The sequence below is a fragment of the Tyto alba genome, unplaced genomic scaffold (genome assembly GCF_018691265.1).
Source record: "Tyto alba isolate M040663 unplaced genomic scaffold, T.alba_DEE_v4.0 Super-Scaffold_14, whole genome shotgun sequence".
Classification (NCBI taxonomy): Eukaryota; Metazoa; Chordata; class Aves; order Strigiformes; family Tytonidae; genus Tyto; species Tyto alba.
Window position 1 is genome coordinate 53240943 of NW_024881276.1, and position 67110 is coordinate 53308052.

The 67110-nt window shown below is 43.0% G+C and overlaps 3 protein-coding genes across 3 annotated transcripts in view; 1 reads left to right on the forward strand and 2 right to left on the reverse strand.

Annotated features, from left to right (window-relative positions):
• LOC104367837 (cell surface glycoprotein CD200 receptor 1-A-like) overlaps positions 1-13662 on the reverse strand; it is a 17521-nt gene extending 3859 nt beyond the window's left edge. The window contains exons 1-4 of the mRNA XM_042788383.1: positions 13349-13662; positions 2104-2412; positions 1215-1466; positions 310-406 (exon numbers count right to left, since the gene is read on the reverse strand). Coding sequence (XP_042644317.1) covers positions 310-406; positions 1215-1466; positions 2104-2412; positions 13349-13436 — 746 coding nt within the window. The 5' untranslated portion in view covers positions 13437-13662. The remainder of the gene's footprint in view (positions 1-309; positions 407-1214; positions 1467-2103; positions 2413-13348) is intronic.
• A 34725-nt stretch (positions 13663-48387) lies between these two features.
• Positions 48388-53097, reverse strand: LOC122152923 (cell surface glycoprotein CD200 receptor 1-B-like). Its single transcript, XM_042788320.1, is given in 5 exon segments — positions 48388-48641; positions 50346-50597; positions 51231-51527; positions 52740-52851; positions 52854-53097. Coding segments are annotated over 5 exon segments (954 nt in total). The 5' UTR covers positions 52893-53097.
• Positions 53098-56575: 3478 nt separating this feature from the next.
• GTPBP8 (GTP binding protein 8 (putative)) lies at positions 56576-60408 on the forward strand. Its single transcript, XM_042788384.1, has 7 exons — positions 56576-56929; positions 57411-57509; positions 57977-58107; positions 58458-58557; positions 58977-59095; positions 59531-59657; positions 60270-60408. The coding sequence occupies exons 1-6, from the start codon at positions 56636-56638 to the stop codon at positions 59613-59615; spliced, it is 828 nt and encodes a 275-aa protein (XP_042644318.1). The 5' UTR covers positions 56576-56635; the 3' UTR covers positions 59616-59657; positions 60270-60408.
• Positions 60409-67110: the final 6702 nt, after the last annotated feature.

Below are 67110 nucleotides of genomic sequence, written 5' to 3' on the forward strand. Positions count from 1 at the left end.
ACTATCAGAGTGTCTGAAGAACAGCTTTACTCTTCCAGTTCCCTACTAGAACAAAGAGCTCCTCTTTAGAGTAGCAGACAATGCAATGAGGATCCTCTGCCAACTTCTGCCCATTTATATTTTATTCGGGTGCATTATTCAGTGAAGATGTGTGCACAGTGCCTGCCATATAGAAATATTTGGTGTAGTTAATTCAGTTATTCATAGCAGCACAGGCTGACAGAATCATAATGATTTCAAGACACAAACACTACTTAAAGATTTCTTCTAACATGAGACAATCTTTCCTTAGCACCCCATCATACATACCTGTCTCTGTGGAGCTTAAAATAGTAAACAACAGCCATGAAGGTAATAATGCTCAGGAAACCAAGAATGATTAAGACATCCCGGAAAAAGCTGTTCTCTAAACACAAAGAGATAGTCTTAGTTATATCTTCTTACTGCTTTGTTTCTTTATTATTTCAGTATAAGATTAAAGCTGCTTTAGCACATACACACATTCTCATCGTGCTTACAAAATAAATATAATCCCCTTCAGCAAAAGGGAAAGGCAGTCATGAAACATCTGAGAAACACAGGTAGTGTCTGTATCAGAGACAAAAACAGATCCCACAAATCCCACAGAGGACACTTGATATTTTTTCACTAATCCATTCCTGAGCTCCTCTCAAAGACTCAACATATCTCAGTACTGCAACTCGTGTATAGTTCTCAAAAGCAACAAAAAAAGCAAAAACCAGAAACCAAATGTCATACAGTGTCAAACATTCAAAACTCAGAATGAAGTGATTTATTTGTTCCTGCTGGCAACACAAGAGTCGGTTCTCTTTCTTTCTCTCACCATGATCTGAGCAAGAGACTTAACATTTGCATCTAAAAAAAATTTGCTGATGTTATTTTTCCAAGTGATTATTTTAACACTAAGATCATGACCGCTTTGTCTCTGTTTCCAACATTTTCACTACCAAAAGAACACTACCACACTTATGTATATCCCTCTTAGGAAAGAAACCATTAGGAAATACAGTCTAGAACACAAACAAGCTGGTAATGTTTCTGGGCAAAGGCTATTGGGGACAATACTCTTGTCCATATGGGACTTCACTGAGGGTTGCTATAGCTTTTATAGATCTTCCTTCCTAGAAGGACCAAGAGTGTGCACAGGAGGTTAAGCAGGATTTTGAATGCTGAACACACAAAGGGAAGCTTACTTGGGGGACGACAGGCTATGGAGCTGCTCTGGTTCCCAGCTGGGTGGGACACAATGCAGGTTGTATTAGTCGTGTTGGTGCTATATGCTGTGAAATTGCTGAGAACAGTCACTGTCCCGTTGTCATGGCCTTCCTCCTTGGGGGTGGAGATGCCCTCTAGGACCCACAAGATCTGAGCAGCCGGCTTCCCCACCGCTGCCTTGCACACGGGGATCCCGTTGTCATCGCAGTACAGGGTCAGCCTGGGGGGCACTGCAAAGCATCAGGAAGGGGACATGCGTGGAGTTAGTTTGCTGCAGTTGGCATAGGATGTTCTTGTTCTCTACCCAAAACGAACACGGTGAAAGGAGGAGAATAAGGTTGGAGGTGCCATCTCATTACAGTGGCACGGGCCAGAGCCACGAGAGACAAAAATTGCGCTTCTTTCTTTCTTTTCCTTTTGGACAACTCTCCCCATCCGGGTTTGTTACCACAGCCATGTACCATTAGAGCAGGTTGCCCTGGACACTGCAGTAGGGAATTATCCCAAATACAGGGCTGAATTAGACTTTTGTCCCAAGCAGCCATTGTACAAGTGGTTTAAAATGTACTTGAATCCCAGCATAAGAGGAAGTGGGTCTGTCCTCTTTTAGTATCCTGGAAATTGCTTCACACCTGTCGTTTCTAACTAGATAGTGGAAAAGGGGACAACAGAAGGGAGAAGAGTTTGGGGAAATAAGGAGAAGGGGAGAACGGAGCTACTATCAGTGAAATGCATGACAGTTTATCCCAGCAAGAGAGCTTCTCTTCCTGCTGCATGCCTTCCCCGTGCATGGGGCGAGGAGCTTTGTAAGTCTAGACCCAGACAAGGTCCTTTGGAGGACTGTAAAATGAGGAAGGAGTCCCTTACCCAGCACGGTCAATTGGTACATCTTGTGGAAATTCCCTTCTGTTGCTACTACTTCACAGGTGTAATTTCCTTCATGGGCTATTTCCACTTGCCGTATCTCAAGGGAGGGATCCCGATCTGGTCTGAACTTCCAGTCCACGCTGTCACTGCAGTTTGTTCTGTTTGTCTTGTTCTGATCAGCCCTGTAGCTCAAGGTGCAGGGGCCTCCAACCTTGGGGCTTATCTTCCATGTTACCATGGTTATATTTGATTTGGGAGAGCAGGTGAGCACAGAGCTGTTGCCTACCGTCACTGACACTTTCTCGTTCCCTGGAGGAAAGAAGGAGACGGACATGTGAGAGGTGCCCAGGGATGTCACTCAGAACCTTGGAGTTCTGGTCGGTGCTTCACAGAGAAATGTCTGCATTACACACCAGCGTGAGACCCTGTGTGTACTCACCTGCAAATTGTCTGTCATCTTGTATTACAACCATGGATTATGGAGCCAGTGGCCTATCACAACCTACTCCCACAATAATCACAAGAAATTTTGCACTGGAGCTCATCTTAGTGGATAAGACAGATTTTGGAGGAAGACCCTACTCCTGCCCATAATCTTAAGCAGTTCAGCATCTGAATAGTGTGCGTCTATTGGCAAATCCTCCAGTGGGTTGCTCACAGGGCTGTTACCTCTTACAGGATGAAATGATAGAAATTTGACTGTTGGATTTGGCAACATGACTTTTCTCTGGAACTGTTGCTACCAACGAAGTGAACAACTTTGACTTCTGCTTTCATACAAAATTCAACAGTGTGGTCAAAGGCCTTGTCTACACCTCTTAGGCATGACCACAGTGCAGATAACAATGGTGGAGCTTTGTGTAGGAGGAAGAGGTTTTGTCTTATGTCTCAGGGGTGTCTTTTCATTTCCTGAATCTTTGTGAACACACACATTCACACTATGAACGTACACAATGTGTACCTATGCATTTACAGTGTGATTGTACTTCTTTTACTGCAGTGGTCCCCATAGGACATGCACATAAGTCCTACCCATCTTTGTTCCAGGCACACGGCTACAAATGTGTAAAATATGCCCATATCCTGATGCATGTTGCTCGCAAGGCTAAGGTTACAGAGAAACTTTATTCAGCTGATGTATCAACTGTGTTGACTCTGACAGTGAGTATGTCTTGTTCTTGAATTCAGTTTTGCATTTGCTTGGAAACATGTTATATTTTACTTTTTTTTCTTCTTTCCATGACAGTGACTCTTCTTTTGGATTTTAAAAGATGACTCTTGCTTGGAGTTAGGAACAATACCTCCTCTCTTTCTCTTTTCATGATCCATGAACTATATACTTGAAGTCTGTATGGAAAAGCTTGGACCTAGTCCCCTTGTACTTTATGGAAGTTATCACATTGGCCATTGAAGGGTGGAGAGCCAGACCACTGTATGGCTCCTTGGTGCTCTGTTTGTTCAAGACAAGTTACACTCTTAGGATTGCCTTTAATTTTTTGTTTGTTTGTTTGTTTTGTATATGATGTATATGTATACATACACCAGAAGGCTTTTTTCCTGGTGGAAGAGGAAAATTAATTTGGGATAGTATTTCACTGAAGCCATCCACTTCCCATTTTTATTAAAAAAAAAAAAAAAGGAAATATCTTCCTGCTGCTCGATACTGCCAGGATTCATCATTTAATGATTCCAAGCATGGCTGAAGAAGAAAGGTGCTGTCTATTCACACCATTTTCTGATACACTAATTACCCACCAGCCCTACAAATGCTTGTTTCCTTAATTCATTTGTCAGCAGTGTTTGGTGATACATTATTACACTGGAAGTGTTTTTAAATGACAAGTTTTTCCTGCCTAATGGCATTTCAAGAAAATGTTAGGTGTGTGTTTTAAACTCAGATGATTTTACCAGGAGAGGAACTGAAAGAAGCCTTTTGTCTCATGGTTGTTTCTGGATGTAAGGTCTATGAATGTTGCTGTAAATTGGAGAACAAACTGTTTCCTTTCCCAGTTTAACACTGACTAGAACCTCGGAACTCATGTCATCAGTATGGCTGACCTCATCTGAAAATTAATAAGCAAACCTAAGCATTCAAATAGTCTGTATGTTGGGGCTGGGGTTTCCTTGGATAATGTTTGCAAATGTTGCCCAGGAATGACAATGTGTGTATTTAACTGTGTACACTTTCATTTACTTATTAAAGCATTTTACTTGTCTTTCAACTCTGCATCTCCTAAGCAGCCTATCACAATGTGCAAGTTCCCCAGCATAACGGCTTGTGTACTTCAAGACTGGAAAGAAAGAGGGAGAGAAAGTGGTGCTTTCTGCCATGCCTTTCTGTCATATTCTCCCCTGAATGAATCAGGTACCGTTCATTTAAAATGATAAACTACATCAATCAGCTTAAAATCTGCTAAATTACATTTAAATACAATTTTAGGTTTATGATAAATTTGCAGAAGAATTCTGAATTCCCCTGTATCTTGTTATTAATTTAGAAGGCTTTTAGCAAGGCAGGAATTTTTTTCCAGAAGGCAGATTAATTAGTAATCTATTTCATATTTATCCTATCCTTACATACACCTTCCTATTATTGTGAAGAGGCCTTATAAACGTAATAAAATTAAACTGCTCTCACTTTACTGCCCTCTTTCATTGTTAGAGTGCAGGGAATTGACATTAGTGTAAATATGAATTGTGTACTTTCTTCCTTGCTTTGCTTTTCTCATGCACACTGCTAGAAACATGACCCTTAGATTTTTACAGAAGAAGAATGCATATGCCAAAAATCCTGAAAGGTTTGGTTAATTTGTATTTCTGAAATTACTTTGAAGACTTCATCTTAAGGTGGAACACGGAATATGTTTTTATCTCTGTAGAAGAGAAATATATTAGGAGGAGGTTTTATCCTATATAATGACCCCGTTAGCCTGTTAGCATTCTCCCAGGAACTGTTTAAAACTGTGACTGTCTGTCTTTATGTTGAAGGCAGAAAAAGAGAAAAAAGTGGTAAGGGAGCAAGGAGCAACTGCAGAGCCTGCACCTATTTTGATCCTCCTGGTTCAATGTGGCATGGAAGCATGTTGTGATGGCACAGTGCTGTGGACACCTACTAAACTGATTCCCCAAACCATCATAGCCAGGCCAATAGTTCTGCTGGGCATTTGCTCACTAGCCCTGCTTGTCAGCCATGTGGATGGTTATAGTGTTTCCATTTCTGTAGATCTTCCAGACTGCTTGCTATTCCCCCAAGAAAGCATATGCAAAAAAGAGAGCTCTGCTTCATCTTACCACAGAGCATAGTACCAGGTTCAGATAATTTAAGGTTTTGAACTGTGTTACCTAAAATCTTGTCACTCACAAGCAAAATAGGACTGGACCTGGGTAATACTCGATGAGAAGCTTCCAAACCAGAAAGAATAGTGTCAGCCATTTTCATAACAGTTTCTGATGAAAAGAGGATTTGCCTTTCTTTCTATTTCAAGCTAAAATATAGTCTAATGAAATGTCAAGACTTACTGATTTTTACCACAGAGTTAGCTTTATTTAAGAGCAGTCCAAAAATGTATATTCTCAGTAATTAATCTGTAAATAACTATGGGGTCCACCAGCACAAAATTTATTTAAATAGAAATTCTCCTCATCCCTATCCTGTCTCTCTTGGTCAGCCATAGCATTTCATTCAATTTGGGGATGTTGACAGGACCTCATGCTGGGCTGAAGTTGGATGTGCCCTGCTTTCTCTTTCTAGTGAGCGTACCAAAAGCCATGTACTTTCTAGAAGTATGTTTTATTAGAACACAAACCAATATGCCAGAAAGTCACAGCTCTTTAGGGAACACAGAATTGCTAGCTGTACTTATATAAAAAAAAAAAAAGGCCTAAAAACAAATGTCCCCTGCTCTCTGTGCCCCTACTCCACCAGCTTTTGGTGACTTGTCAGGCTGCACAGACTCCACATGGTCTCTTCTGAGCAACTTTTTCCATCACTTCTACGACTTCTTGTGGGTCTGCTCCAACCAAGCCCTTTGCCAGGATCTTCTCATCTGCTTTCTTTGCCCTCCTTATGTTGCCTGCCCCAGCCTGCACTCTTGTGTATGTACTCAGCAGCTCTGAGGAAAGGCAAAATCTCACCTAAAGGGTGTGTGTCTGCTCTGCAGGAGAACTGAACAAATAAAAGTGTTCCATTCTGTTAAAGAGGAAGGGTTCAGTGCCGCAAGTGTTTTAATTCAGACATGTCACTGCACCACTGTTTTCTGGAATGATGCTTTCATACTGTAAAATAGCTAAAAGTCAGTTGCTAAAGTTTCATTTGTGATAGCAGATTGGTTTATGACCAAGACATTAGGGCATATATGCCAAACACATCAGCGTTTATCTAGTCAAACAAAAGCTCGGAAACAAGCCAGTACATTGCGCTGCTACTTCTCTCATGGTGAAATCCTGTGTTATAGCTGAGCTGAGCTAACAGCTTGCTGTAACTGAAAAAGGGGATAACCGGTGCAGCAAAAGCCTCACTCTCTGAGGTCTTGCAGAGAACAAGAAATTTGAAGAGGTGTGAGCTATCAAGCTCATCATAGTGCAGTGATAACTGTAGCATGATAATTAAATGTCAGTACTGTTTACTATTTCATTGCACAAAAAGAGAGATGAAGTATCGCATATTTACACATTTATTGTAAATAACTTCTCATTTTAAGTCTTATTCTTCACAAATGAGTGGAAAATGGCAATCATTTTTTCTGTCAGCCAGGAGAAGAGCTCAGGAGGTGGGGAGTATGTGCTGTCTTGTCTGTCACACTGATGTAGAAAACAGGAAAGTCAAGTTCTGGGAGTTCTGTACAGCTCTGGGCTGAACCTTCCTATTTTGGTTGTGGATGCAAATCCAACATGAGCAGGTTTCACATTGGAGACTCATCTGACAGGTGGGTCTTACAATTTGACTCCAGGCTCTGAAGTTCATGTAATTGTAATACCAATACTAATATGCCATCCCTCATTGTCTCTCCTTGACTGTTGAGGAAGATTTTAAGATTTTAAGATGAAGATGATTCTAAGAAATGAGGTTCTCAAGCTCCATTCCAGTGCACTGTGTGCACATTCCACTGAACTGTCAGATTCTACTTTTATGTTTAAAAATGGACATATGTTCTCTCGGAAAAAAGCAAACTCAGTTGAGGAGTTGACATTTGTGTTTTAACAATGTGTTGATTACTGTTGTCATGCTAAGAGTACTGTAATTGAAAAAGATTGGGGAAAAGACTTATCTTTATTTTTTGTGGTTTATGTAGTGTGTTTGACAGCTCTTGTGGATAACTAGTTCCTTTGCAGTGTCACTTGTTTAGTCATTCCTCCTGTTTCTCAGGATCTTTCTTATCATAAAAGGAGAAAGAAAGATTTCAAAACCAGGAAAATTTTATTCTGAAGCCACTAAAATTTTCAGGGGAATCACTGCAAAATCAGAGGCAGCTACGCAGCTTGAAAGTGCTTCTGTTTACTTTCAAATAGGAAAGATTTCCAGCCTCTGTTATTCTTTATAGCAGGTTTTAACCCACAGTAGAACTTTTTCTTGCCCCCAAAATGACTCAAGTTCCATGACAGCCTCTTCAGAAGTGTAGCAGTTAAAGAGTTTTTTGCACTGTAAAGAGACTGCTTTACTTTCTCAGCCATAATTCTATTGTGTCTTAATTTCTTACAGTGACAATCTACCACAGCATCTCCCCCACCACACTGCGGACATATTGAACTTAGATGTATAATGAACTGAAACAATGATCATACCACAAGAAAATGACTAACTATATCTTGGAATTAACATATTATACAAGTCATAGCAAGTCATAATCAAAAAGGTAGTACCAGATGCTTGGAAGAGGCCAGATACAACAATCTGAGCTCTGCATCTGTTTTCCACTTCTACTGCCACACAGTGCCTGTGATGCTTAGCAAGGCTTGTCTGGAATGAAGTGAGATAAACAAATAGAAGTGCTTTGTACTAGGGTAGGGATTGCTAAAGTAGTGACAGAGTATTATATATGGTAGCTTTGTGACTCTGAACGTATAGCCACAACAGCACAGGACAGAAATTAGGCTGCAAATCAGCCCTGCATCTTGGGTGAGTAGTAAGTAATTAGAGTACTTTAATTTTACTTATAGAAATACATGAACTATCTGGCCTGAGCTCATATGACTCTGTTTCTTGAGGCTGTGATCACAGCTCTATCAGCATGGACATATCTTTAAAAGGACACAATAAGAGACTTACACTTTTATTGTTAGCTCCCACTCACACTCTTTTATCCATACTCATAATTATTCCTTGAAAATACCTCCTATTCCCATTTCATACTATTTAGGCTTTTTTCCTATCTTCAGAAATTACTCTCTTCCTCATGTTCAAACTCTTCTTTTGTTCTCCTTTTAACACATTTCTTTTCGGCCACCATTACTGTGTTGTTTGCAGTATAAATCTCCTTCCTGCTGTCTCATACAAGCTGAAATAAGAACCTTAAAGCACACCCCAAAAATACACTTTGTCATTGTAAACACTGGTTTTCCAGTATGAAGTGCCTGCAGCATGGCTGAAATTTTTTTAGATTGCAAATTTTAATATGACTTTAGAGGTGAGAGAGGAGAGCACTCTGACAGAACTTAATAATGAACCCAAGTTTTCAGTTTTCCCATTCTAGGTGGAATATACCTTTGCAGTTGTCAGTTCCTAGTTCTTATTTTTTCTATGATCTTTCCATTCTCTTTAGCTTTCTCTGGTATCCTTTCAAGTAGTCATTCAAGACAGATGATTTTTAAAGCAAAGGAAAGATGTTAAATCTCACCTAGTTAGAGATGCTATTTGATACAGTCTCCCCTTGAAGTTCATAAATTACACTGAAGAATAGAGGGACAATTCAAGGGAAACATGATGGATAAAGAACTGGATTAAGGAGGGAAAGCAAAAGGCAGTGTTAAAAGGAGGTGTCAAGCTGAAGGTAGCTTGCTGATAATGTTTCTCAGCAGATTATTTTTATGGTAATTCTGTTTAATGGTTTTACTAATGGCATTGGCATTATGTCAGGAGTGTGTGACGAAATTCGTTGAAAGTAGGAAGAATATAGCATTATTAATATAAAGAATGGAAATGTCACACAGAAAGAACCAGGTGACCTTGATGAGTAGAATGGTAGATGTGTGCTGAAATTCATCAGCTCAAAATGTAATAATGATGAAAATAAGTAGTACAACAAATTTAGGCTGGAAATTAGAATAGAGAATCTGCCTCAATCAGGATTAAAACCAGCCTTTCAGTAAGGTGGGTGCTTTTTTTGGTGCTCAGATTGTTTATGAAATGTGTTCCATGAATATTGCCCTAAAAAAAAAGCGATTTGATGCAGTCCTTTCTGAGGTTTTGTTTCTACCCTGACATAAATGGGCTATGTCTCAATATAAACATGACTTTGTAGAAAGAAGGATGGATGCACTTCTTTAATGAAGGAATTAGTTGGTGCTTAAATGCTGTATTAGTCGTGCAGCTTGCAGAACAAACACCATTGGCCAAATACTCAACTGTTAATAAATCATCACCGAACTTAACAAGATGTCACACATTATGTCAGTCTGGCTGTAAACTTTAAATTTATTATAGCAACTTCTGTGTGCGAAGTAGATCCTTGTCCTTGCAGAGTGTGAGCTGGAATGGATGAGGGGAAAAGGGATTTACACTGGATGCCGAAGTGCCTTGGGTAATATTTCAGAGTAGCACTGTGACACCAGCTGTAAGAAAGTGCAAAGGCCCCCCCACTGCTCGGTATAGAAACAGATACAGAATGTTTTATATTCTGTTTTGCATGTTGAACTTGGCTATCTGCTCTCTTCCTCACGAGAAGAATAAAATAAGCTGTACTGTTTATTTATGCTTAAGTGGCATTTTCCTGCTATTCTAAAAAAAATAGACCATTGACTGCAAACGGTAGGTTGTATGCCCTCTTTTTCATACTTTGCAGAGAGCAGACAAGGGACTGCTGTGAAAACATGATTATGACCTCACTTTTATATAGTTAAAATCTCAGTCATACCTTGTTTAGTGCTTAGCTTTAGCACAGTATTTTTCTTTCTAGTATTTTCTTACTCAATACAAAGATAAGGCAGCATAAGAAGATAGCTACACTTTTTTCTTATGAATTATTGTACCTCTAAATACAGAATATATCAACTGTGAGTTTTAAGTAGAATGTACTTCTACAAGTGCATTTCCAGCTAAAGAAAATCTGCTTTGTAGTCATGGAGTATGTGGTCAACTTGCAATACTGAACTTCCTTGTTTCCATAGTTTTGAAACGAGACACATTCAGGCATTGCATTTGGACCACAGCAAAATAAAACCTTAATGTCACAAGGACACGCCTTGGAGATTGTACTATGGAAATTTAGCTCTATTCTGAGAAAATTTTTCCTTAATTGCACAGAATTCTGTTTTAAGCATTTGTGTAAGAAAAACAAGATGTTTGGATTCAGGTGGGTTTAGGATAAAAGAAGTCAGAATGATTCCAGCATATAGACCCAAAGGAGCAGCAAAGAAATAGTGACAGGGAAGAAAATTTAAGTTTATCAGAATCGGTTTTTAGCCTATGATTTTTTGTGTCTAGAGCAAGATTCCATGGTAAACTAGAATAGGAGGCAACAGAGACAGAAGCACTTAAACACACTAGGACAGGGAAAGTAAGAATAAAATAAAGTCAATAAAACACTAGTACACTAGTGAAAGAGAATTTACAAGCTGTATTAAGTAAAGGAACTAAATGAAGCAGTAGTATCCAAGAAAGTTCTGTATGCAGGTGAACTTGAACTCTAGTCAGGTTTCTCCATAAATCTACTTCACTTTTATTCACCTCATACACTCTAATTCCAGCACTGATGAAAAGCCACTGAGTTCAGTTTTTTACTATTGATAAAACTGAACAACCATAGAAAATCATATCTAATTACTGACAGTGGATTTCTTGCAGCTTCTTCTGAAGCATTTGGTCATATCTATTGTCACAGGATGCAACTGCAGATGCAGGACTTACACTGTTCAAGATTGCAAATGTTAATCCAATAAATAGAGATTTGTTGCATGAACCTCTTATGGAAGATCTTGCCCTCCACTATCCCCTTTCATTTGGAGTATGTACACAACCACCTGAGGTGTCCTGTTTGCTTAGTTAAACTAGAGAATTCTTCAAAGTGTTAACAAAAATATTTTGAGTCTTTTCCACTGCTGCTACTATGAAGATTGTCACAGAAGGATTGTTAGTACAGATCATGTGCCAGCAGCATATTATCTAACTCTACTTGGAGGCAGATCTAGATACGACAATCATGAAGTGACCTCAGACTTGCTTCTGAGCTGCCCCTTCTGTTGTTGTAAAAACTAACCAAACAACACAAAACAACATGCTAATGAAATCTTAATGAAAATTCTAATGCAGATAAAGCCTGGTTACACACAACAGGTTTTGCATGACCTTATTTCATTCAGAGTAGCTTGATATAGTCTTCAGAAGCGGGGACATAATTCCTTCTCAGCTGCATACAAGACTAAAGTTCTCTGGACAGAATACACACATTAGATCAGCTTGACACATTTAGACTGTGGTCTCTAGAGAAAAAAAACTTGTCGCTACATCTTGGTCAGGGCAGTCACTCTAATATTGAAGGAAAATGTTTAAGAACAGTGTTAACTAAAAACGTCCTATCAAATGTGGGCTGCTTTTTATTTGTGGGGGAAGGTTCAAGCATAAAATTAGATTTTAACTGAACATCTTATCTGTATTCTCTGAAGGGGAATATCATTGATTCACCAAGACACCAAGAAGTTAAAATCCAATTACTTTTTGGGTGAAAAAAAAATATCTTCTTGACATTGGATTTTTTTTTTAGTATTTCCAAGTCAATTTTTAAAAAGAATTTTTGCCAGTAGGATTCCCCTTTGTCTCCCCTATTTTCTTCAGCATTTTGTGATGTGTCCGAAATCCTTTACTTTTTGAGCAGCTGTATTCAAAATTTTAGACTGTCTCTGACTCTACTATAATCTGTCTGACCCTGAGCAGATTCCTCAGTACTGTCTTGAGATAGTTCTTTACCTACAAAATAGGGACAGGTTTTTTACCTCCAGTGTGCCTGTTGTGAGGTTACCAATTCAAAGTTTAATAATGTTTGTAAAGTATTCCAATTTTTTGCCAATGAGTAGCACTGAAGTAACCATTTTGGATCCCTCATTTGATCAGCCAAACACATTATAGACAGGTATTCCCTCACTGCCAACAATGGCTGCATCCATTTTGCTTTCAAATATCACCAAGAAGCCACGTTTAATTTTCTAGCCAAGTGGAATGGAATAACTCATGTCCATGAAGTTTAGTTCTACCTGTCCATAACAGGAATGGACACATGAACATTACATATTATTCAGAGATGTCCCTAGTTTAATTTGAATCTCACAGAACTATTTGCTTTCTCCCTCTATACATAGAGAGTTTAGGTTTCTGGAACTGCTGCTCAAATCACTAGTTGCATTAACAAGCACAGGCTCTAGAAATGCAAATTAAGAGTATGTGGGAGACATTAACTGCTGTAGTTAAGCTACATGTAGCTATATTAAAACTATGTGAACCACACTAAAACACGGGGTTAGAAAGGCTTGGGATTGCCTCTGTCTTTGGCACAAAAGCCTTTCCCACTCTTGATAGTGACCATGCCCATCAGACTCTGAATGAAATTCCAGAAACTGCTCCCTACTGTCAGTGCATCAGTGATCTTCCACCACTCCTCAGAAAGATGCAAGAGATCCCTGCCCTATTTCAGATTATCTGCAGCCTCTCTTCAGCAGAAACCACATGACCAAAAGCTTCAATCTCACAGACAATTTCCCAGGCATATTTTTAATATGTCAGATGGACCAGTTTCTCAGATGATGTGGATTTAGAGGTCTGAGTAAAAAGCCTGTCTGTGACAAATGGTACATTCCCAGCTAAGGGTCACTAAATAATTGCCTACATGGGAGTCACAGGGATAATGCCTGGCAGCCTTGTGACCAATATGAAAAGAAGAGCAGGAGTAGGTATTGGGGAAACATGTTTTAATTGTGCTCCATAATCTTTAGCAATTAAAGAAAGTTACTGCATGATAATTAGTTTTTATGGAAAGAAAAATATCTGTGCACGCTTTACTTTCTTCTATCCCAACAGCTGATTGGCCCCAATTAAACTCACCTACTGTTCTCATGACCTTGATGATGGTGAGCATCACAAAAACACACACAGTCTTCCCAGCAATCTTCATCTCAGTTCCTGCTTTCATGGTTCAGACAGCTCCGTCACTCCATCCATCCCATCACCAACCTAGCTGTGGTCACGGGGAGTATTTCTTGCCTGCCAGTGCATCCTCAGCAGCCAATGTCAGTGTTTTCTCTCCCTCTTTCCCACTCCTCTCCTCTAGCTGTGCGTGCTCCTGATCAACTGGCTCCTCAAAGCTGGAGAGGTTCCTCCTTCTGACTTTTCAGAGCACAAGGCTTCCTGTGCTGAGAGCCTAGGCGAACACTGAGGAAACAGATTGAACAGCTCTGCCTTCCGTTCATTGGCTCTCCTCAGGAGGCTGATGAGTGAAGATAAACCCTGCAGCAGAGCTCGGAGGGGGTAAAAGTGGAGAAGATTATTCAAGGGTGAGTTTAATATCAAAAAGGAAATCTTAGTCTTGGGAAGCTAGAGAGAAACTTTTTCTTCATATTTGTCACTACTACTACTATTACTACTACTGCTGCTGCTACTTCTTTGTCACTTCTTTGTCAGTGCCTCCAAGAAAATTCCTCCTCATGTCCCTCAAAAAAATAAGCAGTCTCAAGTCTTCTCTGTAAGTGACATTTTTAATGATTTCTCCCTTCACTAGCTACTTAGCTACTGGCAGTGTAGTTCTCAACTTGAACAACAAGGCTTTCCAGACCCTGGGGGGAGAAACTGAGTTTTAAGGGGAAATAAAGGCCCGTTTTACATACTTTTCAACAGGAATAATGCAGAAATTGAAGCTGACCCACACCTTTCACTGAAGAGCTGTTTGATTTTTTCAGAATAGTGTTGTGTGTGGGTTTTTAAAATAATACTCTACCTGTTTCCCCACTTCCTCACTGATCTAGTTATTTCACATTCACAGTTTCTTTTCCTTTCTTAAGCCGTACTTCCACAGCACAGTGCTGTGGGCCAGCAGTAGAGAAAAGGCCTCAGCTGTTGAAAGCTACATGTCATAATAATTACTACTGAGGACAGAGACATAAGAGGTAAAGGCAGAAAACAGATCAAAGTTGGCAGGAAACTGAACTACTCAGGAGCTAGGACTGTACACCACATTTGAACATTGACAAGCTGTGCTGATGACTGTAGTCTGATGTTCTGGTAATTTTGTTTGATCGAACTGGTGTTCACAAATGATCTGCATTGATGTTCACTGGAACAGAGGAGTGTGAATTAAGGTCCTATGTAAATAAGTAAAAAAAGACTGATAATGATCATATAAAGAAAATCAGGTAAGACAGAAATTCAGCTAAATCACCTTGGTCCCATGATCATCTTACTGACTACAGTTTTGTGTCAGAGAGTGTTCTATATATTTTTCCCCACTTGAATTTTTAAATTAAATTTAACATTTTGACACTCCTCCACAGTGTTCTGAGGTTTTCAATATGCTATTCACAGTAACACTCTGGTTTATTTTCTAAGTATTTACTATTATCTAGAGAATGAGTAAAGCTTGTGAATAGATATCATAGCTGTATTTTAGATAAGGGCACAGAGAGGAAGAAGAAATGTTTATGTAAGTAGAGATTAAGATACAAGGCTGGAGAGAAAAGTAGGCAACAGAAGTATGTGTGGTAGGTTGACCTTGTCTGAATGTCAGGTGTCCACCAAGAAACTCCATCACTCTCCCTCCTCAACTGGACAGAGGGAGAAAAATACAATGAAAGGCTCATGGGTTGAGATAAGTACAGGAAGATCACTGAACAATTACCATCACTGGCAAAATAAGATGGTCTTTTGGGCAGTGGCATGGTTTATCAGGTATGTTTGTAGCCAACCGGTAGTTGCTTCCACCACAGTGAGGTTGTAGCACTTGCCTTGGTGTGTTCGTGGCGGTGGTCCAATATAGTCCATTTTCCAGGCCTCACCATATCAAAAACCTAGCCGCTGCCCTCTATTCCATGGACACTTTACTCAAGAGGCTTGCTTGATTGCAGCACATGTTTCACATTCATGAGTGACCTGTGTGATGGCCTACATGATCAGGTCCACCCCTTGATCATGAGCACACCTGTATTTTGTATCTCTCTCTAGATGTCCCAATGTATTGTAGGCCCATCAAGCTACAAATAGCTCACCCTTACACTCCCAGTCCATGTCCATCTGAGCCACTTCAATTTTGACAGCCTTGTCTACCTGCTTATTGTTTTGATGTTCTTCAGTGGTACAGCTTTTGGGCATGTGAGCATCTACATGATGTACCTTTAGAGCAACATTTTCTACCCGGGCAGTGATGTCTTCCTACAATGCAGCAGCCCGGATGGGTTTACCTCTGTGCTTCCAACTGCTATTTCACTGATGTAGCCACCCCCATAAGGGCAGTAGCCACCATCCATGAGTCAGTATAGAATACTGGCCACTTTTCTCATTCAGTGATCTCTAGGGCTAGTTGGATGGCTTTCAGTTCTGCAAACTGACTTGACTCACCTTCTCCTTCAGTGGCTTCAGTGACATGCCATGTGGGAGTCCACACAGCAGCTTTCCACTTCTGATGGTCTCCTACACCACAACAGGATTCATCAGTAAACAGAGCATAACACCTTTCATCTTCTGATAACTCATTATATGGTTGTGCCTCTTGGGCACAAGCCAATTTCTCAGGCAATGTTCCAAAATGTCTGCATTCTGGCCAGTCCATGATCTCTTCCAGTGTTCCTGGGTTGTTGGGCTTCCCCAGTCAAGTCCACCACATGATCAATGCTACCTACTGACTCCATGTAGCGCTGGTTGCATGATGTGTAGAGGGGATGTTTCATTTGAACATCCAGTGGAGCATGGACAGTTGCAGTGCCAAGAGGAGATATGCTTCTATACCAACAATTTCTGAAGTGACTTGAACCCCCTCATATGCTGCTAGTACCTCTTTTTCAGTTGGCCTTTAGTGAGTTTCTGATCCTTGATACCCTGGTTTCAAAACACTAGTGGTCAACCTCGAGTTTCTCCTGATGTTATCTGCCAGAGGCTCCAGGTGAGACCATGTTCCCTGGCCACAGTGTAGAGCGCATTTTGTACAGCTCTTCCTGTCCAGACAGAACCAAGAGCTACCTCATGAGTCATCTCCTGTTTGATCTGCTCAGAGGCTTGTTGTTACTCAAGACCCCACTCAAAATAGTTCTTCTTTTGTGTTACTCGATAGAGAGGTCTCACAAGCTGACTATAACCTGGAATATGCATTCTCCAGAATCCCATGAGGCTCATGGAAAGCTCATGTTTCTTTCTTGTTAGCGGGTGGAGACATAGTTGTTACCTTGTTCATCACATCCATAGGGACACAATGACATCTAGAAATCTGAGGAGGATTTAATCTGGGAAGTACTGCCACAGTTCCTTCTTCTACCTTGTGAAAATTCTGCTACAGGCAACAGAACTTGGGAAGGGGAAGTGAGATATGAGAAGTCTGTGGCAGGACATGACTGAAAACATAAATTTACCACAAGAAGTGACAAATACATTCTTTCTTATTCACAGGACCCTATCCTCTCAGTTACACATTGAGAGCCAGGATCCCATGACAGGGGAATTGACCCTGAGTAAGGCTAGATTGGGACAGAGGATGACCTAGGTGAAGAAATAATGCATGTAGAGGAGGGAAAGTTGTGAGGGTTTGCTGGCTGCATCAGTCAGAAATGTAGCGTGCATTTGATGGGAAGGAGGAGAGGGAGAGCTGGTTGTGACAGCTGAAGCCTGAGATGTAGATGAGGATGAAGACATTGCCAACAGGGTGCAATTAAAGGTACAATTTCAGTAAGTGCACATTTCCACATAGCAGCAGACAAAACTCAAGCACTGTTTAAGGTGCTATGCGGAGCCGTCACAGCCTTCCTGAAGACTGAACTTCCCCGGTCTTCCGTGTTCTGAGAGCACAGATCTGGGCTCTTCTACCTGTGGTTTTCAGTGTGGGTTATTGCAGACCCATTTTATGTTAATTATCATAATGTCATCAGAATTATTTGACAAAGGCAGAGTCTGTGATCTGCTCTGTTTGAAGTGGTTTTACTCAGTCTTAAAGTCCTTACTGACAGCAGATTCCATGCTAATAACTCATTCAACAAGAAGTGTAGGAGCTGTAAAGCTGGATTTTAATTATCAAGATGCAGACAGAAATTAAATTCTTTCCAGGAACTTAATTTTCGATGATGACATGAATACCAGAGTGCTGGATCCTCAGCTGATACAAACTTTTAAGTTGGCCCAGCTCTGTTGACTTCTCATGGAACTACCACGACTTTCTCCATGTGCGAATTCTCCCTGCTGTCTCTCTCTATGTCAGCTAAGGATCCTAAATCTTGGAACCATACAGATAGCTGAACAGGTTGCACATAAATGAATGAATCCAAGTATCTCTGAAGCTGGGAATTGTTCTGGAAAAGCATCATGATTCTCTGTTTATTAACAGATCTGGTTTACTCGCTAAGTGCTCACCCCAGCAATGAAATACAATGATTTTGTCTGGCAACTTGGCAAGGAAGCAAAATTAAGGTTGGACTACATTATGTAATGGCCTCATCTGATGTATACAGCATTAAAACCACTTTAATTCTTTCAGAGATAGCAATGTGTATCACGCTTGTCAGTGAATTTCCTGCCTTTTGATGACCTTAGAGCCTAGAACTTGTTACATTTATAAGGAAAGAAAAATAATTTCATGAGTTTTATTTGCATACGCTGTAACAAAATACATTAATTTTGCATATGGGGGTATGTAAAAGAGAAAGCAAAAGTATTGGATGGCTACATTTCTTGTGTGGGAAGATGCAAAACTTCTCTTGTATCTACCTTGCTGATGCACTTTACTCTGACTGGATGTTCCTCCAACTATTCCAGTTCTTAATTCCAACAGAGTTCATCCAGTATACCTAGAATATGATTGACAGGTTTGCCCCAAAATTGATTGTCTGAATGGTTGCAATTGCGGACTCTGTAAAAATTTCAGTTCTTGCTTTCATCGTGCCATGAAGGGCAGTGTGCAGTGGTCATTTTCTAGCTCACTGGTTCCACCGCATGGCAAGTCCCCTAGTTAGAATGGCATAATATGGTGGGCTGGCTATGGAGATAAATTTTATAAACTTTGTGGCAATGAAGTGACATGGTATGCTTATAAAGCCGCTTCCTGGTTGTTCTGTGGTTGCGTGTTGTTTATTCCTGGAAACACCCACACACCTGAAAGTCCTGATGAGAATCTGGTTTCTTTTACACAACTCCTACTAGAGGGTAGGTAAGGCTGAGGTGATGCCCACATTCCCAGAGTCCCTCTCCCTTCAGGGAAGCTTGCATTTAATAAATGAAATTGGAGAACCTGACTTTGAATTCAGAGCTGTCGTGCACTCTTTATACACATGTGTAGGTAAATAAACTATTACTCATGTTTCAAAGTACTTCTGGGTGTGCTGGGTGTAGGGGCTAAATGTGCCAAACACCTACCTGCAGCCTAGTCTGAAATTCTGCTTCCCATCTCTCCTTGGATTGCTGTCTCAGTAGCTACTGCAGGCCATGCCCATGCTGTGCAGCTGCTGACAGTGCAGAGCTCCCTGAGCTGGCTCTGAGCTAGCTTCAGAAATAGAAGCAGTACAGTCAAGTCAGCACAGCACTGCATGTAGTCAGGGCACAGCAACTTGTTCACGCAACTAACTGCTACCCGATGGGGATGAATGATCCCACCCAGTGCAATGCAATGATATATCAGTTTACTTGGAGCTAGTTCTGAGGTCACAGACATGTGCAGAAGGCACACCGTTTCTACTGGTATGAAATGTGGTTCTCTTGAAATCAGCATTAAGATTACCAAAATGCATGAACCTGCCCTGAACTCCTGCACAGGCCATAATGTCTAGGAGCTTCATCTTGTGATTATGTTGTGGTTACGTTCTAGCCTACCTCCCAGCAAGGCTTCCCTTGAACTCTGCTCCAGATGGGGCAAAGAAGACTGGGCATACTTGGAGAAGTGCACTGAGAGCGGATGACTGAAAAGTGGGGAGGAAGTGACTCAGAGGACCGGGTGAACTGAGACAGATATTTGGCAAGAGGAAAGGAGCAGGAACCTCCAGATGAGTCCTAGCTCCCCTTTGAGCTGGAGGTCCAAAGCATTGGAGTCAGGCTCTCTTCTCTTTGATCAGGAGGTTGCACAGAAATAAGTATTAGTTAAGGCTCTGCTTCAACAATAAGAAGAAGACATTTCATTTCACTAATTCCTGAAAAAGCTGAAATCCTTGGCTGGAGGAATGAACAGGGTATCTTCACTTGACATCAAAGCCTGAGGCTATTTTTTTTCCAATTGAGATGCTTCCTAACAATCCCCCAGTAAAAGGTGGGCAAGCTAAGGATAAGAAGGAGGAAGGTCTGCATTTGAACACCACTTGCAGCACTTCCAGTGATGTGGCCTGGAAATCTGCTAGCTCATCTAAGTTAGGACTAACCTCTCCACTACCCTGCATGTCATGCTGTGTCTATTATCCCCAGTATGGCTGCACAGAATACGAAGGTTGTATGTGATATGTCCTCTACTATTTCAAGTAGCTGGAGTAAGGAAGCATGAGAAATATGTGGGAAATTCTTTCCTGACATGAATCAATGGAGGTTAGTGGAAAGGAGCTGGTATATGGAGACATTTGCAGGGTGTAGAGGCAGTTATTTAATTTTCTGCGACAGATACTACATGTGTAAGAAGAAGCAGGAGATTCTTCTGCCTGATTTGGGGTTTGGGCAGTTATTTCTGTCTTATTTTGCTTGGTAAACAGCAGTAAGGGTAATTTTAATAGAGGGGATATTTCTAGTGAAGAAATTAAAGTCCAGCATCAGATCATTCACAGAAAGGTGCAAGATACTTTCTAATCTTCAGGAGACAGGTATTGGCTTAAATGTCAGTACGTAAAGCTTACTATCTGTTTCAGTACTACGCTGCTATGTTCTAATTTCTAATGTTTCCAGAATTCATGATTATCTAATGTTTTATGGAGTCTTGTTTGTTTTCTTATTTCAGCAGTATCTAGTGATAAGCACGTATGCAGCCAACTGATGCAGTGAATGAAAAGTTACTTTCTTATCTTGCCTTGAAGTTGGTATGAGGTGAGGCATCCTGCTGTTCTTGCATTGTGGGGATCAAAGGAAACATAAATTAATTTCTGGTCATATTAATAATAATAATTAGCTATCCAAGCCTGAATACTAGTCTTTCTGCCTTTCTGCAGAAAAAAAAAAAAAAAAAAAAACCAAACCTGTTTTTTTTCCTTTCTATTCAGGCTGCATTTAACATCACCTGAAGAAAAAACAGAAGGAAGTAAAGAGAAGCATATGATTCAGTCTGAAATATCTGATAATCGTAGGATTTGCTAATATATGACCAGGTTTTTAAGGCCACTCTAAAATGATAGACTGCAGTTTAGGAAGGATTTCTGTGCAAAACATATTCCCCACTATACTTGGAGAAAGGCATGGAACTGAAAGGATTGCCAGGTCTGAATCTTTCCTGTAACTTAAAAAAGCTACAGTCTTTCCAAAGTGTGGTCAAAGCATGCAGTAATAAGCCTTGTATGTGTGGGTGTGTGTATTGCTCCTGTTCCTCTCTAAAGATAACTTCAGCCAATCACAGACTGCTTATGTGCAGGAAAGTCACAACTTTGATTAAAAATATATGCTAGGTTCACTGTAATTTTCTGCACCTGTATCAAAAAGGCTTCCCAAAGACAGCTATAAATCCACAAAAATTAGCAAAACTTCAGGTCGGCCATCTAAAATTATTATTTTCCACATCTTACTTTTTGACACTAGAGAGGAAACCTCTTCCAATTTCTCTGGTTTAATAGCATAGCCTGTCTTCTCTGTGAAGTTCAGCTTACAGCAAGACATCCACAGGAATCTCACAGCTAAAGATCATTCTTAAACTGTATAAATTACATTGAGATCAGCTATGACATTCATCTGTCAGGAACACAGCAGTTGTGGAGGGTTGAAATTAGTCTTTTTTTCATTAAGAAAAAAAAAGCCATCAGGAACCCATGCTAAATGAGCATTGTATTAAAACTTTTGAACAGATGTAAGTGGAACTTCAGGGGACAGGAGATGGAGGCGGACAGCTTTCCTCCAGCCGCACTAACCCTCCCCCATTGTCCAAGTGATCTGATCTCACAAGAAGAGTATGGGGGGTTGCAGGGCTTTTTCCTAGGCCACTTATTTCCACAGCTAAAGCAAGTAATGTAGAAGCTGCTGTGACTCCCTCCTTCTCTCTGACTGCCTTTCTTTGGCAAAACCCCATTCCTGCTCCCCTCTGCCTCTGTGACCCACTGACACGACAGCTCCATTCTCCTACACTGCTTGGAAAGTGCCGCCAGCTGGGGTATAGGAGTCTTCACCTTCCTTCGCTCTGATGGAGCAGGGAAGACATGAGAGAGACGGCGTACCATTTTACAAGATGAGATGTTGAGATGAAAGGAGAGAGAAGAGAGGCTGAGTGGAACACACAGGGAGGCACAGTGTGCAGAGCAGGGCACCAAGACAGTATTGTATGTATTATGTGATACTGCATTAATGTTAGCAGCTAATAGCTGCAACCAGGACATGGTTGTACTGTGTGCCTGTCTCCCAACAGTATCACATGTAGCTTTGTCTAATCTGGTTGAGTGGTGGGGCTAGAAATAAGAAAGAAAGCTTTTCTTTTTAGGTTCACCACCACCAAATTGACAAAGAGCATTCAGTGATATATCTTGACTTGAAAAGGCCAAACTTTTCAAGCTAAATCATGGGGACAAATCAGAAGTTTCAGTGAAATTTTGCCTCAAGGTTTGAAGCACCTTCTGTGAAATGAACTGACAGGTTATCTTGATTTGCACATGTTTATTTCCTCAACCATATCTAGAAATTACTTTTGGGAATCTCTAATCCTTTGGTTAGATAGCTACAATAGCATATAAACAAACAAGTAAATGGAAATATGGGAGATTAAAAATGTGATCTGATCATCACATGCAAATATGCGCACAGGGGAAAAGTGCAGGTGGTAAAGGACTTTTTCACTCAGTGAAAAAGGTGCAACACCCACCAACCTACAGCCAGTCAAATTCAAACTATAAATCAGGCATGTATTTTTAGCAGTGAACATGACTAATCGTTGGAACAAACTACTGTGGGAAGTGATGATTCCCATGCGTCGTTTCCTGCAGGTAAAGACTAGCTGCTTCGTAGAAAAAGTGCTCTACTGGAGCCTGGATTATCACCACAGAGAATGCATACTAGTAGACTTCTCCTGAGATGAAGAACAGCATACACATGAAATCTGGAACATGCTTTATTCATACCTATTCAGCATTAATCTTAAACACCTTAGTGAATTGTATAGCAGTGATGAACCTAATCTGTAGGTGACTAAGAGAATTTATGGGTTCTCAGCTTTAGGCTTTTCCCCTCCACTACTCTTGATTTTTTCCCATGAAAGATAGCTATAATGGGGAAAGGAGACTAAATTGAAAAAATAATACAAAACTCAAAATATCCTCAAGGCCATGAAATATCTGAATGAGGACATAATCTCTGTATCTTGTACCATGCTTTGCCTTATCTCATTTATGTGTATCTCCTTGCAAAGGATGCTGATAAAAGCTTCAGCCACCTCTAGAATCTGAAATAGAGGACAGGATCTGTTTTCTTCATTCCAGCTGCATGTATCTTGTTTTCTGAAGAAAATGTTTTTCCATGAAAGAGGGCTGTCCTAGCAAAGTATCTGCGTCGTGACTCAGATCATACTGAAATTATTATCTCCAGATTGGGCTGTGAGCCATAAATTCTGGAGGTTTGGAAATATTCCATATTATTCAGATAAATTTTCTACTGCATTTACCTCTAATATGATCAACACTTGTGCCACCAACTTTCAGAAAAAAAAAAAAAAAGACATAATATATATTTTAAAAAGGAAAATCCTGATCCAGTTGAAAAATATTTAGCATGTAAGGAGTTCCCCACAGTGGAATTTTTCCTTAGATTTATGTACTGGGTGTATGTGGCAAGCTTTGATAGTGGGGTAGTGGACCCACTGTAGACACAGCTGAGCCCATCAGCAAAGCTGGTGGTGCTTCTGTGAAAACAAAATTAAGAAAAGGCAGAGAACACCATGTAGGAAACAAAAAGAGTGAGAAACAGCAGAGAAAACATCAGGGTCAGAAGAGGAGGAGGAAGGGTGTTGCATGGTGCCAGAACAGATACTTAACTGCAGCCCATGGAGGACCTGCATGGAGCAAAGGTAAGGTGTGAGGAGTAAGAAGCATCAGAGAGAAACTGCTTTGTATTGACGGTAACCCCGCATGCCCCCTGTACCTCTGGGGAGAGTAGAGGAGCTGGGACTGAAGTTGAGCACAGAAAAGGGAAGAGGAAATTGTTTTAATGTTTGTTTTCTTGTTTCCTGCTACCCAAATCAGTAATTAAATTCTTATTTTAACTGGCAATAAATTAATTTTCCCCAAGTCAAATCTGTTTTGCCCATGAGGATAATTGATAAGAAATCTCCTTGTTTTCATCTTGACCCATGGGTTTTCTCATTCTTATTCTTCCTATTTTCTCCTACTTAACTGCTGGTGGTGTGGGTAGTAAGTGAGCAGCTGAGTGGGCAGTTAGTTGTTAGCCCAGTCTAGTCCATCACAGTTGTGTTAGGCATGAAATAGTTCAGTTATAACTGGTTTGATTAAGATGTGCAATATCCAAAAGAATCTCTAGTAGAACTCCAGAAATGTCAGTTTATTCATCAAGACTTGATTTTTCCTTATAGTCTCAATGTTTTCAATGTGTAAGATGGAATTTCCTGATTTCATGGTGCTGTTTTTGCCATTTTCTGAGGAAGGCAGGAGCCTTGATCTGAGGGGTTCAGGGTAGGCTGGGGGTAAAGATCTCTCTTCCAGTTTTGCTACTGTCTCATTCTGTTACCTTCACTTCTTATAAGTGAATTGTAAAAACTGCCTCTGTCACAGAGAAGCTCAGCTCCCAAAGCTACTTACATTATATACATACAGCTCTTATGATGGGGATGCATGTATTGGAAACATAATAAATGGGCTTCTCCCATGTAAACAGACTTGCTAACCTCAACAGTTCCTTTTTTCTGATATTAATACATGACTAGGAATCTGCCCTGCTTGCTACACCAGAACAAACAAGGCCTATCTGGCACAGGGAAATACCAACATACAGTTGTTAACGATGTACAACTAAGAACAGCATGGGGGGGTACAGCATTTATATGATCTGCAAAATTGAGACTTGCCAGCCCTGAAGATCGAAAAATCATTTCTCAATTTGCTAGACACAAATCATATGACTGCAAAAGAAATGCATTTGCTTAGGTCGTTTCGCTCTGTAACAGCAACAGCTAAAATATGAGATTTCATAACCATATGACTCCAGCTGGGGCAGATGAACTCTAAATATCACTTAATTTGAGAACTTGGCAATACTGAGAACACTTCAGGTGAAGAAAAGAATGTGATGGTAAAATTCTGGTAGTTACAATAAATTTGGCTTTTTATGTTTTAATCAGGTCAGAATTTCTGGATTAAATATTGGTGAGTACAAGTGATGACATTTGAAATTTGCATCTCTCCAGTGTTTGGCAAGCTTGTCTGCACAGTAATAAGAAAGAGGCAGTGAGTCAGAAGCTCAAAAATCGTAATTTGGGGACTAGCAATGACGTGTTCCCTCACACTGCCCTGTTTTTTATTTAGAAACTGCTGTAGCTGCTCTTTGGGCTGAAAATTATGAAAGTAGAATGAAACAGCAATAAAATCCAGGAAATACCACATCTTGAATTTTGATGAGACGAAAGGTTGGTATTGAACAGAACATTCTAAGCTTCCCACTGTGGGATGACTCTCTGAACCTTGTGCCCCTTGATTATGATGGCAATTTACAATTTGAGCTCTGTAAAGAGCAACTGTTTACCATGATAAGCTATAAATACCAACGGCAGCTTACTAATGAGTTTGACACTGCTGTCAGTGAGTGTGCAGCAGTACAGCAGCTTTTCTTCTCCACAAATCACTTTGTCAATAGATTGTTGCAATTCTAATAACTGCCTAAACTAAGTACAACTTCAGATTAAATCTTCTGTGAATAAATAATCTGTTTACTTTCAAAGTAGATTGGGATACATATATTGTTTATGTCATTATCTAGACCAGATGAAGTTTCCCAACTCTTCTCTGCCAAGACAGAGGCTTTTTGGCACATATTAATATTTGATTTCTGTGAGAATCAAAGATCTAAATCTGAGTCTGGAAGGATCAGAACAAACAGAAAAGGCAATGGAGAACAGTTTGCAACATGGAGTTCAGCCCAGGCTCTGCACACTACAGATACTCCAAATCTTTTCACACGTACTGTCTTGATGAGTAAAAACAATGATCTGAGAACTCAAATCATGTAACTGCCTTAAAAATAACTGTCCTTCAGACAGCTGAAGTAACTAAGATTTCTTGCATTGCTATCTACATTTAGCATGGACTTTCTACCTGATAGAGTTGGCCATCTGTACCATCTGTGAGAAGAATTCTGTGATGTTACCAGCTGCCTTTTCTCTCTGGTTGGGTTTCTCTGCTGATAAATGTGTCACAAGGTCCTGTTTCACCAGAAATACTGAAAGACCAGAAATTACTTTAGAAGCAACAAGTCATCTGTGTTGCACGGTTCTCTCATTGTACCTACTTACATTCCACCCTACTTTTCAGCTATTCTAGCAGTAGCATCTAAGAGATGAGTGCTATATTTCTTTTAGAGGAGAAAACTGCCCCTTTTTTCTCCATTCTATTCCACAGGTCTTGCTATAGTTCACGGTGAACTGAAATGTTTTTTAAGCTCTTTCCCAGCTGCTTTAAAACATGGTGTCTAATAGTCATTATTTTACTCATTGTCCAGTGCATAAGACTAGGCAGCTGGGATAATGTGGGTGACTTCAGTAGATTAAAAAAAAACACTCTAGTTGCCCTTTCATCTCCACCTTGTGGTCAAACCAGATGATGCTGCCCTCTTTCAGAAATACATTTTAGGATGGAATGAAATAGTTTATTCAACCTAGAGCAAAAGATTTTATTTGTTTGAAAGAGTGGAATTTGTGTAGGGAGTTAAAGTGTTTTTGGAGAACTACTTTCTGTGCAACTTTAGGAGAAAGCATGTACTACTGTATGATTTTTACCTAACACAATTGCTTGAATAGGTGTGGCATAATAATTGGTCATCATTATATGTAGGTTTATTTTAAAACATTTAAATTGAAAAGTTTTCTTAGAATTTTTTTATCCATCCTGACGTTCATCTGCATTTATACTCCTGTGAAGATTCATCTTCGTCTAATAAAGTTAATTCTTCTGTACATATGAGAATAAGAACAATGAGAAAAAACAATTTAATGAGATTTTCTCATTAAACCTAAAAATATAAGAACTTAAGCATCATGAGAATTGCTGTTTGAACCCCATGGCATAAAACCTGAAATAAGCAGAATTTAATTTACTATGAGGAACATTGCCTCTGATGTACTTGATAGGTGTGATTTAACTCACTGTTTTTGAATACAAGATTGAGCTTGTAGTTGCCTCTCAATGTATTGTATATGAACAGGCCAATTCTACAGAATATAGACACAGTTTTTACTGTGACATGGTACATATAGGAAGGACTTCCATAATTAATTTTTTTTTTCTGGTGGAATGGGTTACCCACCTGCAAAAGCAGAGACTCACTGGTTTAAAGGGTTGTCTGTGCTTGCCCTGTCTCATTAAGTGGTGTGTTTTGATGACACTATCAGGCAACACATGAAATGAATAAACTGTTTGATGCAATGTATGGTAACCTCCTGATCTATAGATGTTAAGCAAATTACTTAATAGGAAAAGGTTCATATGCGTGAGTGGAAATACCACATGCAGTAAAAATAAACAAGGGCCAACCAGCCTACTGATGGAAAGACAGATAGCACTAAGTGAAGATTAGCCAGACCCTATTTATTTTTGCATAGTTACGCTAGCTGCATTGTGAACATTTTCAATCTCATCCTGAAGATTTGGTACTGGACAGTTGCCCATCACTGAGACTGTCTCAGCTAAAAGATCCTTTTGCACAATTGGCCAGACTAGGACTTGTAGGTTTTTAATTCCTTTTGCACAGAGATGAGTAGGGCTCTCTCCAGGCTGATTATTATCTGAAGAATGAACAAACTGAAGCAAGAAACAATTTTGGTTGTGAATAGAAGTCTGGATGCTGACAAAGCCTATACGAAGCCCTAGCATTATGTTCAGTTTAAGCACGGCCCTCTGAACTAAGGCTCTCGTGCTCAGTGGTAGCTATGAGTGACACAAAGCCTATTTTACAGCCCTACAAGAAGCAACCCTTTTTGTGGCCACTACACTGATGCAGGATGCACAGTAGCTAGTCGCTCCTCTGTTTCTGTATTACAGTTCTCAAAAGCAGCTGCACTCTGTGTAACCTAGATGCAGCAGCAAAGGCCCCAGTAACTGAAACCCACTTCTGTGTAGGCTTAAAACACTTATCCCTGTACAACTAGTTTGCCCTTTTATAGGGGTTAGCTTCCTACTGACAGGGTGCATTAACAAGCCTTAACGACTGGCCTCACCTGGGCCCCCACGGAAGCTTTCTGCCCATAGGCCCAGCAGTGCCATTTAAGCCCAGGTGTGGGTCTTTGCTTGTTGCTTGAGCTGCTTTGTAGGAGGGCTGCTCTCTGAGTTAGCTATGCCTTGGTCTGGACTGATTTCACAGCTTGGCCCCAGGCATGTCTTGTGGCTGCGAAGATGCATGATGTGTCTAGCTTGTGTCTGACCCTGGTTACCTTCACCACGTCTTGACCTTGACTTGTGGATTGACTTCCCAGTGTGACTGTGGACCAGCCTTACCACCACGAACTTGCCTAATGATCTGGACTTGTCTATTGTCGCCTGGGCTCCTCTGGAGGAAGAGGAAGCCTCCTAACCATGCTTTTGTCTGATGGAAGAATGGTGAAAGAGTAACATTAGTCATACTTCTCGTAGTCATTGCACCTGACACATGGGTATTCCTCAGCCTCAGACTGCTGCTGTTCCATCTATGGCTAGTGTGGAGTTTCTACCTTGTACTAGATGAATAAGGCAGAGCCCTTGCTTTAGATCAACTTAAGTCTGGCATAGGTGGGGAAAGATTTTTTTTTTTTTTTTACTTAGAACATTACTAGCTGTGTAAATGTCATCCTGAATTATGCTGACAAGAATACTCAGTTTGTTATTAACTCCTTGTTATTGCACATATTCTTGTAGTATAAATTCTGCCCTTTTACTCTGTGATAAACAGGAACTAACTTTGACCCAGTAGTGCTATTAGGTTTGCAATCTCACTACTGAGAGACATCTGAATGAAGGCATGTCTGCAAACCCTGATAGATACCCCATAGTCTTATGTGTATCTTGCTAAACTGGCCACTATAAAAATCTTTTTTAATGCTGCTAAAATCTTCACTGATGTTAGGTTAAGATACAGTGATATCAACTCCATTCTTATATCATCAGCAGAATATCTTTTTAATTCTAAAGAAAAAAGTATCTAAATCACTGGTAATAATACGAGAAAAGTTTCCATCAGCTCTTATAATTACATGCTTGAATGACATGTTAAAGCTCCCATATAATGGTGCTGTGAGCAGAAATCATCAATGAGTGGTGACACTTTTTGCCTTTAAATATCATGCTTAGAAAAAACTTGTAATATTTTCACCACTGAGCAGAAGAGACATTACAAAGGGATGCAGTCCCTAGAACTGCTTTTTAAGCACTTACAGAAAAACTGTGTGTATACTCTGGGTCCTCAATGATATTTATTTGTTGTTTAATTTTCATAAACTTAATATTTATTTCATAAAATAGGTTGTAAGTTTTTTGTAATTTTGATACTCAATTCTCATACAGTTTTTCTCCCCCATAAAGTCTGTTGTCCAAATGCCAGGATGAGGATGGTTAAATTCCAGAGAAACTGGGTGTCTGGCCAGTTCTTTGTTGTATCATCTAATTATCCTGGAGCGTGTTTATCTTTGGAAGAGTGGTTCTGCATTGTGACTGCTACTGATATGTTGGGTTAATGCAGCACTTAATCCCTGGTGAGTTGGGATAGACATCTGGCCTACATGCCACTTCAGGTAGCAATGTGAGTCTTCCACAGCTGGCCTCCACAACTTCTGTTTCCCCTACCTCATTTGAACACCTGGTCGCTGATGTGATCTCCGTGTCTGCCTAAGACTGTGACAAAGTTAGAAGTAAACAGCCTCGGCACAGATCCCTGGCCCTGCTGTGTAACAGTGCTGTGCTCCAGGGAGCAGTCTCATCTACCCATTGTACTTGTGGTCCCCTCACGCAAGGCACAAGCAGTTTTTGCACTCAATATTCAAGCCTCCTCTTGTCTCTGTCTCAGGTGGGTCTTCCATGAAGTCTGGCTTGTGCCACATTCCTGTTTGCCAGTACATCTTTAGCAACTAGAGTCATCGCTCTCTTTTCACTATTGTGCTGTGATTCCCCATTATTCTGACAGATTGGATACTTAAATCTGGAGAGCTTCTACCCCCTGCCTTTTTGCAGAGCTGGGCTTCCTGTATCTTCTTTGCCTTGCCTTTTCTCCTGGGGCTGATTTGTGGCTGATAAACCCCACAGCAGAGCTCGAATGTGGTAGGAGACTCTTCTTGTCTGTGTTTCATATCAGAGAGAGTTTTCTTATTCTGAGCTAGTAGAAGAAATATATTCTTCCTTTAGCACTGAAAATGTTAAAATTATACAGTCCCTCCCAAACCCTTCTGCAAAGTGATAACAATATATGTCTCTTTACATTTGTGGTGTTGATGCTTTTTCCAGTAAAGAGATGCTTGGGCATTAGCAGGAGTGAAGTTCTGAGCCCATGTCCAAAGAGGACTCCCAGGTACTTGGAGAGAATACGAGGAATGGGGCAGAGATGATGTACACCTGGCACATTCTTCTCAGTCTTGGGAACTGGTAGCAGTCCTGTTCCATATGCCTGTTCTAGCGCATACTGTCTATCTCTGTTAAATTTACCACAATCAGAAGCAAACCCACATAGCCTGGGGGAACTCTGAGCATGTATCAGGCCTATTTGTTCGCTGGATCCCTGCCTAAGTGAGAAGTTGTGCTGGAAAGAACCCTATATATTTTTTAAGCTGCTACTGCCCCTTCTGTGACCTGGCAATTATTCCCAGGCCTCATAGGATATTTTATGCTTCTGTCCTTCGCTCCCCATCTCTAGAATACTAATGAAATCACCTGCTTACCTCAGTGGTAGAGGGTCACTTGCTTAGATACCAGATTAGACATAGAGTCTGACTTATAAATGCCTTGATCACCAGAAAGCTTGTCTCTTTGAGGGCAACCGCACATTAAAATTATGTGGGTGGGCTTCTGTATAATCCCCTGGGCCAAACTGGCAAGTAATAATGCATTGGAGTCTGTAGTCAGATCTTTGCTATTTCCTAGGTAAAATTGTTTGTGTTCACTTCAGCCTTGAAGCTTGCTGACTGGGCATTTTTGGTAGAGGAAAACTGAAGACAATTTCTGGACCTCCGGGGAAATGTCTGCCATTTATTTCTCTTACAGTTTGTCTAGAGAGAATTTAACCAATTGGAGGAAACTGTAGATAGTGAATAGAATGAATATAAAAGATAAAACAAGGCTACAGGTGGAAATCAAATACAGCAGGTACTTGCTGACAAACTATTTCTCTGATAGTATCAAACGTGACAAGGCCCACAGTCTCATGAGTCAGGACACTGAAGAATGATACCCATGAAATCTACAGTATACCCTTTGCCCAGAGTACATTTGGCCAGTGACTTCCTGAAGAGGCCTAAGTAGGTCTTGAAGTATAAACCTCTCTTGTGACCAGGGAATGGCTTCTCTTGTGCCCAGGCAATGCCAGGTGTGCATCCTCTGTGTGACTGCATGTCAACTCACAGGTTGTGCTGCTGCTGTAAAAAAGGTTTTATAATAACTAAGCACCTTTCAGCTGCAGCAGGCCCACTTTCACTGTGTGAACTTGATCTTCATTTTAATTTAAAATATATATTCAGACCAGTGTAGCTTTCTGCTACCGAATTTTTCGTGGCTTTCAGTCATGCAGTTACATTACCACAAAGAACTAATAGCGACACCAATTTAGTCCTGTGAAGTGCTTAATATGCTGTTTCTCGGTGCAAAAGGAAAGCGTTCTCTTTGCTCTGATGTCTGATTTACACACCACACTTCGTGTGGTTCAGACTGCTTAGAAACTGTACTGCCTATGCAAGCAAATATATAAACCTGTATGTCTAGGTGGTACCTCTTAGCAGGTTTAACTTTTCTTCATAATACTTCATAAAACATGGATGTGGCTGTGCAGAAGCCTCTTTTAACTAACAGTGAAAATACTGACTGTATCACATGGAAATCTGGTTCGTGCCTGTGTTCTCTAGCTGTACTGCTGACAAGAGGGTGGCTGTGAGGGAAAGAGCATGAGAAATGTTGGGGGGACAAGGAACATCAAGACTTTCAAGATCAGACCACGACAGGTTTGTCTCAGCCTCTACCTCTTGCTGTATCTAATCATTCTGTGGTCATTCTCCTGATCATAAGAGAAGATATTGGTATGTCAGGGCATGTGATCATGCTGGACAAAAAGAACAAAACAGTATTTAGGATTTGGATTGATGGTCATGGTTATAGGTTTCTTTAGATCACTTCTCTTCTGCTGGGCTTTTCCTCTGAACCCTAGAGGCTTATTGTATTTTTCTGTCATGGAAATCTAGCAATCCTAAATCCACCTGACAAAGGAAATGCAGCAAGTATTCTTCTCTGTCCAGGTATACAAAGGGCTGTGTTACTCCTACTCCATTTTTCTTTTCTGAAACAGCAGGCCTAGCCCTTTGTTTTTATTTTGTTCCTACTTATAGGCTTAGAATTGGTTTGAACTTGAATTTATACAGATACCTTCCTGTCTTTATAAATCCTTCTGTTTCAAAATGATATAATTGCTCTTGCAAAGACTGTTAGGGTCTGGGTCTACACTCACATTTCTGTGTATAAAGTCTTATAGCAACATTGGATTATACCCGTGCTTTCATTCTCTGGAACTCATGCATGTTCCTTTGGGAAGACTGATTCAGTGAATAGTGCAGTGCATATATGGATTGTACATCTACAAAGTCTTGTCCCTTGATTAATTTTGGCCAGGCCTTTATTGGACTCAGCACAGTGTATCACTGACAGAAAGGCAAACACAATCAAACATTAACCGCCTGATCAAAGATACGTCACTGCTACAGATTTTCAAATGAAAGATTTCTGGTATGAATAAAATGTTATTAAATTATTGATCTAAGCTACAGTGTAAAGGGAAAAAAAAAAAAAAAAAAAAACTTAGGCTGAAGCAGACATCTACCACAGCTAGTTCTTGCCCAAACTCATAACATTTGGCAGTATTGTAAACTACAGAAAACTGTCTCTTATAATGGGAACTGTCCGTACTCTTAAGAGCTGATTGTATCAGTCCCACCTACAAGCACCCACCCATGCTTCTTCACAGTACTTGCATAAATCCTACTTGTGAAAAAACACAGTATAGTTTGGTGAGAGTAAAAGTCTTTTCCTCCTACTCGTGTTTCAGGGGGTTCCTTTCTAGATTAAAGATTTTTTGCCTCTCTTCTTTATCTAATCCCTTTCCAAAGTGACAAGTTCCACTTATCAGAAGGTCCTGAAGTCACTCTTATGTCTTCCATTGGTCATACTGCATGAAAGAAAAGGGTCTGTGGATTAAGGTGCCACACTGTCTGTAGCATAACCTAAAATCAACCTTGTTCCAGATTTCAGACTTCCAGTTTGCTGTTGAGCAGGTAATTGCATGTAGTTTTCCACCTATAATCAAATAAATATTAGAAGTGCTACTGTGTGAATAAATATACCAGAGATTAAGAGGTACATACCTAGCAAGGTACTGCTAGCTTGAGATAGATAGAACAGAGGTCACTGGGGAGCTCACATGTTGAGAGGATGTGGGTGGATTTTTTCATAATCCTCTGATGGACAGATACACTGAGTAAAAAATAAAGAACCTGTAGTCACAGATTTGCTGTCTTGCAAGTAAGCATGTGTGTCAGAGGAAGACTTGAAACTTACTAATCTCGGTTTGTTTTGGTAATGGAAAGTTAGAACTAATGGCTGATCTTCTCACAAGAAGCTCCACCTACTTTTTCCCTGCTTTGTGCCATTAATGTAAACATATTACATCAAGAAGATTGTAGAAAAAAAGACAAATAAAATCATATATTAAATGCACATTATTAAAGGCTTGTAAATGAAGCAGTCAGAAGAAGTAAGTAAAGGCCCAAACATTGCATAGCATAACATATGTGCATTATTTTGCAGTCTGTCATTAGTCACGATGTGACAGTGTACACAGGGAAAGACTATCCAGAAAGAATTAATAAGGGGCTTCATTATTTTGCCCAGCTGTGGCTGGGCATTTGCTGAAATGGCCTGCAGCTGAGGCAGACCATGTCTGCAGGAGAAAAGAAAGGGAAACAGCTTTGTTAGAAGCACTGGTGACAGCTTAGTAGGATTGGTTTTTTATTTGCTTGACAGACACCATGCTGGAACTGAGAGCAGTGTTTTCTGTTGGTCTGCATTCTGCTCTTTCTTCCTCCAAGAGAGTTCAAGAATAGATTATGTGCAAATTGTGGAGTAGCTCCAGTTTGCTTGTGATCCTGGGGTGTCCAGAGTGCAATGCTGAGCCTTCTTGTCCCTGAGAAAAGTGAAACCTGTGGTTGGGTATGTAGAAAGGAGTTGTTAAAAAAAGATGCTCGTTCTTTCTTTTCCCTCATGCTCTGGCTGGGTACCCCCAACCGCATAATAAGGTTACTGCTTCAATCTAAGCCTGACAGGCACTAGTGGGGAATGATCAGTGCAACTTTCCTGTGGCATTTGTGAAGTTTTGACCCAGCCTCGTGGTGGCACCTGACTGTAGCATGTTGCTTGGACTCAAGGTTGAATGAAATGTACATACGCTTGTTGGTGAGGTGTGTCCCGATAAACGCATGCAAAGCTCAACTGATTCAAATCAGTTGAGTGCCTCCATTGTGATAGGTTTGTTTTACTGTGGAAACTCACTCACCAGTGTAAATATGAATGTGAGCTGGGTCAGTGTGGTTTGCTGTGCACAGACTTGTGGCTTTCAGTGATACAGATTGCTTATTGTACTGAGTTTGTGTGGCAAGGGTTTGGTAGCAGGGGGGCTACAGGGAGGGCTTCTGTGAGAAGCTTCTAGAAGCTTCCCCTTTGTTGATAGAGCCAATGCCAGCCAGCTCCAAAATGGACCTGCCGCTGGCCAAGGCCAAGCCTGCCAGCTAAGGTGGTAGCTCCTCTGGGATAACATATTTAAGAAGGATGGAGGGGAACCCTGCACAATTGCAGCCAGAGAGAGGAGTGAGAATATGTGAGAGAAACAACTCTGCAGACACCAAAGTCAGTGAAGGAAGGGGAGTAGGTGCTCCAGGTGCCGGAGCAGAGATTTCCCTGAAGCCTGTGGTGAAGCCCAGGGTGAGGCAGGCTGTGCCCCTGCAGCCCGTGGAGGCCCATGGTGGAGCAGATCCCCACCTGCAGCCCGTGGAGGACCCCACGCTGGGGCAGGTGTCTATCTGAAGGTGGCTGTGACCCCGTAGGAAGCCCATGTTGGAGCAGGCTCCTGGGAGGTCCTGTGGACCCATGGAGAGAGGAGCCTACACTGGAGTAGGTTTGCTGGTGGGACTTGGGACCCCATGGGGGACCCACGCTGGAGCAGTTCATGATGAAGAACTGCAGCCCATGGGAAGGACTCGCATGGGAGAAGTTTATGGAGTACTGTCTCTCATGGGAGGGACCCCACACTGGAACAGGAGAAGAGTGTGAGAAGTCCTCCTCCTGAGGAGGAAGGAGCAGCAGAATCAATGTGTGATGAACTGACCCCAACCCCGATTCCCCCTCCCCTGGGCTGCTGGGGGGAAGGAGGTAGAGAACTTGGGAGTAAAGTTGGGCCTAGGAAGAAGGGAGGGGTGGAAGGAAGGTGTTTTAAGATTTAGGGTTTTTTCTCATTATCCAGCTCTGATTCGATTGGTAATAAATTAAGCTAATTTTCCCCAAGTCGAGTCTATTTTGCTTATGATGATAACTGCTGCGTGATCTCCCTGTCCTTACTTTGACCTATCAGCCTTTTGTTATATTTTCTCTCCTCTCTCCAGTTGAGGAGGGCAGTTATAGAGTGGCTTTGGTGGGCACCTAGCATCCAGCCAGGGTCAACCCACCACACTTATAAAGCATTAACAGCAACCATAAAAGGGGTATTTGAAATTAAGTCCTTTCTCATGCCTATGATTTATTTGCATATCATTCCCGCTCTGTAGTATTGAAATGATATGGTGACTTAACTAACTCCAATATCCTTGCACAGAAAACCATGCTTGTTGTCAATCTTAAATTGTATGAATTTAACAAGATATTTTCTGGCGATACATACAGCAAGCTCTTGTGGAGACCAGTAGATTCATGAGATAGAGAACTTTTCTTCCCCGGATGACTGCTTTCAGCTCAATCCATGTCAGAAACTAAGACACTGGCAGTCAAACTTTCTGCTGATGTGAATGAGAGAATGTGTTTGCCCCAATGGAAGGGTGACTTGTGAGAAAAACTTTGGTCCAGAAATCTTGAAGGTCCATTTATGAACAAAAAGATGTCTGTCTTCTCCAGTCTTCTAGGGAATAAAAGTTTGCCTCCCACTAACTTTCATCATGGCTGGGCACTAGTTTATTCCACAGATCTGTTGGAAAACTCTTGTTTGAAAGCTAGTTCTTTTAACAAATAAATAACCTATCAAAGCCACCCAAGATGAAGCACTAGATGTTAAAGGATCCGGTCTTCTGTGTGGAAAGTATACTGCCCATTAATGGCTGGAAGGCATAGCCAAACCAATTCGAACAGGAGAGCCGGCACACATTGATTTTTCTCTTTAATTCTACAGTAAGGCTAAATCTATTTCTAGTATTAGTGTTTTCCAACAGTCCTGATAGTGAGGACTGTTCCCACAGAATCTCTGAAGAAGACAGGTTTGGTCTCTTCTGTCATGAAGGAAAATATGTACTATCCCGACTCCAAGAGGATCTGTGGCAAAACCCATACTCCTATTCCAGGAAAATGTTTCTAAAAGACATGCAACAAACAACTGTAGTTAAAATATATTGAACTAGGGGAAGTTTACTTGCTTTCTGGCTATGGTTTCTTTTATTTCTACAAATAAGGGTGAGGTAAAACCTGGGTTCATGTTTGAAGAAGAAGAAACAGAAACAATGATCCAATTAAAATAAACTCCCAGATTCTAGAGTTACATGGTAATTTCAGTTGCCTCAAATCTGGAGGCTGTACTGTTCTTCAGAGCAGTACTGAGAATGACTGTAAACATAGAGTAGTAATTCACCCATGGCTGCATTCACCAGTATAATACCAAATGCTACATTAATACAATATTGTGCTTCTGTGGGATGAACAGAAGTGCAGAATAATTAAGCATCCGAGTGAATGTGGGGGGAGAACCGTTCTTCACCTCCAGCCTCTGCTCTGATTCAAATGTGGACTGAAAATACTATTTCTCACACATTCACATGGGAATACATTTATTGATATGCCTTGTTATGGATGAAACTATTAACACAGTAATGATTTAATGGCAAATCAAAATTTATTAATATAACAGCACTTGATCATTAACCAGTTTGAAGATATACAAAATAATTCAGAAAAATATGTTATAATTAAAATAGTGACTTATATACAGATCCTAAGATGACAAGATTCACTCTAACTTACTATATGGTATCTTAAATCAACACATATATGCATGTGCGTACACAAACACAAAACGTACAAACACACACAGGGAGACAAAAGTGTTTGGATCCAGTAGAATGAATTATGTACCCACACGCACCAATAAGCAGAGAAAGAATAAGAGAAGCTAGCTCAAAGTAAAAGTTCCCTCCTCAAGTTTAGAGTGAATACTCACAATGCCTTGGCATTCCTCCAGGGGTGATAGTTGAGATTCGAGCGGGTTGACTTCATCCTGGCCTTCTGAAATTGTCAGCTCTGACAGCAGATGACACCTTAAGGTTTGTAATACCCGAGAGGCGTCCCAGCTCAGGGGAGATGCTGGTCACAGGCCAGCTTCGATCCAGGAGAGCTCAAAGGGTCTCACTTGGAGTCACAATTTACAGGGTCCAAGACTTTTGTGATGTACTTTTTAATCAGGCCCAGCTCGAACAATGAGGTATTTTGGCATCTTCCAGCAGTTGCACAAGAATTTGATGAATGTGCAACTCTGTTATTGTTCTCATTTGATCACATCCCAGGTATTGGTGTTCCAGGCTGTTAGGAGATGATGGACTGTTATAACTATTTCCGAGTGACAGGGAGGGACAGGAGCCAGGCTCATTAAAGGGGCACCTTAACGCTCTGATTCACTGCCATCAGCAGTCCTTATCTCTCCAGGTTGGCATATAGCCCAGGGGAGGTGGGTAGAATCACACTTAGCACCAAGTGGCCCAGCAAGGAAGGGCAAGGGGGGTGAGAATTGCACCACCACATGCCTCCAGATATTGCATGAGACCACACAGATTTGATAACGTTCTTTCTGATATGTTTGTTGTGTGTAAAACCAAGGTAACAGTTCTGAAATACTATCTGCCCTTGAATCTTCATCTTATGTGTTGAGCAAGTAATGACACTTACCTTTTAGGGTAGAATGAGTTTTATCTGATCCAAAACAGCACTTGATTCATTGTGGGGATATTCTTTGCATTTTTATTGCTGTTAAGACTTCAGGGAAGACTTCAAGATTTCTAGATGTTGAATCTGAATGTTTAATTCTAAGGCTTTTTTGGCTGAAGCAAATTGAGGCATTCAGAAATTCAACATCCACCATAAATATATTCCCAGCCCTGGCTTTGGTACAGGATTCTTGTATGGTGTCTTCTGCACTGTGTTTTGAAGAGAGAAGATTGTTGTAAACCTGAATGGGTTTGAAGTGGGTGAATATCTGCTTCATCTGGTGCCCTGCGTTTTTGTGCAAGGATGGGGCATTGCAACAGATGTATAAGCATTGCTGTGGAAGCTACAGTGCACACTAGCCAGTCTCCTCAAAACACAGGAACAATCCAGCTCCTACATATGTGGGGTTTGGTTGTGGATTCTTTTGTTTTGTTGTTGTTTGGAAATCATGGTGACAACTAGTGTTTTAATTTCCTTAAGTAAGATAATGAGATACTTTTCTGGATCTTTGTGGTTAGCTGCTCCAAAGGGTGAAGGGGGGAATTATGGCAGAAGGCATACATTTAGTTGCTGTGAGAAGCAGTGGCGACTGGCATCCTCAGCTGATCAGAAGTAAAATGCAGCTTGTTTGCAGTGAACCAGAGAAGTGCTAGAGAGATGAACCGTAAAGGCATTTCTCACGTGTTCCTTTTCCTAAATATTCTGTTCAGTGCTCTCAGGGAGCTGTTCTTATTCCAAAAAGATGTAATGCACTGTGCATCCTATTAGTAGTGCTATTAACAAAATATCAGGTGGAATTTATTCTCCTCCCTTGCCAGGTAAGCATAATGCTTAATAATTCAGGTTTCTCTACATGCACAATGTAAGGTGCTCACATCAGTAGTACCCACAGCTCTGTCACACAGCTGTGTCAAACTTGACAAGACAATGAAAACTGTCTGTTTTCTTTAGCTGGTCTTGCTGGATTTTCTGCCTTCTACTTATAACTCAGGCCTGGAAGGGCTCACTAACCTTATTTCCACTGAACCTCCTCTAGGCTGAACAGTGCCAGCTCTCTCAGCCTCTCGTCATATGAAAGATGCTCCAGTCCTTAAATCATCTTTGTGGCCCTCTGCTAGACTCCTTCCAGTAAACCCATATCTTTCTTGTACTTGGGGAGCCCAACACTGGACACAGCACTGCAGATGTGGCCTCAACAGGTCTGAGTAAAGAGAAAGGATCACCTCCCTCAACCTTTTGGCAATGTTCTTGTTAAGGTAGCCCAGGATGCTGTTGGCCTTCTTTGTCCTGTAGGTACATTGTTGAATCATGGTCAGCTTGGCGTCTACCAGGATCCCGAGGTCCTCTGTAGAGCTGGTGGACTCCCAGCCTGTACTGGTGCCTGGGGTCATTCCCACCCAGATGCAGGACTTTGCATTTTCCCTTGAGCTTCATGAGATTCCGCTCATCCTAATTCTCCAGCCTGTCTAGGATGCCCTGAAAGGCAGCACAATCCTCTAGTGTATCAGCCACTTCTCCCGGTTTTGCATTGTCTGGGAATTTGCTGAGGGTGCTCTCTGTCCCAGTGGCAAGGCCATTAATGAAGAGGTAACAGCCACTGGGGCACACAGCTAGAGACTTGCCTCTAACTGGCTCCTGTGCCACTGCTCACTTCCCCCTGAGTCTGGCTGTTGAGGCATTTTTAAATCAATGTCGCTGTGTACTTACTTATCTACCCCATACTTTTTCAGCTTGTCTATAAGAATGTTGCAGGAGACCATGCCAAAAGTCTTGAAGTTGAGGTACACAATTTCCACTGCTCTCTCCACTGCACAGAGCAGGTCTAGCCACTACCTTGGTTACATGGTCACTGCTGAAGCTTATGTTATCACTAGTGGATGTGCTGCAGTGACATCATGAAACCACAAAAATAGCTCATGGAAATAAGCTCCATTAAACTTCTGGAGTGCACAACTGTCCCCACTTAAAATGTGCTACTTGTCTTCCCCAGAAAATGCTTTTGTTCTTCCGGATGATGTCCAGATCTCGTATGCCTTGTTGAAGGTGTGTGCCTTGATGCCTGTGTCTCAATGAGCAGAAGCCCCAAGCAGTCACTTGGCTCTGCAGTCTGCTCCCAAACTACCTCCTGTCCTCAGTCTCAGATGTCAGTCAGAATCACAGTTTGATGCATGTTCCTCTGAGTAGGTTCAGTTGTGAGTTTTTCATAAAAAGATTTTTCCCTAAGATATTTTGATTTAAAATCTTTTTTTTTTTTGACCAGTGCCTGAACACAAGGAAAATATCAGTTTGCATCAAACACGAAAAAGCCTCACAAAAGCAACTAGTATATATTGATGTGTAGTTGGAAACTTCTAGTTTGGGGCTTGTCATTTTCCTAACAAAAGCTGAACATTTTTCCTAAGCTGCTCCCTATCACCTCCCTCCCACACATCTCCCACCCCCAAAATCACCACTCCACAACATTCATTTCTTTTTCACTCTCTTTCTGTCTAGCAGTAGACCAGGAAAGGTCATTCTGATGCTTCCTCTACTGCATGTTTGCTGTGAGCCTCATGATAAAGAAATCTGGGGAGCTACCACCTACCTGGTCCTGTTTTTCTAGAAGACTTCCAATTCTTGGGGAGCACAGGCTAATGCAATTATGTTGTAGCTCCTGCAGTGGATTTTCTTCCTTCATTTTTCCATCCAGCTGCTGATTAACACCCTGTTCCTGATGCAAGCGTGGTACCTAGCTGTGGGTACAACAAAGCTAAGCAGCATGTGGTGCACATTGCCCTGACCTCCAGCTCCAACAGCTACTTGCTCCCAAATGGTAGTCTGCCTTGGCTGTTGCTCTAATAGCAGTCAGCAGATTGCTCATGCAATCCTTCCAACAAAACACTTGCCAACAACACTTGTTTTTACAGCTCAAGTGGCTGTCTTGCTCAGCTGAGTAGGAGGACCTTGTTGCTGTGCTCTCAGTAATCAGCATTGATATTTGATGTGCTAGTTCACTCTGACCTGCCTGCTCCTGAACGATTAGCTTGGAGCTGGAGATTCCTCTCCACACCACCAAATTTCCTGTGCTGTCAGTCTGGGAAAGCATGTGGAAAGAGATATAGCAACTACGCCTTCTGTTTTTCACTTCTCACACTGCCGGATGAAGATAAATTTTACATTAAATGTTGGGGAACTGGAGGAAACATATTCTACCACAAGTACTGACAGGGTGTTAGCACTGTTGGGGCATGACCCCAGCTTTCCCCAAAAAACACTAACCACCTGAGATCTTTTCTTTAAAGGCCAATGCCTGAACAAGTTCCAGGACAGGAAAATAACAAGGGCTCTAAACCTGCTTTTGCAGAAAGATGCTGTGCCTGCATGGGGGAACTGTGAATAGCAGGGTTGAGTAGAAATGTCTATTGTTTACTCACCTTTAGATACAAGAGGAGCTCTTAAAATTGAATATTTGTTTTCCCTTGCAGTCTGCTCTGACATTTTTCTCCCACCGTAAAGAGAGATTGCCTCTAACTGGAACACAACTCTACTTTCGCACTGGACAACTAGCAGCACTTGAGAGGACTAAGGTACTGCTGTTTAAGCAGATGTTCTCACCTGCCCTGCCCCTGGCTGTTACTTTCCACCCCTTATGGCCATCTTGTGGTAAATCAGACCATAAAGTTCTTATTTAGGGGTGGAGGCAGGGGCAAAATGTTAGTGCTGTCTCTGAATTTCTTAGAACTTTTTCTCCCTGCTAGGGACTGTTCTGTTTTTTTATTTGAGGGGGACAATAGTTTAAAAATGGTATATTAAAAAAAAACAAACAAACAAACGAAAAACATTGAAAAAGCAAGCAAACATTTCCCTCTGTCAGGGTTTAACACTGGCCAGCAACTAAGCTCCCCAAAATGCTCACTTACTCCCCCCAGTGGGATGGGGGAGAGAATTGGAAGGGTAAAAGTGAGAAAACTTGTGGGTTGAGATAAAGACAGTTTAATAGGTAATGCAAAAGCTGCACACACAAACAAAGTAAAATAAGGAATTAATTTGCTAATCCCCATGGCAGGCAGGTGTTCGGCCATCTCCAGGAAAGCAGAGCTCCATCATGCATAATGGTGACTTGAGAAGACAAACGTCATCACTCTGAACATCCTCCACTTCCTTCATCTTCCCCCAGCTTTTATTGCTGAGCATAATGCCATATGATATGGAATAGCCCTTCAGTCAGTTGGCATCAGCTGTCCTGACTGTGTCCCCTCTCAACATCTGGTATACCCACAGCCCACTCACTGGTAGGGACGTGTGAGAAGCAGAAAAGGCCTTGACTCTGTTGAAGCACTGCTCAGCAATAACCAAAACATTCCTGAATTATCAACAGTATTTTCAGCACAAATCCAAAACATAGCCACATCCTGGCTACTCTGAAGAAAATTAACTTTACTCCAGCCTAAACCAACACATTCTCCACCTCTTATTCCCTACCATTTACATCATGCTCAGGTCACATCCTATCCAGTACATCCTCCTTAACCACAACCCCTCTTCCCATCCTTTGATATATACACACAGTTATAATTCCCTTAGTTTATTGACCACCCCCCTGTAAAATGTCCATTAAATGTTCAGAGTTCATTTAGTCCATGACTTTGGGCTCCATCTGTTACAGTGGTCACTTGGGAGAGGAAAGGTGGTGTGTTGTATGGAGTTATTGGGCACCAAAGCCAGATCAGGTCCAGTCACTGCTGTACTTGTTCTGCTTGTAAGGCTCATCCTCCACTGGTTTGGGTGGTTCCTGCTATAGTACTTCCTATAACATACAACTCAAATCATGAGTTAAACAATTTAAAGGTATATCCATTACAATCTCCACCCCTGGTCTCTTTGGATCAGACCATAGGGTTTAATACTGCGATGAACTCCTTCCTGCTACCCTGTTCCAGCTTGGACTTATCCATGGACTACAATCCTTTAGGGATGTACCTGCTCCAAGTGGAGCCTTATCTATGAGCCACAGTTTCTTCAGGGATATAGCTGCTGCGGCATAGACTTATCCACAGCCACAGACTCCTTGAGGTGCATCTGCTCCAGCACAGCCTTATCCATGGGCCACAATCCCTTCAGAGATGTATCTGCTCCAGTGTGTCCCTACCCATGGCCACAGTCCCTTCAGGGGTGTACCTGCTGTGTCATGGACTTAGCCACAATCACAGACACTTCAAGGTGTTTCAGTATGACCTCATGCACAACCACCAATGCTTCAAGGTGTGCCTGCTGCAGCATGGACTTATCCACAGCCTCAGATGCTTCAAGGTGTACCTTCTCCAGTGTGGACTTATCCTTGGGCTACAATCCCTTCAGAGTTATACCTGCTGTGACATAGACATAACTGCAGCCACAGATGCTTCGAGGAATACCTGCTCTGGCATGGGCTTATGCACAGTCACTGACGTTTTGGGGTGTGTGTCCCCTGCTCCCATGTGGATTCATCCACAGGTCACAGTCCCTTCAACTCGTGTTCACAAGAGTTCCAGCCTGTCCAGTTCAGCAGCACAGAAACAGCAGAAATGCCCCGGCTATCTGCCAGCCCAGGCACATCACCATTGCTGTTATCAGAATATTCCCAGGCACAGTAGAGTGAGATGATCAGCAGTAGAGGAAGCAGCAGAAGCAACCACTAATGAGCTCTAGACTCTAATATACAGTGAGGCAAGCAAGCCCCATGGCAAGCACAGAAGCCTGCCAATTAAGACCTAAACAGCTATAACAGCTATAAATTCAACGTAGCACATTCTAATCAAATCTTTCATTATCACATGGTGAACACACTAGTAAGAAGAGGGGGTGTCCAGTGAGAGAATGGAAAAAATGTTCTTAGTTGCTCCAGTAGTTTCCCAGGAGACCGGGCTGAAACTCTGACTGTAGAAAGCTTAGGTTGCTTTACCCTTTCCTCCAGCAGAAGGATTTGTGATGGCCTTGAGAGTAAATAGGCCAAGGAGTAGGGGCAAGTCTGGTTATAGAATCCTGTGGCCTCTGATATATGAGTCTGATTTCTTTCATCCCTGATGGAGGATAGAGAGACTCTGAGCCATTTGAATAGGAACTGCAACAAAGATTGTGAGATATTTTTCTTTCTGGTTGGCAACCTGACCAATCTGGAGAAAAGGAAAAGAAATGTTGTAAGTAGAGCTCAACAAGAACACATTCTGTATGCCACTGACACCAGTGGGCTATTGCTAACCTAGGGCATGTCTTTGTTGATATCTTTGAAATTTTGACTTGGCCTGCAGTTTGTGAAGAGAGGAAAGGAAGATGAGTCTTCTCTGTGTAGTTCTTTTGTCTGTAATATACTTAGTAAGAGCCAAGCACATAACAGATTTGCAGCTGGTCTTAACATCAAATGAGACTGCTGGTGGAAAAGCCATGTATTTGCCTGTAGGTTTGCATGTGTAGGTGCTCAATGCTAGCTTAGCTGCTGCAGAAATGAGATTTAGCTGAGTACCACTTGCATGCAGTCAGTTGACTTGCACTGTGGAAACTCAGTTACTAGGATAGCTACAAATATCAGCTAAAGTCAGTGTGGTTTTCTGCTTGTTGGCCTTTTCATAAATCAGTTAGGTAACCACAAAGAATTAGAAGTAATTTTGTTAGCCTCTGAATTGTTTATTCTTCTAGCTCTTGTCCCCAGGTTCATTCGCATTGTGTGTCAGCTCTGCAGAGTTCAGACTCTGTTGTGACCAAACAGCCCTACATGACAACAGATGGATGGAATGGGGCTGTGTCTGTAAACATGAAATGAGCAATTTCAGGGCACTGTGCCAGCAGAATGATTGTCTACATCCTGCAGGTGTCTTTCTGCAGAAACCACACCAGGCACTGATTTACACCAGTTTATTGGCTGCACCAGGAATGGGTGAGGGGCAGCAAGGTAGTGGTAGAAAAGCTGCACAAAGGAGAGAGTGCGGTGACACGGCATTTCCTTTTCTGTATAAATCTAGGTAACTGTTCTATATGTTAGTGTGACAAGACTGAAAAGCTTATTTTTTTTATTACTGAAGTTTATGTGAGGTTTTGGTCCTGGCTCATTCACTAGCTGGTTCAGATGTGAAATGAGGCTCACAAATCTTGAGATGGGGTCAGCCATGGGTAGAAGTAGGGAATGAACAACGGAGATCAGGATCATGTTCTGGCTTTGTGGAAGCCGTGGAGTTTCCTGTTCTCTACCTTCTCCTCTTCCCTGCACTTGCAATGCTATCTAACTCAGCTTTAGTCAGGTATTCTTCCGGCCAGGGGGTCTGGGAAATGGCCCTATCTTGCCAGCCTTAAACCTCGTCTGTGTGCACAATGCACTCCAGCAAAGCCAATAAATGTGGCTGAGATTCACTGATGCCCTCAGAACAGCTGAGGTTTGTGGACACTTGTGCAGGTTTGCCCCCCGCAAAGAGCCCCCAATGCCCAGAGTTTAGTACTTTGGCTTCTGTTTTACCTTCTCTGTAACATATTAATGCCCCAATTCTAAGCTCAGATTGCTACCTGAGAGCTAGATCTGTGTAACTGATACTCTCAAAATATTAAAAAAAAAAAAAAAATGCTTAAACAGCTAGTGGGGGAAAAAGAAAACAAACAAACAAAAAAACCAAACCAAAACAAACAAACAAACAAAAACTTAGTCCAGGATTGGAAGGGTTGTAGAAGGGTTGTGAAGAGTATAGAATCATAGAATGGTTTGGGTTGGAAGGGACCTTAAAGATCATGTAGTCCCAACCCCCCTGCCACGGGCAGGGACACCTTCCCCCAGCCCAGGTTGCTCCCAGCCCCATCCAACCTGGCCTTGAACCCTTCCAGGGAGGGGGCAGCCACAGCTTCCCTGGGCACCCTGGGCCAGTGACTCACCACTCTGATGGTGGAGAATTTCTTCCTTACAACTAATCTAAATCTACCCTATGTCAGTTTTAAACCATTAACCCTTGTCCTATCACTACACCCCCTGATAAAGAGTCCTTCCCCAGCTTTTCTGTAGCCCCCTTTAAGTACTGCAAGGCCGCTATAAGTTCTCTCCGGAGCCTTCTCTTCTCCAGGCTGAACAACCCCAACTCTCTCAGCCTGGCCTCCCAGGGGAGCTGCTCCAGCCCCCCGATGATCTTCGTGGCCTCCTCTGGACCTGCTTGAGCAGGTCCATGTCCTTCTTACACTGGGGGCCCAGAGCTGGACACAGCACTGCAGGGGGGGTCTCACGAGAGCAGAGTAGAGGGGGAGAATCCCCTCCCTCGACCTGCTGGCCACACTTCTCTTGATGCAGCCCAGGACACAGTTGGCTTTCTGGGCTGTGAGCGCACATTGCTGGCTCACAGTCAGTTTTCCATCCACTGATACCCCCAAGTCCTTCTCCTTGGGTCTGCTCTCAGTCCACTCCTCACCCAGCCTGTATTTGTGCCTGGGATTGCCTGAACCCATGTGCAGGACCTTGCACTTGGCTTTGTTGAACTTCATGAGGTTTGCACAGGCCCACCTCTCCAGCCTGTCAAAGTCCCTCTGGATGGCATCCCTTCCCTCGAGCATGTCAACTGCACCACACAGCTTGGTGTCACTGGCAAACTTGCTGAGGGTGTGCTCAGTCCCACTGTTCGGGTTGCCAATAAAGATGTTAAAAACAGCACCGGTCCCAACACCGATCCCTGAGGAACGTCACTCATCACTGCTCTCCACTTGGACATTGAGCTGTTGACCACAACTCTTTGAGTGTGACCATCCAGCCAATTCATCATCCATCGAGTGGTCCACCAATCAAACCCATGTCTCTCCAATTTATAAACAAGGATGCCATGCAGGACAGTGTCAAATGCTTTGCACAAGTCCAGGTAAATTACTTCAGTTGCTCTTCCCTTATCCACCAACACTGTAATCGCCCATCACAGAAGGCCACCACATTTGTCAGGCATGATTTGCCCTCAGTGAAGCCATGTTGGCTGTCACCAATCACCTTATTTACCATGCGCCCTGGCATAGTTTCCAGGAGGATCCACTCCATGATCTTGCCAGGCACAGGGGTGAGACTGACTGGCCTGTAGTTCCTCAGGTCTTCCTTTTTTCCCTTTTTAAAGATGGGGGTTGTGTTTCCTCTTTTTCAGACAGTGGTAACTTTACCAGACTGCTACAACTTCTCAAATATGACGGATAGTGGCTTAGCCACTTCATCTGCCAGGTCCCTCAGGACCCATGGATGAATCTCATCAGGTCCCACTTGTGCACTATCAGGTTCCTTACATGGTCTTGAACCAGAAACAGGCCTAACAGCTCTGTAGCCTGGGCATGTGAAATACATAAACACAGGGTACCATGCTTAAGAAAGGTGCTCCTGCAGTACCTTCCCACTTCTGCTCTTACATAAGATGACATCGCACAGGAGTATCATTAACATCTCATTGCAGATATTTAGGAAATTGAATGACTATAGCAAGTGGAATAGGTCTCTAGATGTATTAGTTTGAAGTCTTCTGTACAGTAACATAAATGAGACTTGGATTTCTGTTGAGCATGGAGGAGTGAGGTGAGTCTGAAATACCCGTGGTTCCTTTGAAATTTCGGGTGCATAGTAATATTCAGCTCTAGTCATGTCTACTCAGAATAGAAGCTAAGAAATGGTGAAGAGGCACAGCTATGTTTAGAGGCTTAGTAGTGGCAGTATGTCATCAAATGAAAGATGAAACTCAAGGGCTCCCTTGTGATAGGACCAGTAAAATGTGTTTAAATAAATTAAGATTAGAGATCTGTATTCTGTGGGCTGAGGATCTCTAGATTATGTAAAGGGTAAATGAGTGTGAGGCTCGGATCTCATGACTGTAATAATTTCTGTGTTTCATGTAGCAATAACTGCTCAAGCTCAAATATTCTCTGCCTCTCCCTTTTTTGTAGCTGTTGGTGAAACACCTCAAAATTCTTATAGTGAAAATGAGAGTTACTCAAATTTAGCTTCAGTCCTGTGTGATCGTCCTGGGAAGGTTGCTGCTCATTCTGTATGCCAGAAAATTTCTTCTGATTTATTTTATCCTATAAGACATGATACTTAAATACTAGGATGCAAGGCATTTGAAATGGAGTGACCTCATTTTATGCAACATGAATTAGCTTCCTATTGCATGTATGTTAGATTTGGTTTTATTAAAAAAGTTTGATACTTGCATGAATGATAACAGCATCTATAATTATTTCTGCACAGTTACACTGGCTGCACTGGATATGTTTGCTTCTTTCTCCTGAACACTTTGGTACTCGTGAGTCCCTGCTGCATGTCACATTGCTGACTGAGGCACACTGGGAGTTTCTTTCATCTCTGCTCAGGTGCTGAGTTAGAAACAGGCCCAGACAGCTCTGCAGATGGAAGATGGCCTGGCTTGTACTGATTTCTTCTTCTCCTAGGAAAGAAGACACCAATACTGTAAGTGTGAGGACAAGGCTGTTTTGGGAATGTGATTTTGGGCTCTATGAATATAAGAACATAATTCCTCCCCTTTGTTTGGAACATAAGGCTTTGTGACTGTAATCTTACGTGAGCATGACCAGAGCTGGCCATGCTCCAGCCAGCACTAAACAGAGCTGCCAAGAGGCCCAGCAAAGCGTGGAGCTCAAGTGACTTGAACACAGTAGTTAATTCTGCCTCTGGTGTTTGTATGGTAATTCTGGGCAGCAATGGCACCTTGTGATAGAGAGGCTAGCTCAGATAGAGTAATCAGCCAAGCTGTCAGACTGCTGCCAAAACTCCTGAGCAGTTACAACAGCAGACCTGTTCTGCTCTCATGCAATACTTCCTGCATTTCTACCTTGGCCCTGGCTTCCTCTGAGTAAGTCAAAATGGACCAAAAGTCTGGCTCCAAGCTCAGAAGGATATTTTGCTGCCTCTTTAAACTTCATATCCTGGCAATCTTCGTTCAGATCCCTCAATTGGGTGGAAAAAAATAACCATTCCCTTTGTATTTATGCTTCTGAAAGAAGTATGTCAGCAGCAAGAAGGTCCCTAACACTCATGTATGGACTCCCTCCCCCTCTGCCCCAGCAGTGTTACAGACCTCAGAAAAACCTCCATGAACCTGTGCTGAACTGGCATGTTTGGGACATACTGAGGTGACCACACCTGACATGAATTAGTACCAGGAGCCCTTCTAAACTTCCTCAGGACTGGCCAAAGGGGTTTGTGTGTATCATGTCCCATATGTACCTGCTACAGCAGAAGGTGCAGAGATGAAGAACAGCAAACAGGAAAAGGAGGTCCAGGAGACTAACAAGGCTGATGTCACAGTGAAGAAGACATGTACTAATCTCTAAAGAGAAACAGTTGCTCTTTTAGGTACATCTCACAGACTGTTTGTTTACCATGTGCCTCTGTCAGGATGGCATTTTCTAGACAATCCTCTCTTCATGCTGTACTTTGGAAGATGACCTAACATAGCTGGAATACAGTGCTGGGCACAGAACTGAGAATAAACAACATTACCCCATGTCCTTGATGGAGAAGCCTTGTCTTTTGCTGTATGGGCACTAATCAGATCCTCCTCCTTACCACTTCCCACAGCCCAGCTGCAGGCCTTGCATGTGCATCCCAGCAAATTTCAGCTCTGATTCTCTTCCAACTGAGTACTTCAGTGAAGTACATATGATTGCGCACACCTTCCCAGCAACATCTTCAACTTCACTACCTAAAGCCTTCAGCTACAGGTGTATTTGGAAGCTGTGAATTGGCTTTCAGTCTCCCTGTCACAACCTATGTGTAACCCAACAATTAGCAAGAAATAATGGCACTACTGGATGACAATACGTAGATCTGGGTGATCATACCATTGGCATCTTTTTGTGTCATGAACTTCTGAATAATCCTGCCTTTCCATTCAGCTCTATTGGTAGAAGGGAAGACCACTATATCCGTCCCCCTTCCTAGAATTTCACAAAGGACTTTACAGTTCTGACAGCACTTTTGTTTACCCTTCTCCCTCCCAACAAATTTCTCACTGTAAACCTCAGCTCAGGTGCAATGTTCCAGCTGCAGTCCTGTCATTCCCACTTTGTCTTAGTGCACGGAGGTCTAAAGGGGGTTTTGAATGCTGAACACACAAAGGGAAGCTTACTTGGGGGATGACAGGCTATGGAGCTGCTCTGGTTCCCAGCTGGGTGGGACACAATGCAGGTTGTATTAGTCGTGTTGGTGCTATATGCTGTGAAATTGCTGAGAACAGTCACTGTCCCGTTGTCATGGCCTTCCTCCTTGGGGGTGGAGATGCCCTCTAGGACCCACAAGATCTGAGCAGCCGGCTTCCCCACCGCTGCCTTGCACACGGGGATCCCGTTGTCATCGCAGTACAGGGTCAGCCTGGGGGGCACTGCAAAGCATCAGGAAGGGGACATGCGTGGAGTTAGTTTGCTGTAGTTGGCATAGGATGTTCTTGTTCTCTACCCAAAACGAACACAGTGAAAGGAGGAGAATAAGGTTGGAGGTGCCATCCCATTACAGTGGCACGGGCCAGAGCCACGAGAGACAAAAATTGCGCTTCTTTCTTTTCCTTTTGGACAACTCTCCCCATCCGGGTTTGTTACCACAGCCATGTACCATTAGAGCAGGTTGCCCTGGACACTGCAGTAGGGAATTATCCCAAATACAGGGCTGAATTAGACTTTTGTCCCAAGTAGCCATTGTACAAGTGGTTTAAAATGTACTTGAATCCCAGCATAAGAGGAAGTGGGTCTGTCCTCTTTTAGTATCCTGGAAATTGCTTCACACCTGTCGTTTCTAACTAGATAGTGGAAAAGGGGACAACAGAAGGGAGAAGAGTTTGGGGAAATAAGGAGAAGGGGAGAACGGAGCTACTATCAGTGAAATGCATGACAGTTTATCCCAGCAAGAGAGCTTCTCTTCCTGCTGCATGCCTTCCCCGTGCATGGGGCGAGGAGCTTTGTAAGTCTAGACCCAGACAAGGTCCTTTGGAGGACTGTAAAATGAGGAAGGAGTCCCTTACCCAGCACGGTCAATTGGTACATCTTGTGGAAATTCCCTTCTGTTGCTACTACTTCACAGGTGTAATTTCCTTCATGGGCTATTTCCACTTGCCGTATCTCAAGGGAGGGATCCCGATCTGGTCTGAACTTCCAGTCCACGCTGTCACTGCAGTTTGTTCTGTTTGTCTTGTTCTGATCAGCCCTGTAGCTCAAGGTGCAGGGGCCTCCAACCTTGGGGCTTATCTTCCATGTTACCATGGTTATATTTGATTTGGGAGAGCAGGTGAGCACAGAGCTGTTGCCTACCATTGCTGACACTTTCTCGTTCCCTGAAGGAAAGAAGGAGACGGACATGTGAGAGGTGCCCAGGGATGTCACTCAGAACCTTGGAGTTCTGGTCGGTGCTTCACAGAGAAATGTCTGCATTACACACCAGCGTGAGGCCCGGTCTGTGCCAGCCCAAGAGCTGCGTCTCTCTTCTTAGGTGGGAACAGATCTCCACATCCATGGCTGTGTTGACATACATTGGTCCTTGTTTTCACTCCCTCCCTTTGTAAGGTCCCCTCCCTAGGACAGTGGATAAATAATATGACTGGGAAGCAGATTCTGAATGAGCTGCAGAGTCTTTCTGTATGGGGTGATCTCTCAGGTTGCTTTTCCCTCAGCATTACTGCCTAGTACAGCAGAAAAATTAACATTCACCCCACTTTTGTGCCAGATATAAGCAGCCCTCCTAATCAGGTCAAGTACAGGTGGCAATTTCTGCCTTGCCACTCCAAAGATTATATGAACTAATTTCATTGATTACAGTGGTGACAGATGAAATAGTAGATGAGTATGACATTTAACTGGAAAGAAAAGAGATTCCTGTTTGCTGTCAGATGCAGAGATCCCTGATAGACTCAAGGTCACTGCCTTATTACTTGCCTTACCTGTTCTAACAAAAACAAACAGGAAAAATAAACAATAATTAATGTAGGGTAGGGAGGAGAAGGGTTATAGCTGAATTTTCAGATGCCACATTTCTGGAATTAGCTTTTCTAAGTATTTAACTGAATTTGGAAAAGGGAAAGAACCTTCCCATTAACTCTTATTAAAACTTTCATCTGAATCTAGTGTTATAAATTCCCAGTGTACTTAATTTTTCAGAACAAATCACTGATACCTAGGAGTAAATCCTGACAGGGTACTCAGACTGATAAGAAAACCTCCCACTGAACATGTTTTTCATAAATCTGTTAATTATCATGAAAAAATATCATACTCCAAGAAAATTATTATCAGTTTTCACCAAATCATTGAAAAACCCAATTTCAGCATCTTATTGGTTGACAACTGAAAAGTTCTAGTTGCAGCTAGAAATGTTTTGATTTGCAGGTTATCGGTTTTCCATCAAAAAGTCTCTTCAGCACTTTGTAAAGATCTCTTCCCCTAGAGTCTGTCTTTCTCAAAGAAGAATTGAGTAAGTATCACTCTGATAAATTGTCTTTTCCTCCTCTGCCCTTAACAGAGAGGTGATACCAAAGTACCATCAGAAGTACCTGTAGTTCCTGTGAGTGCAGCAACGGTGAGCAGAACAATGGAGTCCATGGTCTTCCTGACAACTTCCAAAGTAGCTCTTGCATTTGTGGGTGATGTGGGGGTTTCTTGTACCATCCAGCTTGCTGTGAGCTCCCCATCATCCCCTGCCAGCGATCTTCAGCAGGCAGTCTCTGCTCTTCCAGTCCTCCTGAGAGCCCCACAGCACAGCTACAAAGAGGTGGTTGTGCTTCTTCCTAGCACAAAGCTAGCTTCCTATGCTGAGAGTTGGTGAACAGAGAGGATATGGTATTGGTATTTGCTTTCTGACCATTGGCCTTCTGTGTATTGTTACTGTGGGAAACCAAACTCTATAGCAGAACTTGCACAAAGTCTAAGCAGTGTGATTTTTCACATCTGGCTCTGATCTCACAGTGAGAATTTTATCACTGGGAATTGGGAGGAGGATATTCTTAGCTTACTGCTTAAAGGATCCTCAACATATTCCAAAAAATCTCTTAAAACAAATTCCTCTTCCTCCCCACTCTATCCTTCCCCACATACCTAACAGCCTAAGACCTCTAACAGGCACTGGCAATTACTTGTGCCCTGAAGGGAGGGAAGGTTGGTAGGTGCATCGTGCAGTTATGTTACTGCTCTATTCCTCTGATAAAAGTACATCTATAGACAACTAGTCTGAGGTTGCTTTTTTTGCACCATTGTTTTGTTTGGTTTTCAAACTGTTCTGGTACTATATCCCACCCATTCATACACAAGTGAACACTGAAGGTTGTTCCAGTGGTGAGCTGCGGGATTTTGTTTAGAGCCAGAAGAGTCCCTTAATTTTTACAAGGTACTTAAAGACCTTTCCCCAAGCTACTACTGACCGTCTTCCCATGTGATTAGGACTGCTGTCTTGCACCAGCAAAGACAGCTTCCCTAGATATAAGATGAAACTCCCTGGAAATGAATGCACTGAATTTATCAGAAAAATGTTAGCCTCCCCAAACTTTGAACCCACCAAGCTGAAATGAGTTGATGACTCTTTGCCTGTTCTAAGAACAGAACTCTCCCCCCACAGTTATTGTCACAGCGGATTTATGTATTTCCATGGCTGTGCTGAAATGTGCCTGGAAGGGCTTCAGGTTTGTAGTCAAACACGTGCAAGACATCCACGAATGGAGAGAATCCCTAGCAGGCAGGCAACCTTGCCTCTCGACCCTCCCCCCCTTCCCCCAAATAGTGGGTGCCATTTAACTGAGAAGAGGCATAGCACCCATTAGTGACTCAAAGGAAAAGTTGAGTAAGTTCAAAGAGAAAGTTGGGTAACCTGTGTTCACACTTCTTAGATTCAGAAACACAAACAGCAGCAATATAATGAAATATTCATCTCTGCTGGCTGTTGTTGCTGCAGTTATACTTTCCAAAAGTCACATTGTCAAACCATTCCAGACCATTTCTTGCACCTTGGTCAGTGTAGCTCCTGCTTCAGTGCTGTGTGGTTTGGCAGTTAAGTGCAACAACCATTTCTCATGTTTAGAGGCAGGCTGAAGGTGCAAAGATCACATCCAGATCCTGGTGGCACAAGACACACCATCATTTCAGTCACAGAATGTCAACCAATGGGTGACATAGCTCAGAACTAAATGGCAGAGGCAGCAAGAAATAATGGTCCAAGTCATGAAAATCAGAAGCTTTCAGGGTCCTAATCACTTGGGGCTTAATTGGGAGCAATGCATCCAGGCAGCTGGAAGAATCATTTTAGAAACTAAGACAGAAAAACTCCTGATAAATGGAAAGGGAGAATTCCCTACAGCATGTGATTCAACCTAGTCCAGTCATCTTTGGAGTGAGACCTAATGTTTTTGGGTTTGGGTTTTTTTTGCTGAAGGTTCTGCTTGCTCTCTGATAGTGAAGGTGATGGCTGGAAAATCATGTTTGTATTTCTTTAATCAGCCTTTTAGTTTTTGAGTCTTTGGATTACAGCCTGACCACAGCACAGCAACTTATTGCGCAGCTGTCAAGAGTGGGAAGGTTGTATATGGGCGATTTGGCAAGGGGGGAGGTTGATGGGTGTTTTTTATTTTTGGAAGTCCAAACTTTTGGTCTGAGGTTAGAGCTGGAGCCAGACAGGAGGGTAATGCTGTGGCAAGAGCATCAGCCTTGTGCCCCAGGCAGCTGATCCAAGCAACTGAGCTGTTGGACCTCGTTGTTCTCCATCCACCTCCAGCACAGCCCTAGAGCTGGTTTTAATTGTTATTCTGTGTTAGATTGTCCTCAGCTCAGAAGACTTCTTGTGTTTTGACACCTGGTTTTACTTGAAGTCATAGACTACCATGAGCGACAACACGATATCCTGTTTCCTTTGTGTTGTTTCTTGCTTGCTACTGTACTTTTTTCAGCCATCCTGCAAGAGTCCTGGTAAAGGGCTCTATGTGTACATCATGCCTCTAGCAGAGGGACTTAGCCTCCCCCTCCTCGCTCCCAGTTACTGATGTACCAAATGCTGGTTTAGCCCCTGCTCCGGGTGCTTCAGAGCATGCTGCTATGTAGTTGCTCACTGGTTACGAGTGCCTCAGCCCCGGGCAGAGCACAGTTTTGCAGACTGTTTTGCTGCTGATGCTGTGCAATCCATCCGGGGGGGCGTTTGCCCGGACCCAGGCTCTAGGCAGTGCTTTCCGCTCCATCTCCCGGTCAAACCAGGCAACAACACTCACCCTGAAAAGTTCATTTTTTTTTTTTTTTTTTTTTCCTGAATGATTGGCTGTGTGGTGTTCAAAACTTTTACTTTCAGAGATGTTCACTGTGGCTTTCTAGTACTGATGTAGTAAGTTGGGGTTAACTTTTAGGTAGAGCATTTGTAATTCGTAAACTGGGGCATTTCCTTTTGGGAGTGAAGAGGAATGCATTTGCTGAAGCTATTACTGGATTTATAAATCATCAACTAAACACTTTGCTTGCATCAGGAATGGTTTCGGGCCAGACCATTAAAGAATACTGTAATCTGAGCAAATGTGTTGGTAGACCTGCAAGGGACAGGACGAGACCGTGTCCACCAGCCCTTACGATGTAAAACTCGGGACCGCAGGCTACGTGTGCCTTCAGCACCCCTGAACTGTGTCGCTCGACAGCCTTTGGATGTCGTGCCCACGGAACCTGCAGCACGCTAAAAAGGGCAGTCTCTAACTGATGAGGCAGTAAGATTACATTTCTAGATTGTTACAAACAAAACAGGCATGTTGTGGGATCTCATCCATTCAACGCTAGGTTCTCGCACAACCTGGTACTTTGCTTGGAAATTTGTAGGAGGAATTATGTTGTTTGAGCCCTTTTTTTTTTTTTTTTTTTTCCACGGCACTGCACTCTTTTAGCACAGATATGGATTGTACAAAGGCCGGCGCCTTGCCAATAGACCCGGTTAACGATGTGGCGTACCGAAGTGCCCTCAGAGCTCCGTTTGGTAGCCTGAATGTCTCGGCAAGCTCCGAGGCACGCGTAGGTTGCCGCCTGGCCTCTTCTCCGGGGAGAGGAGCTTCCTCCCTCCAGCTTCGTAGCCGGGCTCAGCAGCAGGCGGGCGGGATGCAGCCCCTGCTACCTTCCACCGGTCCCTCCTGGCCTTCGCTCTAGTGACGGGAGGAACGAAACCTCCCGCGCTTGGCGGGCCGGGACCGCAGAGGACAAGCGGGCGCCCGCCTCCGGGGAAAGGCGCCGCCGCCCCGGGCCCTGCCTGGGTGTAAGGGCCGAGCGCGGGCGCGGCGAACGGCGACGGGATCAAGACTTAAAAAGCGAATCGCCGGAGGCTGCGGGGAGCGGCGGCCGCGCCGGCCCCGCCGGGGGGGGACACGGAAGGGCGGGCGGCCCCGCCCCGTGACGCGCCTTCCGGTGCCGGTGAGGGTCCCGCGCCGCCATGCTGCTGCCGGCGCTGGGCGGCGCGGCGGGCCGGTCGCCGCCGGCCTTGGCCGCCCTGGCTCAGGTGCTGCGGCTGGAGCGGAGCCGCCGCACGGACCTCGTGTTCCCGCTGCGGAAGCTGGAGCGGTGCTTGGCTCCCGGCGCGGACACGGCGCCCTTTCGCCTCTTCCAGCCCGGGCTGCCCGCCCTGCAGCGCGCCGAGGCGTTCTTCCGGGCCGACCGCGATCACCTCATCGACTACGTCAGCTCCGCCGTCCGCATGGACCACGCCCCGCCGTCCACCCTGCCCGAGGTCAGGGTGCCCCCCCCCCCCCCCCCCCTCGGTCAGGGTGCCCCCCCCCCCGGTCAGGGTGCCCCCCCCCCCCCCCGGTCAGGGTGCCCCCCCCCCCCCCCCCGGTCAGGGTGCCCCCCCCCCCCCCCCCCGGTCAGGGTGCCCCCCCCCCCCCCCCCCGGTCAGGGTGCCCCCCCCCCCCCCGGTCAGGGTGCCCCCCCCCCCCCGGTCAGGGTGCCCCCCCCCCCCCCCGGTCAGGGTGCCCCCCCCCCCCCCCGGTCAGGGTGCCCCCCCCCCCCCCCGGTCAGGGTGCCCCCCCCCCCCCCGGTCAGGGTGCCCCCCCCCCCCGGTCAGGGTGCCCCCGGGCCTTGGCACCCCGGGGCTGACACGCGGGCGGGAGCGGCCGCGGCACCTGAGGGGGTGGTGTGTGTCCCCCCGCCCCGCCACGCCTCGGAAGCGGGACGGGTTTGGAAATGCCCCCCCGCCTCTCCCCCCGCTGCAGGTGTGCTTCATCGGCCGAAGCAACGTGGGGAAATCGTCTTTAATCCGGGCCTTGTTCTCCCTGTCGCCAGAAGTGGAGGTCAGGGTGTCAAAAACTCCGGTAAGCGGCGATTTTAACTTCCCCCCCCAAACGCCTGAGCGGGTGGGGAGCTGGTGCCGACCCAGGGGACAGGGCTGGGAAGGGCAGCAGCCAAGGGGCTTTGGGGTGACTCAAAGCAGCAAGGGAGCGTGCTGCTGCCACAGAAGAGGGGTGCAGAGCCCAGCCGAGCCCCTCAGCCAGGCCCAGCACGGCACGTGTGCCGGGCAGAGGCGGCGAGCAGGCGTGATGGAAAGCCCCGTGGGAAGGACCAAGCAGAGGGACCCATAAAGGTGTTTTTAATTTATTTTAAGGACAGAGCCACGCAGGATTGCTGCAAGGGTAGGGCAGCTCAAAGCAATAGTAACATTTTTGCAGCCTTCTCTGGGAGGGGTACAGAGACATTTTGTGGGACGTCTCCTAGTCCGCTATTGAAAGCAACTTTTTAACACCCCTCCATTTTACTTTTTTTTTTTAAATGCTCTCCTCAGGGCCACACCAAGAAGATGAATTTCTTCAAAGTAGGAAAGCACTTTATGCTGGTGGATATGCCAGGATACGGCTACCGTGCCCCGCCAGACTTTGTGGAGATGGTGGAGGTCTATCTGCAGGAACGGCCCAAGTAAGGGGCTCAGCTGTACCTCCGCAGTGCAATGGAAGCCAGACACCTATACACAGTGTCGTGTAATTAGGTGAAAAAAAAGGAGTAGAGGTAGCTACTTCCACTGGTAGTATTGATTAGTTCTGAAGTTGTTTCCCTGGGAACCTCTGTGGTGTCACTCATTCGTGCTCAGACAGACCAAAACAGCAGAAAAAGTTGAGGTGCTGCTCCGTGCTGGCCCTCAGCTCCTGGGCACGGCTGCTCTTGGCTCTTCCTATCCCCACATCCCGTGTTACTTCTTCGTGACTTCGGAAGTAGCAGAGCAGGCATGAGATAATGGTGGTGATTACTGTTGCTTGTGTTTCTGGCAGCTTGAAGAGGACTTTTCTGTTAGTTGATGGTGTAGTAGGACTCCAGAAAGCAGATCATATTGCAGTAGAGATGCTGGAAGAGTTTGGGATTCCTTATGTGGTAGGTAAAGCTTTGTTCTTGTGTTAGTTGTAAGCTACAGATAACCTATGAAGGTGTGTACCCTCTACTTGAGTTTATGCAAGTTGTCCTACATGAGTAGTAACCCCTACCCTTTCCTGTTAATAAATTAGGCCTAAAAGTGGGGGGAGAGGGCAACTGGGATTTAAGGTATTTTTTTGCTTGACTTACTGAATTGACACTTTTTTAAAGTCTGCTCAGCTGAGGAGCTTGAAAAGATCCGCTCTTTATGCAGGCTATAGAAGTGTTTTGGTGAACTGTGTTACACCATTTTTTTCCCTATATATGACCCAGAGCTTTCAGTCTGCCTTGCAAGATGGTCCAGGCCTCTTAAAGGTGTTCTAGGCTAGCAGCAAAATAATCTTTTCCTCTCTTAATCCTCCCTTTCTGGATCCTTGCAGATGGTGTTAACAAAAATTGACCGAGCTTCCAGGGGACTGTTGTTAAAGAACGTACTGGAGATCCAGGAGTTTGTAAAGGAGAAAACTCAGGGATGCTTTGCTCAGCTGTTCCTGGTCAGGTAAAGCTCTTCTCCATTGCTGCCATTTCCTTTCAGGTGATGATTTCAGTAGGGCATACGCCTGAAGCGGGTCTGTGTGCTCTGGAGGTGGCACTTCTCTGCCCCAGGGATGGAGGAGGGTGAGCTGCTGATGGGGAAAGGCCCCTTTCCTCCTTCCCCCTCCCCTGCAAGTGCCGTTCAGTTTTCAAGGCTGCTTCATCCTTTGGCCTTTCTCCGAAGGGGGCAGCAGTCCCTATGCTGCATGCAAGGGGGCTTTCCCACTCTACTTAAAGTTAACAGTAGCAAGCAGTAATAGATTAGGTAGCTGAAGTGTTTAATTTACCAAGGTGGCACTGCACTGCGGGAGGTTTAACTTTTAACACGGCCAGTGGCTGAGTTTGCTTGTTCTTACTCCAAGACACAGCAGCATCTGGCACTGAACATTTGTTTCCACAGTTCTCTGAAGTTTTCGGGGGTTCACTTGCTAAGGTGCTTTGTAGCCCACGTTACTGGAAACCTGCCTGGTCTAGAGGCCAGCTGAAAACACTGGCGCCTGATCTACTCAGCTCATCCAGAACAAAAGGTACCAAAACTAGAGGTCTGGATTTTTGTTGTAAATAACCCAAGGTACTAGAATTTATTTTGGGATAAATTTGGATAAATTTTTGGATAAATATTTGTAAGGCTAATCTTTTTGTTTGATAAATTCATCGGTTCAGGACTTTTGCCCTGGGAATGAATCCAGGTTATTACAAAACTGTTTTATAAAACCTACATGATTGTGCTAAGGATAAAAAAAGCAAAGAGAACCTCCAAAGAGAAGCTAAGTTGTAATACAGCATTTCCTCTTCCTCCAGCTAAATGTTTAAAAAGCTACCACTGCATGCCTAAGCTCTGCTATATTTAGGTTACTAGAGATGGTCTCCTAATCTCGTTAATAAAAAGGCATTTAGTTTAGGAAAAAAAAAAAAAAACAAACACCATTGATCAAACTGTACTTGCCCAGTTGAATTTAATAATACACAGCTTTACTTCTTTCAGCTGATATAGTAGGGGCCAAAAACTAGCACCTGTGCAGCTTGCCTGTTCTAAGGTGATCTAGAGTGGAAACAGCCAACATGTTGTCTGTGTAGGTGTGTTTAGAACTCCTTGTACGTTTTACTTTTGTAACTCCTCTGCATCATGTGTTCAATAGGTGCAGCATGGTAGCACGCCTCGCTTACATACATCGAGTTGTCCCCATTCCAGGTGGGTGAAGGAAAGGACACATCTTCAACTTTTTGATCACTGTTGGCTTGAAACAGAGTGGAATAAAAGACTGACATCTAGAGGAACTCTTTCCTTCTGCACTTTATCATCAGTCAGTGCTGCACCTACCTTCTGTTTTAAGCCCAGCATAAAGTCCTGTAGCTGCACTCGGATGAATTGCCAGGGATGAGACACATTGTCCATTACCTGCATCTGTTCCACGCGGGCAGCTGAAGCACAATATTGATGCCCCGTGCTCTTTATGGGCACCATAGCAGCTCGCAGAACTGTGTCCTGCAGCTGCTGTGTCTGGCTAAGAGCACCTGAAGCTGCCCAGTGACAAGGTACAGAATGGGACAAAAATTCGGCCATCAACAGCAGTAGTTGTGCAGAACATAGGCCAAAGCTATTAAATGCCTAGGTCAAACTCTGGCACTCAGTCTTGTCATGTCTTAACACTGCCAAATGTGGGCATGCAGCTGTGAAAGTTACTTACATTAAACATTTAAACCTCAGAAAGGGCAGTTCTTTTGTCAGCCACTCTGAAGGTGAGAAGGTGATACTCCCAGTGTTTTCTTTCATTACGGAATTTCTTGTAACTCTCAGACTAGACATGAGGTGAGGTCTGTTTCCAGCATGCATGTAAGAAGCTGGGGGTGTGAGGAATGCAGTGGAAAGATACAGATCTCTAGCTTGCACATTGTAGCAGCAATCAAACCTATCATTCTCTTAATGTTTTATCTCTAATCCCACAATGCTCCAGAGCAAACCAGCCTGTGGGATGCTTGATCCTGGGAGGAAGTGCAGTAGTATCTAGACAGCTGGAACAGGTGCAGGTGAACACTTCAGGAATAGTCTTTTCTTACTATTTTAAAACCAGGATCTTCCAAAAGCATCAATCTTGCCAAGGCTGTCATTTTCAAGACCTCAGACTTGACTGAAGAGCCTCTGAAAGTAAGCCTGTATATGTAAAAAACAATGCAGTTCTTTTTTTAGTCCTTCTTCAGAACAAACCCCCTTATAGCGCTAGGAAGTCTTTTATTAACCACTTACATACATTAAGTATGTCTGGTAACTCCATTTGTGTAAAAAGAGCTTTGAAATGGCAGCAGACTGTGACTTGGACCCCATGATCCTTGTGTGTGTGTACAGTTGCCTTGAGGTGTCCTTAGTGGAAGCCTTGTGGAGCTAGGTCATATGTTTCCTTACAACTGCACTAGCAACAACCTTGCCCTGAAGAACCAGCTTTGCCTCTGGACACATCTCAGTCTTCTGCTGTGTTGGCCAAAAGATCGTCATTCACAAGTGCTTCAAATACTGGAATAACTCTTGCATTTTGCTCAGCCATCTGCAGGAGGGAACACCACAGTTTGTTACACTCAAGAACTGGCACCCCTGTGACAGATAAGATAGTAAATAAAATCAAGTCCTCTCCACTTAAACATTAAAACTTACATTTAAGTGCCTTCATGGGAACATGCTTTGGGTAAACGGGTGTCGCACACACTAGCAGACTTTTCTTGCCAAATTCTTAATGTGCTGTGTTGTGGGGTGAAGAACTATACTTTCTGAGGCCAGGGACACAGCAGCTCTCCCTTTTTTTCCCCCACTCATTGATCGATGGTGGTCCTGGCAGTGTACTGAAACATTACAGATCATTTCAGTTTTAAATGCTTTTGTCATCTTAAATTGTTTGCAGTGCACACACCACACTGCAGGCACCCAGCATTACCTTGTAAAGCTTTGCCACTTCTGTACCTGTTACTTACAGAAATTATGTTGAGTACTAGCTTCTGTGAAAAATTATTTCGCCTTGTGCATCTTCTCTGGCCTTTCAGCAGTACTTTTTCTCCGTTCTCTTCCTCTGCTGCGTCTGGTCTAGTCTGTCACCATAACCCTGGTGCTACAAAGCCAGTATTTTTGCAACAGTCCCCTAGAGTCACTATAGCATAGAATGCTATATGGCACCTTGACCAGATACTACATCGCTAATTCTATTTAATATTAATGAAGTAACCTACACAGCTTTTTGGAATTATTTTAAAAAGCAGCGGGTTTCTTGTTTGGCAGGTAGACATTTCAGATACAGCCCGAGGCAGTTACACAGAGAGGCAACATGTGCTAAGGCAGAAAGAGCTCTGTTTACTGTCACTTTGAAGATTTACTCAATGTTGCCGCCTTTCACTCTTGTCAGAAGTCTTGCTCCTTCGGCTCAGCAATGTTTTCATACTGTGCTCAGAACTAGGATGTAGTAGTAGCTCTTGGGTACAGTATGAAACAAATGTCGGATGCCAAACGGAAGCTGCTAGGTGTTGAATACAGACAGTTCATTTTGCATTAAGTGGGGTGGGTGCGCATGAGAAGCAAGATACTGCTACCTCAACTATCAAAAGTTTCTGGCAAGAGAGGAAACTGAATTTTACCAGCAGGTAATGTCTGTAGCACCGGCTAATCCTGCTCATACTTGAGATTACTTTGGTACCTGCCTATCCCAGCTATAACATGATACTGTATTTTACTGAGAAACTCTAGCTTTTTCTGTGCAAGCTGGGGCAAACGTGCAGCTGCTTACAATGCTCTCCTGCATGAGTGTGTTGGAAACAGAGCAAGAGCAGAACCCATTTACAGAAGAGGCAAAGGAGATGGAAGTAAGTCATGGGGTTTGTCCCATGCTACAAACTGGACATGCAATGAGGAAAGGAACAGAACTAAGAAAAGAGAAACTGATCTTACATTACATCCCAAAATAAAAATGACTAATAAATTGAGAGGTGTGACTTCCTTCTACAGCTCTCCATATGAGAAGCCAGCCTCTGCACAATATGCTATAACCAGTCCTGTAACTCCCTTTTATTCTCATCTGATGCATTTACAGCCAATCGGTACCTAAAAGTAAAGTAGGCATCCCCTCCTTACCTGTACAAGTGATTTTAATACTGGGTTTGGTAACTGCAGTTTGATCTGCTCCTAAGAACTAGCCACAGCATTAAGCCTGTATGCACAGATTTATTTTAACACTAATTTAACACTATCCAAGCACTTGTTAAACACTTGATCTCCAACTACTTCAGATACAGCTAGTCTACTTTTAAGTATCTCTTACATAAGCACAGAAAACTGTTTTGCTCAATAAGGTAATTATTGAGCAGCCATCAACTCTTTAGTTAAATACACAGTAGATTTTTTCAGGGAAGGTAGTTCACATTTTTGTATTCTAATAATCTGCAGTGGCATTTGTGCACCTTGTGGCACATTTACAAAGTTTATACAAGACAATAAATCCACCACTTGCACAGACATAGCTACTTCAACCAGTATTTTCTTTGAAAAACTGAGAATGAGGGAGAACATATTAAGCCAATAAGTAGTAAGGGGGTGGGGGGCAGGGAAAAAATCTTAGTGCTGCTCTTGCTGATGCTGTTCCCCAAGAAGTTATTCTCCGCTGGTTCTTGTGTGATGAATACAGCACCGCTGGACTGTTGCCCTCGTGCCTGATGCAAGCACAGAACGTGGTGTCTGGGGATGGCACCAGCCCCAAGCTCCGCCAGGGAAGGCTGTTTAGACACCAAGAGGTGCTCTACTCACTTCTTCCGAATTCATTCCTTGAGATCCCTTCAGTGCTTCATCAAGACTCTCTCTGACTCCAGCATGTTTTCGTTTCTCCAGCATCTGCACCTTTTCCTTCTTCCTCTTCAGCCTCCTAGAGAAAAACCTTTGTTCAAACTTAGCAAGGCATTTATCACACTAGAAGAGTGAACCTCCTACTGGAGACATAATGGATTTTTCTTTATAAGGAAGAATTTCTTCAAGACAAAGATTTTTCTTAAACCAAAACCTGACAAATGCACAAGAAACTCCTTTTTCTCAAGCCTCAGAAAAACTAGCTTAACTGGTCACAACAATTTACGAAGGGTGTAAGCAATTGTACAATTCAGAAGTATTATTTAACAGGGTAAAGCAAACGCACTCAGGTCGAGGCCCACGTATGTTCAGTAGGACTGCAGAACCACAACTGCCTTTGTGCTCAAATATGATAAAAAACATTGCGTTGATATTTAGAGATTCTTTTTCTTCCAAAGAAATAGGTATGGGAAACCAGGTACTCAGCCCCCAATTACAAGAGACATTTCAGAAATTCTAGGAACTAATGGTAGAAAAAAATAAACCAAGGAACAATACCGTTCCCTTGCAAACCTTGGGGAAGAGCTGGCAGGTGGATCTAAACAAGCCAAACATAATGACCATTTTGCACGCTATCAGAAGGTACAGCCAACAGCTTTAGCCAGTGGCAGGCAGGGGTCAGGTGGCCAAAGTATTTACAACATTTGGGATAAAGGAATAGTTTTAGACAATTTTTAAAGACCATTCTAATAGAAAAAATACTTACTTTATTCCCACCCTGGTAGCTCCCCAATGTGACTTCCAGGGCATAACTAAGACATTTGTTCTAAACCTAGTACTCTAAAGGAGTAGTTCTAAAAACTTCACCAACAATATCAAGAGTACAGTAAGCAACGTAAAAATAATGCAATAAAAATAAATCTTTTTTTTTTTTAGTATAAAACATTTAAATATTAATGTTTCTTTAAGACATTAAGAAACTAACAGGTGTCCAGACTGATGAGGATAAATCTTGTCCAAGCCTTAGGTGTTGAATTACAAAGAAGCACAGTTCTTGCAGGTCCAGGTGGGAACTTAAACACAAATACAAATTAAATGATATGGTGCACAGGCCCTTCTTTTATAACCTAGCTGAAAAGTGCATTACTTAAGCAGCTGATCTGTGTCATTTCATTTGTGTGAACCTCCTCTGACATTTTTGACCTAGTTTATGCTAACAGTAAGAAACATATCTCACCCCCCCTAAAAATTGTTAACAGAAGTCAAGTGTTGTTATATAAAAAGAGGATTTGAGTCACAGCTTGTTCTTTGGCTTAGGGGAAGTCATTCTGAGCTGTGCTTGGACACCCTGACAGTGGGGGACTGCCATAGTGAGAACTTCTGGGTACCAAAGCAGACTCCTACGCTGAACGCTCAGTTACAGCAGGAAGTAAGCAGCATACACAGAAGTTAGCACAACACACTCGCCTTGATTTAAGTCCTGCTTTTGATGAAAGAGTGAACTCCATCCTCTGAATAAAATTCAGTTTCAAAGTTGTGGCCATGGGAAACTGCCGTGCTTGTGGGGATTACCTTCAGTTTCCAAGCTGCTTGGTCATAGTCAATTGTGCTTTGATCTGTGAAGTACTGAGAGCTGGGAAAAGGTGAAACTTAACTGAAAAGGCTGCACATCCATTCCCATTTCCTTAATTCCAGAGCTCATGAACAGCACATTTTCTTTGTATTTCCACCTCCACTGTCAGTAACAGCAATAGCATCTAATTACATCGCTTTACAACTGCCAGTGGTTTCACGCACCAGCTCTTTTCCTTTAGCATTCTTCAGCTCTCAGGGCCATCAGTTACTTCACTGAAAAAAGAGGACTTAAGTTCATTCCCCTTCCTGTATGTTATTTATTATTAAAAGCATAATCTCAAGTTTATTGATCTAAAATAATTCACCATGTTAGAAAGCAAATGCTCTTCATTCACAGTGCTCAAATTCGAACCACCTACAAAGCATTGATGTATGTTTATATGGATGCATATAAAGCAGGAAGGATGAACTTACCCAAAATCATGCTAAAGGCAGAGACAAGAGTAAAGCCCAGTCTTTCATCTTAGCTAGGCCAAACCAGTTCCACATGCAAGTAATGAAACAAGCTGTCCTCTTCTCCATTTCTACTTATACTTAGCCTGTATTTAAGACCATAACATGTTGTAAGAGCATGTACCAATGCCATCAGGAAAGGAAATAAAAAACCAAGTTTACTTTCACTTTTTTCTAATGGTCTAAGAGCTAGTAAAGTCCTAAGTATTGAGAATTCATACAGCTTACAAGGACATTTACTTCCACAAAGCCTTTTCCTGACAGGGCAAGGAACTCTGTCAAAAAGGATTTGGAATCGGTATGAATTTACCTGACCAACCCACCTGTCTTCCATGATAGAATGACTAGAGTCTTGTATTTGGGGAGAATATCAGATGTCATATACACCAAATTTAGCAAGCCTTCTCACACTATCCCCTGCATTATTCTCGTATCCAGATTAGGACATTACAGTCTGGGCAGCTGCACAACTAGATCAGTAAAAACTGGTTGGATAATTTGGCTCGGGGGGTAGTAGTTGGTGGGTCGTACTCTACCTGCGTGGTGGTTGCAAGTGGAATACTGTAAGGGTCTATCCTGGCATGTGTCCGGTTTAACATTTTTATGAGTGACCTGGAGGAGGGGAGGGAGGTGTATTCCCGCTAAATGCACACCTGGCACCATACTGGGGGGGTCACGCTGGTGGGCAGGGCGGCCACGGGAGAGCTGGAGGAAGGGGCTGACAGCACCGTCATGAAATTCAACCAGGGCAAGCGCGAGTGGTGCTCAGGGAAGGAAGAGCCCCTGGCAACCACACAGGCCAGGGCCTGACTGGCAAAAGTCCGCTCTTTTAAGCAGAGGATTGAACTAGACGCAACCCCGATCCCCTTTCAAACCAAATTTTCCTGGTCTCATCATCTAATAACGATGAGTGTAATATACAGATGCGGGGAGGGGCACCAAATCTATCTCGGGAGTAATCCCTTTGTGCCATAGCTTCAGTCTTGTAAGAAACTATGAACTAAGGGTATTGTTTATTGAAATTTATGTTAAGCTCAATGTAAAGGTTAGGCGGCAAAAGACAGAAAAACTGCTTATGC

Excerpts from the sequence above, each read along its gene's own strand:
- GTPBP8 (XM_042788384.1), top strand. The coding sequence starts at position 56,636 with ATGCTGCTGCCGGCGCTGGGCGGCGCGGCGGGCCGGTCGCCGCCGGCC. Across the intron at positions 56,930-57,410 it reads CGCCGTCCACCCTGCCCGAG|GTGTGCTTCATCGGCCGAAG; the intron begins GTCAGGGTGCCC and ends CCCCCGCTGCAG. Across the intron at positions 58,558-58,976 it reads AGTTTGGGATTCCTTATGTG|ATGGTGTTAACAAAAATTGA; the intron begins GTAGGTAAAGCT and ends GGATCCTTGCAG.